This window comes from Zingiber officinale, chromosome 5B (genome assembly GCF_018446385.1).
Source record: "Zingiber officinale cultivar Zhangliang chromosome 5B, Zo_v1.1, whole genome shotgun sequence".
Classification (NCBI taxonomy): Eukaryota; Viridiplantae; Streptophyta; class Magnoliopsida; order Zingiberales; family Zingiberaceae; genus Zingiber; species Zingiber officinale.
This window is the reverse complement of record NC_055995.1, coordinates 111,869,762-111,941,850: the sequence shown is the minus strand read 5'-3', so window position 1 is coordinate 111,941,850 and position 72,089 is coordinate 111,869,762. Positions and strand designations below refer to the sequence as shown.

At 35.5% G+C, this 72,089-nt stretch overlaps 2 protein-coding genes across 6 annotated transcripts in view; one reads left to right on the top strand and one right to left on the bottom strand.

The window, feature by feature from the left end:
* The first annotated feature begins 23,262 nt into the window (after positions 1-23,262).
* Positions 23,263-57,644, top strand: LOC121985369 (probable methyltransferase PMT11). Its single transcript, XM_042538773.1, has 9 exons — positions 23,263-24,072; positions 45,735-45,881; positions 45,977-46,247; positions 46,529-46,639; positions 53,769-53,928; positions 54,546-54,803; positions 55,772-55,894; positions 56,887-56,964; positions 57,218-57,644. Exons 1-9 carry the CDS (start codon positions 23,350-23,352, stop codon positions 57,417-57,419), a joined length of 2,073 nt encoding a protein of 690 aa, XP_042394707.1. The 5' UTR covers positions 23,263-23,349; the 3' UTR covers positions 57,420-57,644.
* Positions 57,645-67,605: 9,961 nt separating this feature from the next.
* Positions 67,606-72,089, bottom strand: part of LOC121985367 (thylakoid lumenal 15 kDa protein 1, chloroplastic-like) — a 9,336-nt gene continuing 4,852 nt past the window's right edge. The window contains exons 6-8 of one of the 5 annotated variants that reach the window (XR_006113147.1): positions 69,068-69,128; positions 68,823-68,971; positions 67,606-68,046 (exon numbers count right to left, since the gene is read on the bottom strand). Coding sequence is in view for 2 of the 5 variants with exons in the window: in XM_042538771.1 (XP_042394705.1) it covers positions 68,920-68,971; positions 69,068-69,128 (113 nt within the window). In the remaining 3 variants the exon portion in view is untranslated. The other 4 variants (XR_006113146.1, XR_006113148.1, XM_042538771.1 and 1 more) reach the window with 4 other exon arrangements.

Below are 72,089 nucleotides of genomic sequence, written 5' to 3'. Positions count from 1 at the left end.
AACAAAATATATCAATAACAAGAACTAAATAATACGCATTTTAGGTAGAGAAAGGGTGGCATAACTAATAGAATTGTATTAATATATACATATAGCACACAAGATTAGTTAATTCTAAACTAATTAACGTGTTCCAAATTAAGATAAGAAAATGGAAGGTGTTAAATTATGCCATCAAGATAATAAAATGGGAGGTGTTGAATTATACCATAGATAACATGCTTGTGAATTGAAACTAGTAAAATACCTTATCATTTTATAAGGAAGCAAGGAATGGCTCTTGAAGTGCAATTATCACAAGACAAATCGAAGCATTAAGCAATCGGAATAACAAAAATCTTTTACTTAAATCACTCACAAAAAGAGGATACGAAATTGTAATTATTAATCCAACTCCTCCACCGCACTCTATAGAATCGATCATCCCTAACCAGTTCTGTTAAATCAGAATTAATCTGTGCTGCGGGAAGAGTTTAAGAGAAAAAAAATAACAATTTGAGACACTGAACTCCAAAATCATTTCTAAAATGCTCTCATCTTTGATCCATTTCTAAAACGAACATTTAAGTGCTCATACTTTGTAAGTGTACAATAATCAAATCTGAACAAAGTTCACAAAAAGTGAAAGTGTCAAGCAGTATCGCCCAAATAAGTTTAGGGACTTAGAGATTAGGGTTACCTTTGGCTTTGAGCTTTTGGCTTGATGCAGAGTGTGGAGTGGTTAGCAGAGGGTTTGCTTACTCTTGCTGTGGTCCTATGATGCAGATACATGGAAGTCTTGTATCAGACAGCGGCGAGTGCGAAGAACCAGAGTGGAGTCCTGTGAGCGGCGACGATCAGTGCAGAGAGGCAGAGAGGAGTCCTACGGCTGGTGGTGGTGAGTGTAGAGAGGTAGAGAGGAGTCCGACGACGGCTAGTACAAAGAGGCAGAGAGCTATTGCGGAGAGGCAAAGTTGTTGCGATGATTGCTTCGGGCAACTTCGACGTTGTTTTTTTTAACCTACGATTTGTACTTTCTTTTAATGGTGTTTTTTTATCTACTTCTTGCATTTTTTTTTACTTAGCTTTAATTTTTATTTATTTGAATTTTTTAACCAACAATTACGTTTTCTTTTCATTATGTTTTTATTTAATTTTTTTTAACATGACTTTATTTTTTATTGCTTTTTCTTTATTTTTTTAACTAATCGCATCATGTTGCATGCTGTTGATAATAAATAAAAGTATTCACAACATGCCTATTCTTGTATGTCGTTATTGTTATTAAATATTTATAGTATTAATGATATGTTTTTAATGTGCGTCATTAATATCTAGACGTAATTTTTTCCTTCTTCAAGTTTATGTTAGAGTGTATACTTAAGTCTAGCTTTTTGTATAAACACATAAGAATCACATTGGTCAAATGCCTACATTTATACTAAGTGTAGTTGTCTATTTAATTTATATTGTAGATAACATGGTGTGAGGAGACACAGAAGATTATGTTATCAGATCCTTATAAATTATAAACAGTTGCTCACAACCAAGATGGAATGGAACAAACCATTGGAGTGGTTGTAATGTAATTAGGTATTAGTTTATCTTGACTAATAAATTACACTAGTACACTATGAGTGTATTGAGCAGGACCAATTGAGGTAGTATCTTTTTATACTGACTATATAAAAGAACAATACCTCTGTTATTATGGAAGTGTGTACTCTTAATCATGATATAATAACAAGCACATATACTTAGTATTTATTTCTTTAATTTATCAAAGGGTGTGATTTAGCTTGTTAAATCAATAGGCCCGATAAGTTGGGAAATGATATTATTTATATGGTGTGTTGTTGATTATAGAATGAAACTGTGCCCTAGTAATCTAGGTTGATGATGTCCCCTTGAGGAGCTCATAAGGATTTTCATGTAAACCCTACAGGTGGACTTAGTCCGACATGATGATAAGGTTGAGTGGTACTACTCTTGGAGCTAGATATTAATTGAGTTGTAGTAACTCATTTAATTAGTGGGCATTCAATATCTTAAACACAGGGAGACTAACACACTCATGATGAGAAGGAGCCCATATAGTAATATGTGATTGGTGCGGTAGTGCAATAATAACTCTTTAGTGGAATGAGATATTATTGATAAACTTGAGTTGGGTATTCGAGGCGAACACGGGAAGCTCAAGCTCATCGGGAGACCAAAACCAATTTATTCTCTTGGTCCTTATTGTAGTCTCTTATTTATAAAGTCTTATATCCACCCAAACCCAACTTCTTACCCACCTTAAGGTGACCAGCCAAGCCAAGCTTGGAGCCCAAGCTAGGGCCGGCCAAACTAAGGTTAGATGGGTTCAAGTTGTGGTCGGCCCTAGCTTGGAGCCCAAGCAAGGGTGGTCGGCCACATTGAATTCAAAAGAAAGTTTTATTTTGTAAAATCTTTCCTTTTATAGAGATCCATTAAAAGGATTTAAAAGGATGATTTTAATATAAAACTTTCCTTTTTTGGATCGGGCATAAAAGGAAATAAAAGGAAGTTTTTATTTCGTTGAAAACTTTCCTTTTATGTTGGTTTTAAAAGAGAGTTTTAAATTTTTTAAATCTTTCATTTTATAGCTTTCTACAAAGGAATAAAAGAGAGATTTGAAATCTTTCCTTATTTGTTGTTATCTATAATGTTAAAGAAAGATTTTAATTTTTTGATAAAACTTTCCTTTCTTGAAACCATGTTTTATTTTAAATCTTATCTTTTATAGATATCCATAAAAGGATTTAAAAGAGAGATATTTTAATTTATAAAATATTCCTTTTAGAACTATCCACAAAAGGGATTTTTAAAAGAGAGATTTTAATTTTGTTTAAAATCTTTCCTTGCTTGGAGAACAAGCATGTGGCCGGCCATGACGAGAAGAAAAGAAAGTTTTAATTTTTTTGTTTTAAAACTTTCCTTTTTAGTCATTGGCAAGGAATATAAGAAAGTTTTAATTATGTTTAAAACTTTTCTTATTTGCCAAGACCAAGGAATATAAAAGAGAGGGTAGAGGTGTCTTACCTTAGAATAATACATCTTCTATTCTTCTCCTCTCTTCCTTGGTGGTGGTCGACCCTTACTCTTTCTCTCTTCTCCTTTGTTTTCCCTCTTGGTGGTCGGCGGCATAATTGGTGTGGAGATCCATTGATGGCCGGTTGCTTGAAGGAGAAGAAGAAGAGAAGGAGGTTCTCTTGCCTAGCATCCCTTGGAGGCAAGTTGGTGGCCGAACTTCATCATCTCTAGGAGAAAGTTGGTGGCCGAAACTTGAAAGGAAGAAGAAGGCTTGGGTGGATTCTCGTCTTGGTATATCGTCACCCACACGACGTTCGAGATAAGAAGAGGAATATAATAGAACATCAAGAGGTCTATAAGTTACAAGAGGTATAAATAGTTATAAGTTTTCGCATCATAACTAGTGCATCCTTTTGTATAGATCTTGTAAAACCAAACACAAGAGGTTATCGATTTTAATTATCGTTTTGTTATCGATCTTCGTTTCGATTTCATGTTTCGATAATGTGTTTCTATTGAGGTCTCTATTGTTAAACCTTGTTTACTGTGAGAAGTTTAAATATCCAATTTCTTTGAAAGGCTTTGTCTAGGCAGTGGTGGATGATCTCATATCCAAGAAGGCCTAGTGCCTCGCCATGTTTGACTTGGAAGTCGATCCTTAAAATAGATATTTGATCAACTTCTGTAATATGGTTTAACTTAGGAAGATCATATTGGTTGAACTTGAAGTAAGAATGTTAAGTTTCGTTCCCAATTCAAGTTTAACTCCTAAAGGGAAAATTTGGATTAATAATGTTAAACATCGTTTGTAATCCAAATTTAACTTTAGTAGAACACATGGGTAGCTATGATAGTTCTATGCTTGTACAAATTTTTGTACAGGGGAACTAGGATAGTATTTCAAGTAGCAACCAACAGTTTATACTATTAACAACGCATATCAACATGCACGTCGTTAATAATACTACTAACGATGTGCTTCTAATATGCGATGTTAATAACAAGCTGCGAAAAGCTATTTTTGTTGTAGTGATGCGTCCATCAATGTAAGAGAGGTACTACATATGATTCCATGTATTAACTAATCATGCCATGAACACACAAAAAATAAATATACAAAGAGTTGCTCAATCAAAGTAATCAAATTGTTGATCTCAGTGTAGCCAACAAGAGGAGGGTGAATTGCCTAAAATAACAAGCGTACCTTTTTATAAAGCTTTCGACTTAAGTTATGCAAACACTGGTTAGAAGAACAGAAATAAGTTGTATAAAAATAAAAGAGACTACCAGATTTTACTTGGTTACAATCGAGAAGGTTGCATGTTAATTCAAGGAATTGAAAGCACTAACAAAATTCTCCTCTCGTCGTAGGCAGAGAAGCCTCTTACAAGCATTGGAAGTACATAAAATGTAAACTGAATAAAGAATTTGAAGTACAAAAGTGTTATTCAAAATCTTAAGCACCAGGGCTCCTTTTATAGTATCATTGGTTGAAATGACCGTTTGATGACGTAGCGTGATTTGGGCGTTCGGACCCGATCCGAGCGCCCCTAGCTGGTTGTCTCAATCTGCTTCACAACGGTAAAAAGATAAGCATTTATCCACTCTCGAACGCTCATACCATCTCCGGGTGCCCGAATAGCTGCTAAGATGGACCTAAAGTTGATCCACTGCGACAAGGCGCCTGTTAGGCACCAAATGGTCTAGGCGCCCGAACCAGCTCTTGGCGCTCGGACTCAGGGTGCCTGGACTTGGTCCAGGCGCTTGGACAAGGTCAACTCAGGTTGACTTTATCCGATCTTCCGCTCGGATTGCTTAGGTGATTTTTCGACCATCCAGAGTTGAGCTCACTCAAACCCGACTTCGACCTTCTCTCCTTGAGCAGACTTCCACTCCGGCTTCTCGTCCCTCGAAAGCTCCGCATGTATCATTCTCATTCCACCGGCGTACTTTTTCGCAGCTTCTCATCCCTCGGATGTTCTGATGTGCATAGATTATATACGCTTTTATGCATACTTTGACGCACATCTACTTGTATTTCATTAGCATAAGCTATGTTTATTGCACCCTATTTCATTATAATGTCATACTTCCATTTATTCTATTTGGAGATTTACTCTTTGTATATTTTGATTTATAGGATGCATATTGGAGTGAAAATGGAGTAAAAATGCACTCGGGGGGCCAGAAGAAATCAAGCTTGGGTCGTGTAGGCCACATGACCGTGTGGCCATCCCAAAGTCAATCACGGCATGGTCGTGTGACCCACACGACCGTGTCAATCTCCCCGTGGCTAGGCAGCACACTACTGTGCCAAATGGCACGACCGTGCCAATAATCTAGAGGCAAAGCAAGGTAAGGTTGTGCCATTTCTCCAAAGGTCGTGCATGCCAGGTCGTGTGAGCCACACGACCGTGCAACATTTTCCAGAGAGCAAGTATAGCTAGGTCGTGTGAGTCACACGACCGTGCAACATTTTCTAGAGAGCAAGTATAGCCAGGTCGTGTGAGCCACATGACCATGTAGGCCATCCAGTGCTAAAAGCAGAACACTACTGTGTGAATCTATACGACTGTGTCACCTTGGCTGAGAGGAAGATGCACGAGGTTGTGTGGACCACACGACTGTGTCACGGGTCGTGTGGTGCCCGTGCCCTGCTCTATAAAAGGGGGTTTTCTCCCCTTTTCACTCATCTTTTGCTTGGGCCTCTTCCCCATTGCTTGGGGAAGGGTTCTCCCCTTTGGGGAGGCCCTAGATCTCCTTCCGTCTTCGCTGATCCGTCCTCCTCTGGAGTAAGGGAGCGCCTCCAAGGATGCCACATATCAAGGATAAGCATCCTCTTCTCTATATCTTCTTGTGTTGAGTCGTGGTTTGCTTTACTTATCGTCTCTTGGTTGTAAATTCTCTTGTAATGGAGTAGATCTCCAGATCTAAGATGTAGGGAGTAGTTGTGATGTGTTGTGATGTATGAATGATGTATTTGGGCATTTTCCTTATGCTATGAAGTGTTTATATCAGGATCTATGTGAGTTGTGCCTTGTATGTGTTTAATGAAATATGTGTGAGGTCAATCCATGTAGATGCAGGGTTTAGATCACCGAGTAGAGGAAGAGCCTTGGATTGTAAGACCACAAGACCTTATGACAGAAGGTATCCCTTACTTTCTATGACATTTCCTTGAAACAGGGATCAATTCTTATTAGGAAGATTAATTAGAGTTTAGAGGGTTCTCCCAAATTAATGTTAGGAAGTGATCTGTGTAATCTAGGAACGTGGTGTTAGAGTGTATACTAAGAGCCTAGCTTTTTGTATAAACATTTATTTTGAAATAAGAATCACATTGGTCAAATGTCTACATTTATATGCTAAGTGTAGTTGTTCATTTAATTTATATTGAAGATAACATGGTGTGTGGTGTCACACAGAAGATCATGTTATCAGTTCCTTATAAATTATAAATAGTTGCTCACAACCAAGATGGAATGGGACAAATCATTGGAATGATTGTAGTGTAATTTGGTATTAGTTTATCTTGACTATAAAATTACACTAGTACACTCTGAGTGCATTGAGCAGGACCATTTGAGGTTGTTCTTTTTATACTAACTGTTAAAAAGAACAAGACCTCTGTTATTATAGAAGTGTGTACTCTTAATCATGATATAATAACAAGCACATATACTTAATATTTATTTCTTTAATTTATCAAAGGGTGTGATTTAGTTCGTTAAATCAATAGGCCCAATAAGTTGGGAAATGATATTATTTATATGGTGTATTGTTGATTATAGAATGAAATTGTATCCTAGTAATCTAGGTTGATGATGTCCCCTTGAGGAGCTTATAAAGATTGCATATAAACCCTACAGGTGGACTTAGTCCGACATGACAATAAGGTTGAGTGATACTACTCTTGGAGATAGATATTAATTAAGTGAGTTGTTAGTAACTTATTTAATTAGTGGACATTAGATATCTTAAATATAGGGAGACTAACGCACTCATGATAAGAAGAAGGCAATATTGTAATATGGATTGGTGCGGTAGTGCAATAATAACTCTTTAGTGGTATGAGTTATTATTGATGAACTTGAGTTGGGTGTTCGGAGTGAACACGGGAAGCTCAAGTTCATCGGGAGACCAAAACAAATTCCTCTTATCAATCCCTATTATTGCCTCTTATTTATAAAGTCTTATATCCACCTAAGGCCCAACTTCTTACCCATCTTATGGTGGCCGACCAAGCCAAGCTTTAAGCCCAAGCTAGGGCCGGCCAAACCAAACCAAGCCAAGATGGAAGCCAAGTTGTGGCCGGCCTAAGCTTGGAGGCCAAGCAAGGTGGCCGACTGTAACGACCCAAAATTCCTCATTTCGAGTCCTAATTGTTGATACAGTCTGACTTGGCTGTTGTTTTGATGTTGACACTGATTTAAGTTTGTATTAGATGTTAATTGAACTCGGTTTGATTAATGATCAAGGTTGATCAAGTGGAAGGGAAAAGTCCAAGTTGGAAACTTGGCACGCGAAGTCGGAGAGGGCTCGGTAGCTCGTTCTCCGGATTAGGTCAGAGAGGGCTCGATAGCTCATTCTCCGGACTAGGTCAGAGAGGGCTCGGTAGCTCGTTCTCTGGACCAGACGAAGTCGGAGAGGGCTCGGCAGCTCGTTCTCCGGACTAGGTCAGAGAGGGCTCGGGAGCTCGTTCTCCGGACTAGGTCAGAGAGGGCTCGGTAGCTCGTTCTTTGGACTAGATGAAGTCGGAGAGGGCTCGGCAGCTCGTTCTCCGGACTAGGTCAGAGAGGGCTCGGGAGCTCGTTCTCTGGACCGAATTAGGTCAGAGAGGGACCTAAGTGGACATTCCATGGAACATTGGATCGGTCGGTAGACCGATCCAGTGTTACATAAGACAGTGGATCGGTCTCCAGACCGATCCAGTGAAAGTTTCCATGGATCGGTCTGGTGATCGATCAGGAAACTCGGTAGCACACTGAGTGTAATCTGATCGGTCTGTAGACCGATCAGGAAACACTCAGTAGCACACTGAGTGCAATCTGATCGGTCTGTAGACCGATCAGAAAACACTCAGTAGCACACTGAGTGTAATCTGATCGGTCTTTGGACCGATCAGGAGAGGATATTGCGAAGAGAAGAAGGAGGGGATCGGTCGTGGAGACCGATCCACCTGCACTCTGATCGGTCTCCACGACCGATCAGACATGCTTCGGACCGATCAGGGTATGCCCTGATCGGTCCATGGATCGGTCTGGTGACCGATCCACACACAATCAAATTTGTTGTTTCTGCGATTCCTCCACTGCATTTGATTTGCCTGAATCATATAACCTCTGTGCTGTTAGCTTTTGAGTTTGCAGGATCACAGGTATCATTCCGAGCTTAATTTCAAATTAAGTCCATAAGAGGAATACGACAAATGGCCTTTCTGCTGTGATTCGCGGCGCATGGTGCATTTGAAGCAACAACGGCTACTGGTGTGATCTGGCTTCGATCCACTTGACTCCTGGTGATTGGTTCGAGCTCAGAAGACACCAGTGAAGACTGTGATTTCATTGGTGTGAGTTCAAAGAACCAGGTAAGGAGGAAGAGGGATTGGCTGCAGCGATGATTCTGTGCAGATTGACCACGATCCGTGACAGCGGAGGACAGAGGCTTAAGAAGCAGTAAAAAGCGAGAGGAAAGAAAGCAAGAAAAAGAAAGTGAAAAACGTTCTGTTGATCGTTGTGGTGTTCTTGAGCTCTCGGGTGAAAAACTGCTGTCTGCTGAAATTCTCTGTTTCCACTGATCCTCACGTGGTTGTAAGCTTTAGTTCATTCTTCTTTGCCACCGAGATCTGTAAGTCTTGTGCTTTAACATATATATTTCTTGAGACTTTGTGGAGAGGTTACTCCACCGAGAAGGAGAGCTTCATTAGCCGGAGTCATCCGGGGTGTGATCTACCGAAGATCAAGGACTCGTCCACCTTACGGACACGCCGAGGAGTAGGGGCAAGTTATCCCCGAACCTCGTAAATCAGTGTGTTAGTGTGCTTGTTTCCTTCTTGTTTTAGTTTTCTAATTCCGCTGTGCTAACAAGTTTTTTGTAGAAAGTTGTATTTAGTTTTTAAGAGGCTATTCACCCCCCCTCTAGCCATCTAAGATCCCAACACTAATAGTGGTTAAAAATATTTGGAAATACTTTAGAAATATTCTAGAGATTTTTAGAAATTTTTAGAGTATTTTTATGCAATTTTTGGAGGTCGTTTGGTATTTTTACTAAATGAAAGAAGTTTCGACAAAAAAATATCCAAGCCGAGATTCGAACCCGAGAACTCCGGCTGAACCAAGCTTTAAGCGAGTCCGGCTGACCAAGTGTGCAAGCAATGGTTGCTGATTAAAAAAAGCATGAAATGTATTTAAGTAGTAGAAGTTGATAACAGGAAATAATAGGAAGAAAAAGGTTGCAGCCGAGATTTGAACCCACGAGCCAAGCTTTAAGCAACGCGCGGCTGACCAACTGTTCCAATGGGCATTACAGATTAAAGACGGAGAAAAATCTATTTAAACAGTAGTTAAAGAATAAGAGATAAATTGGAATAAAAAGGGTTCGACTAAGGAATTAAACCCGCGACCCCTGATTTTAGCAAAGCGTGGCTGACCAAGTGTTCCAGCGAGCGATGCTGATTAAAAGAAGGAACAAAATTTATTTAAGTAGTAATTAATAAATAGGAGAAAAAGGGTTCAACTGAGGAATCGAACCCGCAACCTCTGACTGGGGGCAAATCCGACGGACCAAGAATGCAAACGGACAAATCTGTTTAGAAAAGTTAGAAAAATTTATTTAAGGAGTTAACAGAAATATTAAGTTATAAAAAGGGATAAGTTGATGCTCTGTTTTCCCGTGACTTAAATCATTCTCTCCTTCTCTTCTACGTACGATGGCGGAGCTCAGGCAGAAAATGAAAGGGAGTTAGGGCATCGTCTCCGGCGGCCGGCCAAGGTCCTAGAAGCCCTTTTTGTTCGATTGTGAGTACAAGAAGCAAGGTAAGTGCTTCTCACCTACAGTAGGAGTAGTTTCGGACCTTTGATCTTCTTGAATTCGAAGCATGAGAAGCGCTTATAGTGCAGATTTTTAATTAAACCTATAGTGCAGATTTTAATTAAGCTTATAGTGCAGATTTTTATGTAGGCTTATAGTGCAGATTTTAATTAAGCTTGTAGTGCAGATTTTTAATTAAGCCTATAGTGCATATTTTAATTAAGCTTATAGTGCAGATTTTTATGTAGGCTTATAGTGCAGATTTTAATTAAGCTTATAATGCAGATTTTTATGTAATCTTATAGTGCAGATTTTAATTAAGCTTATAGTGCAGATTTTAATTAAGCCTATAGTGCATATTTTAATTAAGCTTATAGTGCAGATTTTTAATTAAGCTTATAGTGCAGATTTTTATTTAAGCTTATAGTGCAGATTTTAATTAAGCCTATAGTGCAGATTTTAATTAAGCTTATAGTGCAGATTTTTATGTAAGCTTATAGTGTAAATTTTAATTAAGTTTGTAGTACAGATTTCTTAAAGCTTAAAATGCAGATTTCTTTAGAGCAAATTTCTTTAGAGCTTGTAGTGCAGATTTCTTAAGAGCTTATGGTGCAGATTTCTTTAAAGTTTATAGTGCAGATTTTTGGTGGAACTTGTAGTGCAGATTTTTGGTGGAATTTATAGTGCAGATTTTGGGTGGAATTTGTAGTGCAGATTTTTGGTGGAGCTTATAGTGCAGTTTTTAAAGAAAAAGATTATAGTGTAGTTTGGTTAAGTATTATAGTGCAGAATTTATGTTTGCATAGTATGCAGAAATAGTGTAGCATAGAATGCAGAATCTTTATTAGTATAGTATGCAAAATTTTGATTAGCATAATATGCAGATTTTTGTTTATGCATTTCAAAGTTAGAATTTGTTTAAACATTTCAGTTTTTAAAGAAGCATTCTTTTATTAGAGGTATTTACAAGTACAAGAAAGATAAAGAAAAGAAAAAAAAAGGCCAAGGCTTTAAGTAGATCCCAAAGTCAAGACTTTAGGGATTTTGGCACACAAGGTGCTCGTTAAAATGCCAAGGCATTTAAAGAAGAAGTAATTAAGATAAATCAGCTTATAAATCAGTATTTTACTTTTATCAGTGGCACTGTGCTGGACTCTTAGTTGTCCTTGGGTTGGGCTCCCATAGTCGTCCCTAGGTTTAGATAACCTAGTAAACCCTACTAGATTCGGGACCAGCTATCTCGGGTCTAGTTAGGGATGCGCGCATAGCAAGTACAGTTGTCGGGCCCATCAGCAGTTTGATTGTTATTTGTATCTATTATGAAAATAGTTTTCAAAACTTCACAAATCAGTTACGTGAATACTGTTCAGTTAAACTTATTATTCTGAAGAATTAAAGTATAAGTTTTTAAACCAAAGAAATAAGCTTCACATAAGTTTAAAATCTAGCAAGTTCAGTTTTCATTTATGCTAGCGTGTTTGTTTAGATTTGCTTTACATGTTTAGCATTCCAGTATGCTTTGTTTCCTTTGTTGTTAGATGAGTATGAGTAGTATTTCTTTCTAAGCATTCAGTTTTAGATTTCTTCCAGTTACATGCATATTCGAGTTTTATGAGTTAGATAGCGCTTACTAAGTAATTTTGCTTATAGTTGCATTTCCTCTTACTGCAGATAAAGGAAAGGAAAAATTATAGCAAAGGAAGGCGACAAGGAGGTGCGGATGGATGTGTGATGCCTGGACTATAGAAGCCTTGGGACCTAGCATAAGAATTTATTAAGATTGTCATTTATTAAGAATGTATTAGATGAGTCATTTAGTTTTCCGCTGCTAGTTAATTGTATGTTTTGAGTTCTCCGAGAGTTTTAGGAATTACTATCAACATGTGAACAAGGATAGTTAAGTAAAGTTAGTAGTCCAGTAGCGCTCCGCCCTCACAGTCCAGTAGTGAGGAGGGTGGGGTGTTACACCGACCACATTAAGATTAAAAGGAGTTTTACATTTTAAATCTTTCCTTATGGGGAAGTCATGGTTTTAAAAGAGAGTTTTTAAAATTTTAAATCTGTCCATTTATAGCTTTCTACAAAGGATTAAGAGAAATGATATCTTTCCTTATTTGTAGTTAAAAGAAAGATTTTAATTTTTGATAAAACTTTCCTTTTTTGTAACCATCCATATGTTTTAAAAGAGAGATTTTAATTTCTAAAATTTTCCTTTTATAAACAACCATGAAGGGATTTAAATAGAGAAATTTTATTTTAAAAATTTTCGGAAACAAATAAGGAAGTTTTAATTTTATGTTTAAAACTTTCCTTGTTTGGGCCACATGATTGTGGCCGGCCAAGGCTTCATTAAAAGGAAGTTTTAATTTTTGTTTTAAAACTTTCCTTTTTAGACATGAGCAAGGAAAATAAGAAAGTTTTAATTATGTTTAAAACTTTCCTTTTTTACCATGACCAAGGAATATAAAAGAGAGGGTGGGGGTGCCTCATAATAAGAGTTAATCTTCTATTCCTCCCCTCTTATTCCTTGTGGCCGGACCTTCCTCTTGTCCTATTCTTCTTCTTTGTGGCCGGCGGCATCAACTTCTTGGAGAAACTTTGGTGGTCGGATTTTGCAAGGAGAAGAAGAAGAGAAAGGAGATATTGTTTCCTAGCATCTCTTGGAGATTATATTGGTTGGTGGCCGTAACTCATCATCCTTTGGAGGTTGTTGGTGGACAAAACTTGGAAGCAAGAAGAGAAGGCTTGGGTGGATTTCATCATGGTAGATCATCGCCCACACGACGTCCAAGAGAAGGACAAGAATACAATAGAAGATCAAAAGGTCTATAAGCTACAAAAGGTATAACTAATTTTTTCCCGCATCATGACTAGTTCATCATTTTGTATAGATCTTGGAAAACCAAACACAAGAGGTTAAAAGTTTTAAGTTATCATTTTTGTTATCGATTTTATTGTTCGATTTCATGTTTCGATATTGTGTTTCTATTGAGGTCTCTATAGTTAAACCTAGTTTACTGTAAGAAGTTAAATATCCAATTTCTTTGAAAGACTTTGTCTAGGAAGTGGTGGATGATCTCATACCCAAGAAGGCCTACTGCCTCGCCATGTTTAACCTAGAAGCCGATCTTTGAAATAGATATTTGATAACTTCTGTAATATGGTTTAACTTAGGAAGATCACATTGGTTAAACTTGGAGTAAAAATGTTAAGTATCATTCCTAATCCAAGTTTAACTTCTGAAGGATAATTTGGATTAATAATGTTAAGCATTGTTTGCAATCCAAATTTAACTTCAGTAGAGCACATGGGTAGCTAGGATAGTTCTATGCTTGTACAAATTTTTGTACAGGGGAACTAGGACAATATTCCGAGTAGCAACCAACACGTGGACCGTGGGCCCTTGTGTGAGAAAGATGTTCCCTATAATCGGACTTCCTAAATTACCTCTTCTACTTAATTATATTAATCTACCGTTAGTAAATGATTTGTGTAATCTAGGAACGTGAACCGTAGGCCCTGGTGACAGAAGGATGTTCCCTATAATCAGACTTCTTAAATTACCTCTTCTACTTAATGACGTTAGAACTTGGGTAAACTCTTCTGTGCGATCTTCGCGGGATTATAACAGACTCTAGTTAGAACTCCTACACGAGTGTAAGCATGGAGTTAGGGAGATGAACAATGCATATAGACATTAACTAGCATCGCAACGAAACCCAAATCCTAGTATCTATTCCTCCTTCATTCACTTACGCTCTTTACTCTCTCTCCTCTTTTCTCTTTCTCATGAACGTTTGTGAACCATTTTAGATTGTCTAGATAATTCACTGTGCGAAGTTAACTAGTGCTTAATCAACAGTCTCTGTGGGATCGATAATCTTTTGTATTACTGACAACGTAACCGTTCACTTGTGGTTCGTAACATGTACTGAGTCCGTCGACTCGATTCCTATACCATCCTTCTCGTTAGTCGCATTGATCTTCCGCTAGACTTCTTGCATTCATAAGTTTTTGCACACTCAGACGCAGGACATCAAAACGCAGAGTCCAACTTGACTTAGTTGATCACATCAAAACCAACACGGGGTACTTACACAAACTAGATTAAAATCCTACAACTAGCTAAACTAGGTTAAAATCCTCCATAATCGTATTTAGTTTTTTATCTTAAACCTTACAACCAGCTAGTTGTCGAGGCCTCATGGAGAAAGCTGACATTGTAGCGGGGGTAGATTTGGCCAGCCAACCTTGCAGTAGGCCAAGTTCTCGATCGTGAGCTCACAGCCAGCCAAGCTCGCGGTCGCGAGCTCATGACATGCCAAGCTCACAATCGACCAAGCTCAATGTTGTTAGGGTTAAAAATAAGAGGAGAGGGAAGGGAGAAGATCATACCAAGGTCGAAGAGGAGAGGATGCCAAAGATTAGAGGGGATGTTGGAAATTGAAGAGGACATGGTCTTTGAAGATATCACCGGAGAGATCAAGAACGCAGGAGATTGTGAGATCAGGGTTGAGCCCTAATTTTGATCTCAATATTAGTGACAGAAATTTATTTGCATTGCTAATATTTAAATATCATAATGATAATTAACGATAAAATTTAATATCCATCGCTATGTGGAGAAAGAATTTTAATTCTGTCACAAAACTAAATGCCCATCTCTAATTTATAAATATTGTAATAATAATTAGTGATGAAATATAATATTCATCGCTATATAGAGAAGGAATTTAATTTCTATCTCTAATTAGAGACGGATAATATATTTCTTTCACAACTCATTCCAGATTAACTATATATGTTTTTTTTATTTATAACGACTGTACTAGTGACAGAAATATAGTTTCATCTGTATTTAGGGATGGAACTTTAAGTTCGTCTCAAATTAGAGATGAAATGTTAATTTTGTCTCCAATATAGTGATGGAAAGATATTTCCATCTCTAATTCCATCACTAATGATGCTTTTTTTATAACCATAGACTTCTTTTTTACTTATCACTACTTTAATAATAATTCTTAGAAGTAATTCCAACTTAATAATATTTAAATTATATTTAATTGAAATTAATATTTCTAAAATAATTTTACACTTAGTGAATCAGATTAATTTTATAAACTATTTTTAAAGAAATTATAATGTTCTAACTTAATTTAAATCAAATTAACTTGAAATCCTTGATAAATAGCAGCAATCAATTCTCTCACCTAGTTTAATTTGGCAAACAACAATAATAACTAAGCCTTATCCCATTGTCACACCCCGGAGGAGTCCCTGTCCGAAGAAATTTCGGCAGCATCTTCCCTGTACGACGGACAATCTAAAACTTTACTACATCATCATATACCTCAGCCACATGCGGCTGGAATAAATAACAATAATAAACAAACCACAACATATAGACATCCACGCAGTTTAATAGGCAATGATAATAAGACTCAAAATCCACCCTACTCAACTACACTCAAAAGTTCAAAACTGATATCCTACTCCACTACACTCATAAAACACAAATCCGACGATCAAATCAACTTACCTCTTCTGTCGTCTAGGCAAGCATATAGTAAAACAAATCAAATTAAAAACCCATCGACAAGTACAATCCATGCAAGCTCCAAGTATCAAAACAAAACAAGTCCAAACATAGTCTAGTACATAAAGCCAAAAGGTAAATAAACATCCTCGTGGGCTGCAGGGGACTAGCAACTGGAACTCTCTCCAGACAGCATCAACCTGAAAATAGTAAATATCCACGGGGTGAGTCAACTCCTCAGCGGGTAACAACTGATATACATAGTAGAGAAATAACATCTAGCACTAATCATGCGTATAGTCTCCTGATATAAGAAGGATAAAATGCAACTGTAGTAAACAGGAGCAAATTGTACTAACCAGGACCTGGTACAAGGATAAACAGTCCGAGAGGTATAGAAATCCTGTATGCATGTCAGACATGGCCATCCGACCAAAATACAGCAAATAAATGCAGCAAACACAATCACAAGAAATAAATGTATCAATGCGTATGATGCCAATGATGCGTCCTGGTCACCCCTGACGCCAGTCAATCATCTCACACACAATGGTGAGACTGAGTGGGTAGGGCTGTGACAACCATGCACTCTGTCGTCACTGCTCCTGATGAGTGACCGAGTGGACGGGATGCTGTCGAAGTACACCTATCCTCCTACCCCAAATCATAATGGGGGAGCGCAATGCTCTTATCTCCCGGTACACGATGACGGGGAGGAATCTCTACCGGCTACCACGCTGCGTCACACTTCCCATGAGCAGACCAACGAAATCAAACAAAGTCCCTGCTGCAACACACTCTGCCTGAATCGACCACTAACTCATGAGTGGTGGTGTGTGCAGATCCATGTAACTGGTGATGTGTTCAACAATAATGGAGCGGAATATTGCACAGCATGCAATCGTGCGAATGGTGCATGACACTAACCATGGAAATATCCTGAGCTAATCCATATATATATAGAAGGTGCACCTTAGGTCAATGAGTCAAATCAAAGGTACACAGATAAGATAAGGTATAAAACCTAGGTCCTGAACATGGTGAAGCATTGTATATCACTACCCCCTATAAACATGTATAAGCAGGTAAGAAATAACATGAGATGCAAAACAAGTATCAACCAAGCATGTAACAAGTATCGGGTAGTGACTAACCGAAACAGATAAGAAACATAATTATTGCAATTTGTTAAATTCACTACTATGCATATCAAACGACATAAAGTCAGAAGTACCCGCCTCCAATAGATCGAATCGAATCAATCTGATGTCGAGATGCCCGTCCTGAATCACAGTCCTGTAACATATGATATACAGATTTAGCTAATCACGTATACATTAATTAGCCAAACCAAATCCCCCAATCACTATCTTACATCACATATGTAATTTATCCATTACATATGTTATACATAACTAAATCCCATTCTGCACGAGTACTACAAGAACATGATACGAAATAAAATTAAGGATCCGCCATCAATGTATCATCCTAATAACCAATTCAAATCCTAGTTCCGATGAAGATTTCCAATTAGATCAACCCAAATATAACCTATTACCCTAAACAAAATTTGTACAGCATAGAACATCCTCCATAGGAACCCAACAAAAGTCACTAAACATGCTCACCTAAGTGTATGAATAATGATCAGATTCCTCATCTCCAACAACAGCTTAATCCCGTTGATACCAAACCTAGAAATCAATCAACCATACCCGTGAGTTGCTTCTGCATCCAACCAGTGATCAAATACAAAGAAACAACAAAGGTAAGCTGCTCACCTCACTCACCTGCAAGGGGAAAACCTAGGGCACGACAGTGAAGACCAAGCTAGGGCAGAGGAATACGCTGAGTGAGAATAAAGGGGAGAAGCAAACTCGCACTCGGTAGTGGCACACCAAGGAAGAACTAGGGTCTGATTCGTTGCTCTTGGCCGGATGCAAATCCAAGCAGAGACAAAGGAAATCAGGCGATCGTGTGGAGATGGCTAGGGCACCAGCACAGAAGAGGGGCCGGCGATGTCTCGTCGGACCAGAGGAGGGGAGAGGAATCGGGAGGCGGCGTCGGCGGAGATGCTAGGGCACAGAGGGACGACGGTCGGCGCTATCGGGTGTGATTTCGCAGTGGACGGCGGTGGCAGATTCGTCGCCGGCGCTTGGGGAAAGAGGAAGAAGAAGGCGTCGAGTGCGGCTCAGGAGGAAGTGAGGAATAAAAGGGAAGGAGAAGAAACTGCCACGGCCGACGGTTAGGGCAAAGAAGGTGAATGAGGGGAAAAATCGACGTCGGGGGGGGGGGGGGGGGGTTTGTTTCGGCAAGGAAGAGAACGAAAAAGAATAAAAGAAATAAAGAAAAAGAAATAGAAAAGAAAAAGAATTTAGAAAACAAACATTTCCTCGCTAAAATGGGGTAACCTAAACAGGCTTTTCCGGAACCCAATTTTTATCCCCGTAAACTCGTCCATACGAGCTCTGAAAAATTCCCGAAAATTTTTTAAATATTACCTTATTAATATTCACCTATTTTCGGTATTTTACACCCACTAGGTGGGATCGGGTATATGAATCTTTTTACACCAATAGACTCTATTCCCTATTATATCATCATCTATACTTAAATAAATTTTATCTTATTTTATTATTACTAACTAAGTTTTTTTGTTTTCTTCGTTTGATCTGCGTATTTATCATAGTTCACATCGCCTAACTAGAGCATTTATTGATCATCTAAGTACATACTCATACCATCTTAAACTTATTTCTCAGAGTTTTCCCTCAATAGATGCAATTCTGATTTTCTCTTTAATACTCTTATTTCTTATTGTATCTATCCTCGTATGTCCACACATCCACCTTAACATTCTCATCTCTCCAACTCTCATCTTCTGCTCATGTGCTTAAGTCATAGCCAAACATTTAACTCCGTATAATATAGCAAGTCTAATTATGATTTTTAAACTTTCATTTAAGTTTTAGAGGTACTTTATTGTCACATAAAATACTCGACGCTATCCTCTATTTTAACCGTTATGCTTGTATTATATGTAAGATATCTCTCTCAATCCCTCCATCATTTTACAAAAATAATCCTAAATATTTAAAGTTCTAAGTTCCAGACGACTCGTCATCTCCTATATTAACAATTGCCTCATTACATCTAATATTGCTAAACTTAAATTTCATATATTCTGTCTTTATTCTACTAATCCTAAAATATTTTCCTTCTAGTGTTTCCTACCAAGATTCTAGTTTAACATTTACTCCTTCACGTGTTTCATCTATCAAAATAATATCATATATAAACAACATACACTACGATATTGTGTCTTGAATGTGTGCAGTGAGTTCGTCCATAATTAGTGTAAAAAGATAGAGACTTAGAGTTGATTTTTGATGTAACCGTATTTTTATTGGAAATACTTCTGTTACTCTACCTGAAGTTTTTTACTCTGATTGTTACATTCTCATACATATCTTTAATTAGTTCAATATATATTATACTAACACTTCTCTTTTCTAGGATTCTCCATATAATTTTTCTTAGGACTATCATAAGCTTTTTTTTAAGTTAATAAATACCATGTGTAGATCTTATTTTTGCTCCCAATATTTTTCAATTAGTTGTCTAAGAAAATGTATAGTTTCTATTGTCGAGCTTTCAAACATGCCCCCAAATTGATTTTCGGTCATCGTTGTCTCATTCCTTGATCTTTTTTCTATTACTTGTTTCTAAAGTTTCATGGTATGACTCATTAGTTTAATACTTCTATAGTTTGCATAATTTTATACGTCTCTCTTGTTCTTATAAAATGAAACTAGAGTACTTACCCTCTATTGGTCATGCATTTTTCTCATTGTTAATATCATGTTAAATAATTTTGTAAGTCATTCAATACTTTATTTCCTTAGGCACTTTCATACCTATATAGGAATATCATTTAGTTCAATGGCTTTTCTATTGTACTTCATATTTAAAGCTTGATCTACTTTTAAAGTTTAAATTCTAAGATAAAAATTTAAATTTCTATACTCGTTTAACTTAAATTACCTAAGTTAAGTTAGTCACCTAAACATTCATTTAAAAGTTGATAAAAAATATCTCTTTTATCACTCTTTTATTTCTCTATCGTTTACTAGTACCCTATTGCATTCATCTTTAATATATTTTATTTAGATAAGATCTCTTATCTTTCTTTTTCTCACTTTAACTATTTTATAATGTCTCCTTCCCCTTCTTTTATATCTAATTTTTGATATAATAGTCCAAAAATTTTATTTTTTACTTCATTCACTATTTTTTAGTCTCTTTCTTGTTTATTATATATTTTTTTAAGTTTTTCTCATTTTTACAAATATATAATTCATTATAAGCTGTTCATTTTTTCTTCACTTTCTCTTATACTTTCTCATTCCACCACCAAGATTCTTTACTTAGTGTCATATGTCTCTTTGACTTATTGAGTACACTCTTAGCTACTATTTTTAACTTTGATATCAACTTATCCTATGTCGTATTAAAGTCACCATATATTTCACCTAATGTTTGTACTCCTACCTTCTTCTTAAATATATTTTACTTTCTATTTATTAACTTCTACCACTTAATTCTAAGAGTCATATATATTTTCTTTCTATTGATACTATGTTTGAAGAGTCTATCTAATACTACTAGCCTATGTTGAATAGTTAAGCTTTTTCTAAGGATGACCTTACAATCTTTATAAATATTTCTATCTCTCTTCCTAAACGTGATCAAGTATTATTCTCTTTTTTTTTAAAAAAAAAATATATTAGCTAATATAAGGTCATATGCTATCAAAAAGTTCAATATAGTTTTTCTTTCTTCATTTCTCATTCCAAACCCACCCCCCATGTACTGTCTCATATTTCTCATTTTTTACTCCAACATGCCGATTTAGATCACCTCCTATTAAAATTATTTTATTTGGTGGAATATTTTATAATACTTCATCTAGGTCGTCTTAAAATTTTAATTGAGTAGCTTCATCTAATCCTACTTGTGGTGCATATATGCTAATTACGTTATAGTTTTTTTATATACTATTATCTTAAGGGCTATAATTCTATCTCATTTTCTGACTACTCCTACAACTACATCCTTTAACGAACTATCTACAACAATTCCCACTTCATTTCTTATTTTATTCTTTTTCGTGTACCATAACTTAAAACCCGAGTTCTCTATCATCTTTTCCTTCCTGCCTACCCATTTTATCTTTTGTACACACAAAATACTAATTCTTCTTCTAATCATCGTATCTACTACCTCTATTGATTTACTAGTGAGAGTTTCTATGTTCTATATTCCAAATTTTAGACTTAATTTTTTATAATATTTGTTCTTATCCAAACTATGGTATGAGAACTCTTACTTATTTAACACCACACCCAAGTTCTCATGGAAATATAGCAGTCCTTCCTGATACATTACAAAACACATAACTTAAAACTTGAGTTCTCTATCATCTTTACCTTCTTGCCTATCCATTTTGTCTCTTGTATATACAAAATACTAATTTTTCTTCTATTCATCGCATCTGCTATCTTCATTAATTTACCAGCGAGGGTTCCTATGTTCCATGTTCCAAATTTTAGATTATTAGTTTTTCTATAATATTTGCTCTTATCCAAACTATAGTATAAGAACACATTGACTATTTAACAGTACACTTAAGTTCTCATAGAGATGTAACAATCTTTGTCGATACATTACAGTCAGACCATGTAACATAAACTTTTACATATTTAGCCACGTGATTAAAATTGAGTTCTTCCGCCTGCAAAAGATTTTCCATCAACCAAGACTTGAAAAGGAAAAGTTTTATTTATGATTAAAGACACAACAAAAGCTTTATTTATGTTTAAACAGAACAATAATTTATGAAACATTACAATAAAAGTAATATTTAGGGTTTAGAGTATGCTCCTTTATTATTATTATTATTATTATTATTTAATAATTCAAATGTATAGACTTGTATCCCATTAATTATAAAGAAAAATGATCTTTCCTCTTGGTTTACTTATATAGATCTTCATTTTGTGGAGTCATATTGAATATTAGATAATACATTTCGTGCATTGCTAAAAATCTATCCTTGTTTACCAATCATATATTGTCTTATCAAATCAAAATTTTTCTCAATACGTTTCTCAAAAAATCTAATTCATGCTCATTCTTCCCCTCAACTAACGAAGAGATATTCCCACATATGAAATTGAGTTCATTTTTACAAAGAAATACCCTAATTGTTTCTCAAAAAGAGATTGAAAACATGCCCATTATCATTTGATTGAATAATTACCTTAGCTCCTTATTGTTTGAAGAAATCCTCCCCTTCAATTGGTCTTTTTTTTTTTCATAAAAAACATATAAAATAAGAAATCAAATCTTTCCCTAATATTTTGAATATCGAGTACATTCATAACACATGTTATGCATACTTAGAGTTGACTTTTAAAATAATTGTCACTATTGATATATGAATTTTGGTTTTCTAAATGCTATTGTAGATTTTATTAGAGGTGGGAAAAAAGATGATTAGAAGGGATTTATCCATAAAAAAAATATATTATAGTAAAAAGGTGGAATCCCCCATCCAACAATTTCACATAGTCAATTTCATGGTCATTTGTGAGAAGATAAATTGAAAAATTGTAGTTGATAACTACAAGGAAGACATTTTTCTCAAAGATTGATGAGTTGAGTTAGACTATTAAACTTACCTAACTATTTAGATCCATTTGATAATAATAATTAAAAAGATAATGTAGAGACCCCAAGTATGATATAGTAGTTACATGTTTGATGAATTCACAGAGCACCACAATTTAATCATCGACATTATCATGAATACTTTCAGATTTACTCGATGGATGAAATAAGGAGAGGGACGCTCACCTCATGGGATATGGGTATGTAAAGATGTTTGGAATATAAAAAGAATGAAAAATAAAGAAATAAGTAGAAAAACAACATTAGAAACCAATAATTTCACAAAAAATAGAATGATTTTTTTTAATAAATTGATTAGGACTCATATCCCAAACACATATTGTAAAAATTGAGTTCTAATTTTACTTAATCTTTTTTAATGACTAGCATTAGTATAAGTACAAGTATAATAATTGGTAGTTGAAAAACAATTATTATTTCTAAATAAACTTTAATTTAAAATATTATAATAAAATATAGACGGCATTAATGAATCTCGTGATGTTAATATCAATAAATAATATTGCAAGATAAAGCTTAAAAAATAAAAAGTTTCTTTCTAATTTGATTGCCATAGGAATTCATTTGTAATTGTAATTATTGGGAGGTAAAAAAATAGAAAAGAGAAGAGGAAAGAGTTTATTTCATTAATTTTATTTTCATCCAAATATAATATAGATGGAAGAAAATAAGTTTAATAAAGACAGCATAGATAAAATAATATTAATTTTTAAAAATACTATTTTCTTTTTAAGTAACAGGGCTTTCCTCCTGAAAACGGACAATAAGCACCCATTTTGAGGCAACTTCTCGGATCCGAACTCGGACTTCGGGTCCTCTCTCCGTGCCTTGCAATCCACGCTTGCCTACTAATTCAACTTTAAATTAACGCCTTCGCGGATCCCAAAACAAAACTCCGACTCGATAAGGAGGCCAGGCGATTCCCATTCCCCCGCGTCCCTCAGCGGACATTTCCCAGCCTCAGGCCCTCTGCAGCCACTTATTCACAAGTGAGCATGGCGAAATCTGTCTTCGTCCATGGCGCCGACCTCTTTCAGTTCCACATCTTCGTCAAGGTCTTCGTCCTCGCCGTCACCGCTTTCGCTGCATTCTACCTCGGCAAGTACTGGAACGACGGCTCCCCCCAGCTCGTATTCTTCTCTCGCGGCGGCGGCAGCAGCGGCGGAGAAGCCGTCGGAGGCAGCAGCAGCGGCGGAGACGACGTCGGCCTCTCCTCGCCTTCCGTGTCCTTTTCCCCCAACACCAACATCACATTCGACGCCCCGCTCCTCGTTTCCGATGCCACATCGCCGCTTGCTGAACCGCCCCAGCCCCCGCTCCCGCCCCCAGATCTGACCTCTCCTCCACCGACGAAGGCGAGGGTCGGAATCGTTGATAGTAATGGCACGATGAGGGTGGATTTCGACGAGGAAGAGATGAACTTGACGTACGGGTGGGACGAGGTGAATGCTGACGGTAATGAGACGGCCGGGAAAGAGGAAAGCGAGGGGGATAAGAGGATTAGGATGCAGAGCGACAAATTTAAGGTTTGTCCGAAGAGTATGAGTGAGTACATTCCGTGCATGGACAATGAAGAGGCTATTAGCAAGCTTAAATCGACGGAACGGGGTGAGAGATTTGAGCGTCATTGTCCGCTGGAGGGGAATGAGTTGGATTGCTTAGTTCCCGCACCAAAGGATTACAAGAAGCCTATTCCCTGGCCCCGAAGCAGAGACGAGGTTCCAATCTCTTTCTTTCTTTTTATTCTTTTCCTCCTTTGTTGGCCTAATGCAGCTTAAGTTAGCTCTGTTTATTGCTTCATATTTATGATAAACTGAAGTAGCAATCTAGTGAATCTGAAAACCCTTCCATAAGATCCTACCTTGTTATCCATTTTGAAAGAAAACCCCTTTTTAATATTATATCTTATCCTAGCAAAATCTGTAACCCTTGACTAATGATGCCTTAATAGGGAATTACTGGTAGCACGGTTTAAAATCTCATGTCGCGAAACATTTCATTCCACCTGGCATGCCCCGGTGCTGGCATGCCTTGAGTTCCCGCGACCACCGCGGAGGTGTCGCATGGGCCCCACGGCTGGCCAATATGCGTGGGCCCACTGCGGAGGTGTTGTTCGGGCCCCTCAAGTCTCACGATCGCCACGGAGGCATCGTGGGCCCCTTGGTCTCCGTGGAGGCGTCACGCTGGCCCCGCACATGCAGCCACCAGGGAGACATCACAAGGGCCCTACAGCGGCCACGACTAACGCAGACTCGTCGCTTAGGCCCCGCGGTCGTCGCATGCCCCGTGGTCACTGCCGGCGGGGAACATGAAGGGGTTGCGAGTGAGAAGGGAGGAACTTACCTTTTAATTAAACAACTTAAATAATTTATATTAATAATTTCAATCAACTCTTAAGTATAATAAGGATAATTTAAATAGATTTAATTAAAGTCTACTAAAACTATCCCATTAATTTAATATATATACATATATTTCTTTTTTTAAAAAATGATTTTATTTTTATTTTTTAAAATATTTAGATTAATTTTTTTTATTTTTAGATAATATATTTTATTCAAATATTTTAATAATAAAACTTCCTCGGCACTTGTATTTAGAGCCGTCAATTTGGGTTAGACATGTTGGATTGGCTCGTCCGCTAAACAATTTAAGTAGGTTGGGTTGAAATTTATCAACCCATTTAAAGGCGGGCCAACTTGCTTGGGTCCGCGACCCACGTGGGTTGACCCGCGACAAGCTTGGGTTAGCTCGGGGTTGAGGAAATGCTGAAGCAATCACTCATGCATCCTGGGTTGTTAAAGGCGCGCCTGAGGCGTCAGGCGCATAAGGCGCTGAGAAAAGCGCCTTCTACAGCGCGAGGCGGGCGCTGTTTGCCAGGCCCGCGCCTAGACGCGCCTAGGCACGCCTAGGGCGCTTTCGCGCCTCACAGAAGGCGTGATCGAAGCGCATCGCGCGATCGTAGGGCATCGCGTGATCCTTCCCGTTCACGATTTCTAACCAAAAAACCATTTCAAACCTAATTTGGTTTGGAATTAGGGCACGGAGAAGAAAAGGGAAGAAGAAAATAACGGAAGGAGAAGAAGAATCCTTGCAGAAGAGTCGCGCCATCCTCCACTACCGCCGCCGCTGCTGAGTTGCTTCCGTCGCTGCCCAGGTATGCGTTATTTCCATTTTTTTTTTGTTTTTCTATTCTTCACTTCATCTTCTTCTTCTCATCTTCTTCTTTTGTAATCTTCTTCGCTTCTTCGCTTTGCTTCTTCGCTTTGCTTCTTCGCTTCACTTCTTCGCTCCTTCTCTTCTTTTTCTGTTTTTTCTTTTTTCTTCTCCTTCTTCTTTTCGTTGTTTTCACCGTTCAATATTTCAAGTTTTCAATGTTTTTTTATCACTTTCGTTTCTTCTATGTTATATCTTCTTCCTCTTATTTCTTTTTTGTTTTTTCCCTTCCCGTTGATAGCAAGACAGCAGACAGCAGCAGTTTTCTTTTTTGTTTTTTCCCTTCCTGTTGACAGCAAGGCAGCAGCAGTTTTCTGTTTTGTTTTTTTCCCTTCCCGTTGATAGTTGCTGTTGTGATGCTGTCCCGTTTCTACTGCTGTTGTGATGCTGTCCTGTTTCTCCCTTTTTTTTTATTTTGCTGTTTTCTTTTTGTTTTTTTGTTTTCTGTTGCTGGGACTGTAAAAAACTGCTGCTGCTGCTGTGAAAACTGCGATGCTGTCCCTATTTGCTGGTAAATTTAGCCAATTAAAACAATGTGCAAACAATGTGCTTGTTGGTAATGTGATGTGCAAATATTTTCTCTCCCTTTTTGCATAATCAATTCAAGCCTGTGATGTTGTCCCTATTTTTCTTTTTATTTTCCTATTTTTCTATTGCTGGTACTAGTGGTACAGTACTTTTCTATTATTGTTGATACTTGATACTAGGTACAGTAGTTTACCATTCCATTAATTTTTTTTATTTTGTTTTTAATTTTTTAGGTTATTTTCTTGTTCAATTATCATGGAAGGTAGTAGTGATACTTCAACATATATATCAAAAGATCCGACATGGAATTATTTTCAAAGAGTTAATCTGAATAACAAAAATGATTTGATATGGAATTATTTTCAAAGAGTTAATCCGAATAACAAAAATGATTTGATTTGTAACTTTTGTCAAAAAGTTACAAAAGGAGGTATCTATCGTGCAAAACAACATCTTGTTGGAGGGTTTCGAAATACTACGACTTGCAAGAAATGTCCGCCTCATGTACGTGAAGAAATAAAAAATTTCATGAAGAAAAAGGCGGAGAAAAGCAATCTTTCTAAACTTGCGACATTAGATTTTGAGGATGTAGACCCTCTTGGTGATGATATTGATATGGATGATATTGAAGCTAAAGCTGTATCGCCTATAAGTACAAGTACAAGTTCTAGATCAGTGAATATACAAAAAAGGCCAAGACAAATAGGTCCAATGGATACATATTTTGCTCCTAATGTGCAAAAAAATGTTGAAAGTAGAAAGGGTAAAGAGAGGCAAACTACGATAAATGAGACATACAAGAAAGAATTGAGAGAAAAAATTTGTATAGCTATAACTGAGTGGATGTATGATGCGGCAATTCCTTTTAATGCCGTTAACTATTCAAGCTTCAAAAGGATGTTGGATTTGGTTGGTCAATATGGTGTAGGTCTAAAAGGACCTAGTTATCATGAGGTGCGGGTTTCTTTTTTAAAAAAGGCTGTTGATAATGTGACTAATGATTACATTAAGTCGTGTGAAATAGAATGGGCAAAGTATGGTTGTAGTTTGATGGCAGATGGGTGGACAGACAAAAGGCAGAGGACATTGATTAATTTTTTAGTGAATTCTCCTAAAAGTTCAGTTTTCATCGAATCGGTTGATACTTCTGATTATGCAAAAACTGGAGAGAAAATATTTCAGTTGCTTGATCGATTTGTGGAGCGTGTAGGAGAAGTAAATGTTATTCAAGTTGTAACGGATAGTGCAAGTAACAATGTGCTTGCTGGTAAGAATTTATTTAATTTTTTCTTATCATTATGCTTTTTCTTATATATGTTAAAATTATCTAGTTTTCTAACTTCTTTTATAGGAAAATTATTAGAAGCAAAAAGGTCACACTTGTATTGGACTCCTTATGCTGCTCACTGCGTCGACTTGATCTTAGAAGATATTGGGAAATTGCCTGATTTAAAGCAACATTGAAGAAGGCAATGAGTGTGAATGCTTACATTTATGTTCGCCCCGGCATGGTAAATATATTAAGGCAATTCAACTATTGCTTTTCTCACTCTTGAAAGGATGTACCTACAGAAGCAAAATTTAAGAAAAATGTTCATTTCAAAGGATTGGACAGAGAGTAAATGGGAAAAAGAAGCAGCGGGGAAGAAGGTAGCTAAAATCATCATGACACTTAGATTTTGGAGCAGTATTGTGCATATTTTAAAGATATATGGCCCTTTAGTCCGTGTTCTGAGACTGGTTGATAGCGAAAGAAAACCTGCAATGGGCTATATTTATGAGGCTATGGATAGGGCAAAAGAAACAATTATGAAGACTTTTAAGGAGAAAGAAGAGAAATACAAAGAAGTGTTTGAGATCATTGATAAGAGATGAGAATGCCAACTTCATCGGCCTCTGCATACTGCAGGACATTATTTGAATCCAGAATATTTTTATTCATACACAGATTCAAATATTTGTGGAGAAGTGGTGAATGGTTTGTTTGAAACTATAGAGAGATTGGTTTCAAACGCTGCCGAGCAAGATAAAATCACTGCCCAGCTCTCTATATATCGAAAGGCAGAAGGGCTATTTGGGAGGAATGTGACAATTAGACATAGAAGAGCATTATCTCCAGCAGAATGGTGGGAATGCTACGGAGCAAATACCCCCAGAATTGCAAAAGTTTGCTATTAAAGTGCTGAGCCTCACTTGTAGTGCTTCTGGTTGTGAGCGCAATTGGAGTGTATTTGAGCAGGTATGTAATAAATATAAATGTAATACTATTAGTATGTTACTTTTATAAGTAGAAAATAGTTTTTGTTATTTTATTATACTTATTGTGATTTTTGTCATTTTGTAGATTCAGAGCAAAAAAAGGAATAGGCTAGCTCAGCAGTGCTTAAATGATTTGGTATTTATGAAATACAATCGTGCCTTAAAACTTCGGTATGACGCACGTGATAAGATCGACCCTATCTTTTTGACAGATATTGATGATAGTAATGAATGGTTGATGGGTAGAATGGATGGAGAAAGTGATAATGAAGAAGATGAGTTGGTTTTTGACGGTGATGACTTAGACATGGGATGTCGTTGCTAGGGCTAGTGGAGCTGAAGAGCCTGAATATTGTACTAGAGGAAAAAATATTGCATCCATGACCTCTAGTTCACATGTTAGGCCTAAACAAGTCGAGAAGAGAAATACATCTTCCTCTATGAGACACTCATCTCTAAGACTTCGAGATGAAGAAGAAGAAGAAGAAGAAGAAGAAGAAGAAGAAAAAGAAGAAGAAGAAATTGAATTTGAAGAAGATGAAGATAAAGAAGAAGAAGAATACAATGAGGATGATCTTGAGCTTGATAATTAATTTGACTTATTACGCTTGTTTTGATGAACATTGTTAGTTTAAATTAGAAAGTTGAAACTTGAAAGTTTGAAACTTTTATTAATTTTATCATGGTGTTGCTTTACTTGTTATATTTGATATTGATGTGTGTGGAATATTAATAATTATCATATTTGACATATTTTATATGTGTGTCAATAGTTTAGTAGTTATCAACCTCATGTTCAAGAGGCGCGCGCCTCATGCGCGCCTCACGCCTCGGGCTCTATGAGCCCGTCGCGCCTCGGTGTGCCTCGCGCCTCTAACAACATTGCATGCATCTTGAACTGAGGTCCCTTAGCGCTTTTCTTGTGTTTATCAGAGGTAAAATCACACTTGCTGCTCTTTTGCAGTGCATTGATGCAATTGGGGTTACTAGATTTGTTTATAATCATCTTTATGGTAAGCTTTCTTAACTTGCGTTTTCCTGAATAATAAGTGTTAAATTCATTTTGCTTCATGAATATTTTCTCTTCATTGGATGAGCAACTTGGGAGCCAACCCAAGCCACCGTGGACTTTTTATTTTATTTTATTTTTTGGTGGATCTGCGGGTTGGCCCGTCCCGTCTAACCCGTAACCTGCCTTGAGTTGGGTTGGGTTGGGGATTTTTTAACCTGCCTAGATGACGGATCGGCCGGCCTTGCCTGATCACCAGGCTACCTTGCCCCGCCAAATGACCGGCCCGCCATGGGTTGACCCACCCCGCCATGAGTTGGCCCGTCTGATAGCTCTACCCGCATTGGTGGAGTTTCGTACTTCGGGCTATCCTTTTAGTTAATATCTACGTTATATTTAAAAAAATACCGAAACCATATCGGCATGACATAATACAGTACCAAAATCGTATCATTTCGGTCTAGGACTGAAACCTCGATACGGATCATGATTGTAAACCATGGATGGTATAAAATTGATTTTGGCCAAAATGATGTAGTATAGCAATAGATCAACAATGATGGTCAAAAAAGAAAAAGTTTCTTTCTTGTAGGAGTGAATGGTTAAGTTCTGGTATTCTTTTTAGACCTAACTGATAAGGTCCCATAAATAGCACTTGATCATGAATAAAAATCAGTAATATGAGGACCCAATGTACTTAGAGACAAGAAGTTTCCCTAGAATGCTTGACATTCACTAGAACAAGTTTGATGATACAAGCATCTTGTGATATATCCTGCAGCGTTTATAATGTTCTACATTATTCCTAATTTAATTGCTTGGACTATAGACAATTATGAAGGGAATTCAAAGTTGGCATGTCAACTTTCTGCATATCTTGTTCTACATTGTCTTTTAGAGCATCCACAATGCTTTTAACATGCGTCAGCGTTAATACTTATTTTTTATTTTTTTAATTGAATCTGTAGCATTAACGCGTTCAAATCTTTGAATGCGTTAATGCTACAGTGCTGAAAAAGGTGTCCACGTCGGCGTTAATGCCTCAGGCATTAACGCCATTGTGGATGCCCTTAGTTATGCTACTTATTTTTAATTTTTTTTTTCACATAGTGTCAATTAGTTTATCTTTCATGGATCTTATACTCCATTTGTTTATATGCAAGGTCATTTCATTTGTAATGTTCAAATCAACTAAATTGATTTTTGTTATTGCATCAACTGAAGTTTTCTTTTGCCTCACGCTACCCATCAAACATTCTATTCTAATTGATCCTACTCTTCAAATTGTAAAGTTTATTAATTGTCTTTACATGTGCACATAGCATTTCGACCTATTATCTCATTTTTTACATTTATTGAAGATACACTTGCAATTGGATATTAGTATTTTTCAACTGACTCTTTTTAGTAACCCAATACATCCATCTTACCTTTATTCTTTTAAATAGTTATTAAAAATATTTTTCCTTCTTTTCTCAAATATCATTTTAATTCTAAAAATAACTAACTAAAATATTTCTTGTCTCCTAAATTCTTTCGAATTTCAGTAGACCCACACTTGTATATTTTCTTACAACTTCTTTAACCCCATTTGGTGTAATAATTCAAACATATTTATGATTCCTAAATTTTTCATAATTTATCTTTAAAATCAAAATTTCAATAGAGTGCTTGTTATATATTTTATAAAATGAAATTTCCACCTTCCCTTAATTGTATTATTAACAACCACAAGAACATTTTGGTTTTCATCCTTTTTTCCTTTACAATTACATCATCTATCTCTCTAGTTTCTAGATTATCTCAGAAATTATGATATTCTTTGAACTTTGTTATCCTTATAATTTGTCGCTTCATTATTAGCTAATTTACACCTATTCAATTTCTTTCCATTTCTATAATTTGCACATTATTAAACTATATCTTAAACTAATAAACTTTGCCCATGGTGAATAAATTTCGTCATAGCTGGTCTAAAGCTTGGATACAGGAGGAAGGTCCTTAGGTTGTCAATCAATATTAAAAACATAAGCAATCGTTATGTATGAATTTATTAAATTATTGAGCTAATGCTAGGTTGTTCCCGAAGGGAATGCGTTGCAAGATACAACTAGAATGTCTTAGCAAGGACCTCTACATCTCCGTAAGAATTGGATGTTGTTTTGAATATGCAAGAGTTTTCACACCTTATGTTTGTTTAGAATATATATTTGATAAGAACAAATATTATAAGAATATCAATTGTCTTATATTTGGAATATAAAATATAGGAATACTCACCGACAAAGCAATGAAGGTAATAGATATGATAATTAGGAGAAGAAAAGATGATTGTTGTAGATAGTTCGTTAAAAAATGAGGTAATAGATGTAGTTAGAAAGGGAGATAGGATTAAAACTCTTAATATATTGGTAGTAAAAAAAATCTAATTGACATATATTGTAGCAAAAAGTGATTATGCTCATCCCAAGCCTACTCACAGCTCATCCCTAAGTTATGTGAAGGGAAGTAAATCACGGGGTCAGTTTATAGCCGACCGCCAAGTGGCTAGGGAGTGGGAGGAGTTTTTTCCTCGAGGGTATGCGCCCGCCGAGAATTGATTCCTGCCCCATTGTAGCAAATCAGCCAACTTCTAGCCGAGCACTCCTGTGGGGACAATCTAATTAACATATATGCACCTTAAGTGGGATTAGATGAAGACACCAAATATAAGTTTCAGGAAGACTTATATGAGATAGTATAAAAAATTCTGATAAATGAGATGATTTTAATTGGCGGAAATCTAAATGAGTATTTAGAGTAAGAAATGAGGAATACGATAGGGTGTAAGAGGGCTATGGTTTGGGAACAATAAATGAAGGAAAAACTATATTGAATTTTAGGATAACATATGAATTTATAATAGCCAATATGTTTATCAAGAAGAGAGAAGAACACCTAGTTACTTTAAAAGTAGGAATAATAAGTCATAAATTGACTTTTTTACGATGAGGAAGTGAATAAAATTTTTTGTAAAGATTATAAGGTCATCCCCAAAGAAAATTTAACCACCAATATAGGTTAGTAGTTTTAGATAAGTGCTTTAAGCATAATATCTATAAAAGAAAAATATTTATAGTTTCTAGGATAACTAATGGAAGTTAAAAGGATGGGAAACAAAGTATTTTTAAGGAGAGGGTAAGAGCACAAGTATTAAGAGAAATATTTGACGACTCGAATATGACATGAGATAAGATGAGGTTAAATTCGAAAATAGTGGCCAAGAGCACACTTGGTGAGTCAAGATGATGGACACTAACAAATAAAGAATCTTGGTGGTAGAATGAGGAAGTACAGGGGAAATTGAATAAAAAGACTAAGTTATAAGTTAGTGTAGAATGCTTGTATCGACAACTTGATATAAAAGAAGGGAAATGAGGCATCTATAAAATAGTTAAAGTGAGAGAGAGGAAAATAAAGGATCCTACCTAAATAAGATGCATTAAAGATGAATCTAATAGGGTACTAGTGAAGGATGAGAGAATAAAAGAGTGATGGAAGAAGTATTTTCATCAACTATTTAATGAAGGGTTAGGTGACTAACTTAGTTTAGTAAATTTAAGTAGTTAGAGGAGTATAAAAATTTAAATTTTTATTATAGAATTCAAATTCCAAAGGTAGATTAGACGTTAAATGGGTTGAAAAATAGAAAATCAATTAGACATATTTCAATAGAGGTATGAAAGTACCTAGGAGGTAGGGTATTGAATTGTAGGTACCTCGAGGTAGTTTTGATGTGGTCTATCGGGTTAAGTTAGGTCCGTGTGTGTTTGATACCATATGTTTAAGTATACATGAACTTAGGAGGATAAGAAGTCGAGCGAAAGACGCAGCTAGCAAGAAGGATGACACGAGAGAGAGTCGACGGACACGGTGCGTCTGAGGGACGAGGAGTTGCGGAAGAGTACGCTGACGGACAAGAAGGAGGTGCGCGACATTTCTGAGGGACGAGAAGCCGAAGCGGAAGCTTGCTCGAGGAGAAAGTTGGAAAATGGGTTCAGGTGAGCCCTATTCCTGATGCCAAAATCACCCAAGCTAACGGAGCCGGAACGAAGGAGAAATCGGATAGTCAACTATTCGAGTGTCTGGACCAAGTCTAGGCACTCGGATCCCCGAGCAGCCCATGGGCGCCTCCTCAACGCGGGGATGTGTCAGCCACGTCTGAGCGCCCGGCCCAGGATAAGATTTTCCAGTTCGAGCCATTGCTAACCATTGCAACGTAAACAAAGTTTTATTCGCGCCCAGGCGCCCGGAGCTACCACATCAGCAAACAGTTAGATTCGACCAACAGGCTATAAATAGAGTCTTGGTATTAGTAGTTCAGAAAATCACTTGTACACGAATTCATTTTCTACTTTGTGAGCTGTCAACGCTATAAGAGGCTACTCCGTTCTAAGGAGAATTCTAGTGAGCTTTTCATAGTCTTGGATTAGCAATCCTCTAATTGCAAACCAAGTAAATTCTGTGCCTCTTTCTTTTATCAATTAGTTTATTAATTCTTTTATATACAAATGTTTTTCTAACTTAGTTTCAAAAGATCGAGAAAGGTTTGATTTTATTTTTTAGGGCAATTTATCCCCTTTTACCGGCCACACCATAAAGGGACTTACAAGTGGTATTAGAGTAATGCTCGCTTCAGAAGGACTAACTGTCATCCGAAGTAAAAGAAATGGTCGGATCCAGCATCTATCCGTCGAAATTTGATGGAGACTTTATAACGTGGAAAAAGCGCATGGAGATATTCTTCAAGATCGATTTTGAAATTTTGTTAATTATAAAATACGGTTTTGTAGCATCTAAGGATCGACAAGGAGTCGACAAAGAAGAGTACATGTGGACGAAGAAGGAACAAGTCGATTTCGTGGCTAATGAAAAAGCAGAGTTTCATCTACTTAGTGTTCTTCCGTCCTAGGAGTTCAGTCGAATCGGAAGCTACTACTCTGCCAAAGATCTCTGGGAAAAATTCTTGGAGCTTTACGAGAGTACTTTGGAAGCCAAATTAGCAAAGCGGGATATCCTCTGAAGCTAACTGACGAACCTCTGGATGAACAAGGGAGAAAAGGTAGTCCAACTCCATGCGAAGATCAAAGATCTAATCACCCAGCTCAACAACCTCGGAGAAAAGGTAACAAATCGTAACTCTTTAAGGTACACACTTGACGTTTTTCCGAAAATTCAAGAGTGGTCAGCCTTAGTAGATGCTTACTACATCTCTAAGGATCTCGAGGTAAGTACGCTTGAAAGTTTATTTTCTACTTTTGAACTTCACGAGTCTCGTTGTGTAGATACTCAGGACTTGGAAAAATCAAACAACATTGCCTCAAAGCTAAGAAGGAAGAATCAGGTCCCCTCGGATGTGTCTAGTGGCTAGCACATGAGGTGTTGCCACCATGAGGTCTGGGGTTCGAATCTCAACAAAGCCGAGGTAAATGCCTCCCTTATGTGCTAGTCACTATTCCAAAGGTTAGTAGCCGCCCGTGATTTACCTCCTCCGTGTTGGTCCTGGGACGGGTTGGCGGGGGCGCTGGGGGCGAGAGTATTCGCCTTTTTTTTTGCCACCATAAGAAGGAAGAATCAGATGCCAACACTTCCCTCTCGACAATGATGAAACGACATTTATGGTAAGGAAATTTAAGAAATTTTTTAGATCTAATAAATTTAATCAAGTGCAGGCCAAGAAAAGAAGAGCAAGGAAGATAAAATGCTATAACTGCAATGAAAAGGAGTATATCAAGGATGATTGCCCAAAGCTGAAAAAGGACAACAAGAAAGGACAAGCACAACAAAGCAAAAATCTTGAAGGTGACTTGGGACGAGTCGTCTTTAGAATCTGATTTGGAGGAGTACGCTAGACTTGCACTGATGGCAATTCATCAGGAGAGCATAGACGAAGGGGGAGGCTCCTCAGAAGAAAGCTGAAGCGAGGAGGAAGATACAAATTTCAGAGTGAATCTAGCAAGTGAGGTATGTTTACTACCTCCTGATCAATTATATTCAGGTATTAAATCCATGACTAGATCATTATATAAGATTAAGTCTAAAAATAATAATTTGAAAAAGGAAATTTTAGAATTGAAATCAATTTTAGTAAATACATATCCTTTAGAAATGTATGATAAAACTAAAAGATGAAAATGAAAAATTGAAGGACCAAATTGAAAAATCAAAAAATTATGCATGTGTCAATCGTAATACTTCAAGAAATTATAGAAACCTAAATTGGTACCTTAAATATCATAAGAGTCAAATTAGGAAAGTATCATAAAAATATATTCCAAAAAAATTTCTTATCAATCCTGTAGATAAAAATTTATTTTGGGTCTCAAAATCTTAGTATAAATAAATTATTATGCAAACTTTATGTTTAGGAATATTAATTTTATTTGCAAAATTAAGTTCGTATGCTTACTATTTATATTTATTGCTGAAATTTTTTCCCTTGTCACTAGAACAAATAACCTCTTAGTATTAAATTTTTTAGAATTTTTTTCGATTAAAAAATTTTTGTTTATGAATTTTTGATTGAAAAATCATAATTTAAAATTTAATTTTTTTTCGGATATGTATTTTGAAAAACCCGAAGGGGAGCTTTGGCGCAACGGTAAAGTTGTTGTCATGTGACCAAAAGGTCACGGGTTCGAATCTTGGAAACAACCTCTTGCAAAAAGTAGGGTAAGACTGCGTACAATGGATCCTTTCCCGGGACCCCGCATGACGGGAGCTTCGTGCACCGGGCTGTCCTTTTTTATTTTGAAAAATCTGATTTTTTGGAGAATTACTGTTATATTTTGAATAAATAGAAAAATCATTCTGATTTTTAGGTTAATAAAATTATTTTTAAAATATTCATTTTTGAAAAGAATCATGTCTGTTTAAAATATTTTTTGTACAATCTTTTGTTTGAAATTCTTATCCAAATTTTTTTAGTGATAGAACCGTTGAATTTTTGTTTGAAAATAATTTTTGTAAATTTTTTTATAAATAATGAATTTTCTAGGGATTATTTACCGAAAACCTTATTTTTAAAAGTAAAAAGTATTGAAAACTTATTTTTGAAAATTTTAATTTTTCATTAATTATACATTCTGTTCTCGATACTTAGAAATATTTGGGAGATTTGTTTGAATAAAAATCTATTTTTGAAATTTATCTTGGAAAAGCTATATTTCTATACAAAATAATTTATTTTTCTAAAATACTTAAAAAATTTTAGTGAAATTTTTTTTGTATATTCATATACTACTATTGAACTCTTAGAAAATTGTTTTCAAAGTGTTAAACTTATTTTTAAATTAAAATTGCAAGTGTGGTTATTAAATCTTGAAAATTCAGATTTTTAGAAAAATATTTTGTAATTTTTTTTTTACTTTAAATTCTGTTTCCTTAACCCATAGAAAAAGTTTCAAATTTTTATCTAACTTCGCTTTTTCCCGACTTTATTTTTTTTTATGTGTTCAAAGGAGAAGAATGAGAAATGAGAGCTTAAATCTAGGGAGAGGTTATATTTGTAATTTTATAGTTTGCAAAATTCCAGTTTTAATTGTCATTTTATTAATTCTATGTTTTTATCCTAACTCTAACTCGAGTTGATCAAAAAAGGGGAGATTGTAGGTACTCGAGGTAGTTTTGATGTAGTCAACCGAGTTAAGTTAGGTCTTGTGGATGTTTGATATCTTGTGTCTAAGTATGTAGGAATTTAGGAGCACAAGAAGTCGAGCGAAAGACGCAGTTAGCGAGAAGGATGACACGAGAGAGAGTCGACGGACTTGGTGTGTCAAAGGGACGAGAAGCTACAGAAGAGTTGACTGTTTGGGCGAACGGAGAAACCGGACAGTCAACATGGTGTTGACTGTTTGGGCGCCGGGACCGTCCGGGCGCTCGAACCCCCAGGGCAGCCCATGGTCGCCTCCTAGACGCGGGGATGTGCCAGCCGCGTCCGAGCGCCCAGACCGGGATAAGATTTTCCAGTTTGAGCCGTTGCGACGCGAATAAAGTTTTATCCACGCCCAGGCACTCGGAGCCCTTCTAGGTGCTCGGAGCTGCCACGTCAACAAACGGTCAAATTCGATCAGCAGGCTATAAATAGAGCCCTGTATCAGTAGTTCAGATAATCATGTACACGAATTCATTGTTTTTTCTATTCTACTACTTTGTAAGTTGCCAACTCTGTAAGAGACTATAAATAGACCTATTACACTCTGTGAAGTCAATGGTATACTTGAGAGAGTTTGGACTACTTTTGTCAACTAAGGGAGTTTGATGCTTCAATTTTCCAGCAACTAAGGGAGTACTACAAATCACACAAAAAAACAAAACTTAATTAGATCAACCATTAATGTCACGGCAAATGAGAATCATGATTCAAATATAGACTAAGCATTAATTCCATAACAAGTTTTAAACCAACCATGAGATGATAAATAGGGTAATGACATTTTCAATTTTCACAAAAGAATTCCACAGGAGTCATATGTTGAAGATCACATTGTGTGGGGAGCTTTGTCCCTAATGACCAAGAACTTATTATTTACAACCTGAAGAAGATCAACAAGTAAATGCACTTCTAAATCAGATAAAATATTTAAAACATACCATTGATTATTAATGTGATTCATTTATCCATTTATGTTGTTGAAGAAGATGAGTGCAATACAATTTTTGAGATTTCTAAAAAAATAATGACATATAAGTCAAATAAATTAGTACTTTATAACTGTAAAGAAAAATCTAACTATATTTTTCTTAAATAGAAAAACTTATTGTCCACATCCTTTAAAATTTCTTCAACATTAATTGGCTCCGAACGTAAATGAAGCCAATCTTGAGTACAAATTAGGCTTTTTACTACCCTAGGAGCCAATGAACTCCTGAAACAATCAAGGACCAAATTTGGCTCAGGAGAAAATAGAGTCTCAAGGTAGTATCTCGAAAGTGTCATCTATTCTAGAATGGTGACAATGACATTGAGCCAAAAAATGTGAGTCAATGTCAGAAGTTGGTCCTTGATTTTTTGGCTCAATGTCATTGTCACCATTCTAGAATAGATGACACTTTCGAGATACTACCTTGAGACTCTATTTTTTCCTTATAATTCTTATACGAAGCAAGCAAAGTCTCCTTTATTATTTTTCTTACCATTGCACCCTTTTCATCTCTATACAATTCGACCAACCTAAATTCTATGAAATCAAATTTATGCCCTGCACAGGGTTGCAAATGGTGCTAGGCGGTGGCGGGACAGGTGGTGACCGCCTATCGCCTCAACCGCTTAGGTAGTGCCTAGGCGGTTGAATTTTCTTTACTATTTTTTTTATATATAATATTATAAATAGTCATTCTTATATTTACTTTTAATAAAATATATTAATTAAAAATAAAAAATTTAATATAAACATTTAAAAATTAAAAAATTTAATATATATATATAATTAATGAGATAATTTTATTAGACTTTAATTAAGTATATTTAAATTATCCCAATTATAGTTAAGAATTGATTAAAATTATTAACTTAAAGATTAATTAAACTGTAGTACCAGTACCCTTTTTCAGTCGGGAAACGAGTCTTATGCACCGCTAGGATTGCATGACATGCTCGGATGTGTCGCCGGGCCCGGGCGACGTATCCAACCCATTGTTGGGCTCGGATGACGCTCCAGGCTCATGCAATGCATCGGAACTCGTCGTCGGGCCCAGGTGACGCGTCCGGACGCGCCACAGTGGTGAAACAGCGACAATAGCGACGACGACAATTCTAGGCGCGGTGGTGGCGGAAGGAGGTGAGTTATCGCCTAAAGCACCATCTTTGCATGAGGTGGTGCAGTTGATGCACACCTCCGGCCTAGGCGGTGCCTAAGCGGCCGTCTCGGCCGCCATGTAAAACATTGGCTTTGCATCAAGCACCACCACAATATAAAACAAGTTATTTATCTTCTCAAGATCTCCCCAATGCCTGTCATTTTTTTTTTCTTCTCATGAAACCACATCTAGATCATTACTTTCCTGCTACTCCTTCAATATAGAGTATGAATAGAACTAATTTTGAGTGCAAAAGTATTGGAAGTGACATACAAGAAACTTGAAACTTTTAATGTTAGTTCATAAAAGACCTACAATAAAGATGTGAAAAGTCTAAGATTATTCTAATTTGCACTTGTTGACCTCCCATCAAAGGTTTTCATTTCTCTTTGAGGGTTACCATAGTATCGACTCTCCATCATCATTCACAACATGTCATTCTTTATAGTGAAGTTCTAATTTAAAACATGGATTTTGTTCATCAAACGTATCAAAAGCTCTATCAAATTTTTGAGCTACATTTAACATTAAGAAAGTTGGGTTTCATCTAATTGATACATCTAAAAATAAGGAATTCTTACTTTGAATTTTTTTCAATCTTTGCACATTCCTGAACTTCCTTAATCTGGATGGGAGTTGCTTAACATATTTAATCACATTTCTAACCCTCATTATAGATTCATTTATATCTTTTAAGCGATCAACAACAATCAACATTCATATTTTCCCACTAGAGATTGCGCATGTTTTTGTTCCCACTAGAAATTGTGGTATGGAACAACTATTATCAACATTCATACTTGATATATTTTCTTGCATTGACATCTACAACAAGTAAAATTGTATGATTTTTATCAAAATATATACATAAAGATGGATTAATTAAATGCAGACATCTAGAAAGGATGAACAAATGATCATGCTCCTTACTCTATTGCTTAGAACTTTATAATCATAGCCATAGATAAAATGCTACCGATGGTAGAGTTCATGGATGGAATGCAACAAAAAACAAAATTAAAAAGATTTTATAAACTTTAGCAACATAAAAGCTTAATTTTCTTTTTCTCATCCAAAAATATTTCAATCAAGAAGTGATAAACAGACGGATATTGAAACATCAAAATAATAATTATTAAATGGTAAAAAGGTTGTGTTAAAGTTTGTTATATAGATTATGGAGAAGAACAATAAGAAATAAAGAATATAAAGTAAGTTAATTTAATTAATTTATATTAAAACTATCATAACAAAATTAAAAGTTTTCTATATTTGTTTAACCTTAATTCTCTAAACAAAAAGAGCACAAGCTATTTTTGAGAGGAGGAATAGAGAAGCATACAACACATGGTCTCTTAATGATAATTTATGATACTGAATCCAAAAATAAAAAATAAGTGTAAAACTTTCGCAAATAAACATGAGGAAAAAAGAGAATCAACATAAAACCCATTGATTTTTCAATAGTTGAGAATAAGATTTACCTCTCACAAGTTTCAATTTCTCGTCTGTTGGTGTTGGTTTTCTTCGATTCAAAAGCTAGAGCAACTAGGATTGGGAAGAGAACAATACAAAAATGAGACTTTTTAGGACCGACTTTAGTGACATGACTCGACCTTCTGTTCGACGACAACAGCGAGAGGGAGGATGAGCTGGAGATGAAGGTGGGTGTAGGTGACACTAGTGGATACCTTTCTGATGAAAATTCTGCTCAGAGGCGATGAGGGGTTTGAGTGGGAGGAGTTAGGGCGAGGCGGAGAGGGGGTTTGAGTTGGAGGAGATAGGGCAAGGCGGTGGGGTTGTGCTAGGATTCAATTAGTTAGACCCATTAAACTTGGTTTATTTTTAAGGCCTTAAATTCTTTTTTAAATAAAACTTAATTAGTTTCGTTGAATTATGAAATTCATAATCGAAATCAATATTTTTTTAAAAAAACAATGAACTTCCAAATTGACCAAACCGAAGTTCAGAATTAATTCGGTTCGGTCGGTTATTTTGGTTGAATTAAAATTTTGCTTACCCCTAGATAAACTCATTGGACTAATGCAAGACATTTTTCCATAGTGCATGTTGTTTGCAGATGATATTGTTTGATCTATGTGACATGTGAAGGAGGAAATACTAAGCTTAAATCTTTGCGGGACATGGGAAGTTAAAGATTTTAGGCTTAGTTTTTATACAAAATATATGAAATTTGAGTTTATTAATAGTAGACATAGTAAAATAATTGTTAAGATGTGAGCTGGTGAGTTAACTATAATTGAAAGTTTTAAATATCTAGGATTCTTTTTACAAAAAGATGGAGGGATTTATAGAAATGTTTTACATATGATACACGTAGGATGCTTGAAATAGAGGAGGGCATTAAGTCTTCTTTGTGATCGTAAGGTACCTCTAAAGTTTAAAGGGAAGTTTTATGAGATAGTGGTTAAATCAGCTTTTTTATATGGAGTTGAATGTTGGATTATGAAGGGAGCACATGAGAAGAAGATGAGAGACGCAGAGATTGGTGAATGTATGAGCATACGAGGATGAACAAGATAAGATATGAGAATATTAGAGAGAAAGTCAGGGTTTCATCTATTAAGGGAAAACACCGAGAGACGCATTTAAGATGCTATGAGCATGTGCTTAAGAGACCAATAAATTCCCTAGTTTGGCGATGTAAGATTGTGACAAATATGCACATTGAGCAAGGAAGAGGGAACCAAAGAAAACATGATTAACAATGATAAAACATGATAAAGTTCATTTAAATATAGATGATGATATAGTAGAGGATCAAATCCAATGGTGTAGGAGGGATAAAGGCTTTGTTGTTTTATCTTCTTTACACTAATACATTTTGTGCTTCCTCACACTACCACTATATATATTAAACTTCGACATTTAGACTCTTCAAGAATTGATATGCAATTGTCAAAAACCACTCATCAATATTTACAAACCATTTATTCCAAAAAAAATTTTATTCTACTTTGGAAAGTCTTACTTCATTATCATCAAAATTCACCATTTAGTTGTTGTAAGATTACCCTTCAATTTAATTTTGAAGCCCCATATTTAGTGATGTTAATTAGTTAATCATTCACTAGATATTACTTTTTATGATTTTTATACACAATTTAATCTACTTTCCTGGTAAGGGAAATATCTATATTGCTATAACTATCATCACTCTTAAAAGTTATTTATAGTTCCTCTTGAAACACGTATTAAATCATACGATGATAAGATGCCGCAAAATTGAATATAATACCTTTATTTTTTCTCCAAATCAAGAATCTTTGTGTACACCTCTATATTCTGCAAATACTTTTTACATGCTTATTTATATCTTGTTTAAGTACATCTTGTTCGCTCATTGCAGCAAAAGGTAATAACCCTTACCCCGGGGCCCCTCTAGGACTGCCCCATGCAATCTGGAAGGGAGGTAAATCACAGGGGCTTCGCCGAGCATAGTGACCCTTTGCATGGGGGTTAGGTGATCCGCAATGCATTTTGCACACATTGGGAATCGACCCCATGACCTACTGCAGCAACACTACAAGCAAGTACTAACTGTACTAGCCCGTGGGGGCTACATCTTGTTCACTCATAGATATATTGTGAGTAATCACATCTAGGTTCTAGTTAAATTCATTTATGGTTTGATCCTTCAATTGTACTAAATCATAACCATTTAAAACATTCAATATCTCATTTTCTAAAAATAACTAGCAACATAGCTCTCTTTAATTTTCTTAACTTCTACAACCTTATCCTGACAATTTTTATCTAATATCTAACATCATATCTACTCCTCAATTTAATTCTTTTATATATCATATTTTAAAACATCTATATTCTAGTCTTTTTGCTAAGTCATTTTATTTCTTAAAAGTATCTTATGTTTACTTTTCTCTAAATCATTTTACCTATCAATTCTATTCCTCTCTCATACTGGGTTCAATCCCATATTATATATCTAAGTATGGGTTTTATCATAAGTTCTATACATAGCATAAGTCCTTAAACAAAAATAAATCATTACAATATTTTCCCTTCTCTAAACATTAAATACTATCAAAACCCCCTTTTTGAGTCAGTTTTTTTAGTTATTCTCTTTCAGAGAGGCTCTGACCTTCCTTTATCACCTACCTATTTCTCCACATGTTCTACATTCTCTCTCCAAATCCATTTTCTCCTCAATCAAATGATACCAAGTACCTTTGAAGTCTTTCTTTCCCTGTACGGAAGCTAGGCTGTGGCACCACACATTCACCTGTATGCCTTCACAATGAGCTCGTGAGCCATTGCAGCTGCTTGTCCATACTTCATTGTCCTCACATGACAGCGAGCAGTGCATCACCACAGTCCTTTACCTTTTCTGTTCACTGCTATGTGATGCACGCGTCTCACTGATCTCATTAAGCACCTCCATGTCATGGATGTCTCTATTTACAAGCTAAAACCATGGATTGAGCTTTCGGCTTGCACGATCACTATGGCACGCAGTTTCCCTTTTGCCCAACTCAGCTGGCTTGCAGTCCTCTAGATTAATTGGACTCTTGCTTCCTCTGCAGAACTCCATAGCATTTCTAGCTCCGAATTAATGCAATGGATCATCTTGGTGCTAAGTGTTCCCGGTTCTCTTCCAATCTCCAGTAAGACTACCTTTCTAATCTGTGTTAAATGGGCTTCACTGGGCCAACCTTCCACATTGGATAGTTCTCAGATGGTTTTCATTGTTAATCACCAGATCCAATGGATCCATACTTCTCGCCACTTAGGTCCATAGCTTTGATAATGCTGCTCCTTCCTTTCTTCTTTGCTTCCTTTAACTTCTCATAACTTTTCTCTTAATTTCTTGTCGTCCTTCAGAAATTCACTCTTTCTATTTGCTTAGTGCATTTGCACCCCTTGAGCTAGTGATGACTTTTGTTTTTGTTTTGCTACATCCAACAAATGATTGAGCTATGTTTTTTTTTTTGTTTAATCTCCAATGAAGAGTTAAAACAAATTAAATGTCCTGTTCTGATTTTGCAATATCCAAGAAAGGACCAAGTTGTGTAATTTATCTCTAGTGTAGACGTAAATTGAGAAAATATCGAAATCTTATTTTGATTCTTCTAGTAAAGGGTCAAGATGTGCTCTATTGTTCTTTAAGGACTATTGAGTGCATTACTTTTCATGATGCTATATGCACCACTTTAGTAAGATGTTACTTGAGAGAATTAGTTCTTGCGGACTCTTGTTGTTCTTGTTTCATTTTTCTCTCTCTCTATTCATCTCTTCATCTGAGGTTGAAGGGATGATGTACCATTAAACTGCATCCTCTATTATCTATTTTCAGAGCTTTTTTTACTTGTTCTTTCATTTTTGTGATCTTCTTAGTCTGCATTGGCTAGTTTATATTTGCTTATAAGCGATTTGTTAGGTTATCTAAAATAATTAGACTTACTATCTATGCATTATTATGAGGGGAGTGGTAAAAAGTTATTAGGTACGTGTAATAGGCTTAGTCTAGAGTGGCAATGGACCCACTTGGTCTCACCTAGACTATAATTTCCTTAAATACCTTTTTTAAAAAGGTGTAGAAGTTTTAAATTTTCTTATAAATACCTTTCCACCTCACACCTCGTTCGTCATCCAAGCACAATCTCATATTCATCTCAAGCTCTCAATTTTCTTTTTCATTTCTTATTCTCTCATAAGCTCTTTCTCTATTCTCTCAAACAATTTATATTTTAGTTCTTGTCTTTTTTTTCTTTAATGTTTTTCAAGTTCTTTTGATAAGCTTAATAATAAAATGATATTCTATTCTATTCTATTCTCTCTGTATATACATATTATTTTTTTAATTTTTTTTTAGGTTTGTTTTAAAATCTTAATCAATTATTTTTATTTGTGTGGCTGGCCTGATTCAATCAGGCTCGTGTCTATGTTGGGTTAGGGTTGAGATTTACTTTCTTAGTTCTCCATTCAACACGACTTGGCATAGGCTAGGTCGGGACCAACATGGATCAATTGGGCCATCTTCTTAGGCTTGGGCCATTCTTATAGACAAACCTAGCTTTTTCCCATATTGATACCTTAGATTAGGGTTTACCTTGAGCTCTACAAATACTAAATAAGTGATTCGTAAGAAAAAATGAATTTAATAATTTCCCTTTCCCTAAATGTAACACACCAAAAGTTCTTTAGTTATAAGTTGCTAACCTTATTCTTTAATTATGATTAGCTTCTTTAAACACATTAGCCCATAACAATGGAAGCACCCTTTGTTTTATTGCATCACATCCAAGCCTTGATGTTATGGATTACTTTTATGCAGTCTCCTAACCTATCCTTTGCATATTGAGATACTAGGATGGTTAGGATACATCTGGCAATTATATTTTTTTGGATAAGTAGAAGTTGTATACCATGTGACAATCTTGCAATGTCAAATATGGTTAAGATCCATTCTCATGCGGCTTTAGAAGTTGGGAACGACCTTGGTGGTTTTGTTACGCTACTGATGTTTTCCTGAAATTTGCACTGTCTCAGGTATGGTTCAGCAATGTACCCCACACACGTCTGGTTGAAGATAAAGGACAAAATTGGATCTCTAGGGACCATGATAAGTTCAAATTCCCAGATGGTGGGACTCTATTTATCCATGGAGCAAATCAGTACCTAGATCAGATTTCCCAGGTACTGATACTCATCATCCTATGTATGGTTTTAATTTATCCTCTCTGTTTATATAATATCTAGAAAGACAATGCTTATTTCTTTGTAAACTTTAGATGGTTCCAGAAATTGCATTTGGGAATCGTACAAGAGTTGTTCTTGATGTTGGATGTGGTGTAGCTAGCTTTGGTGCTTTTCTATTTTCACGAAATGTGATCACCATGTCAATAGCCCCAAAAGATGTCCATGAAAATCAGATTCAATTGGCTCTTGAACGTGGAGTACCTGCAATGGTTGCATCTTTTACAACTCAGCGCTTGCCATATCCAAACCAGGCATTTGATCTAATTCATTGTTCAAGATGCAGAATAAACTGGACCCGCAATGGTAAGTAGTTTTGCAGTTTATTCAGACATCCCTGACTCTCATTTTTTCATGATGAATAATTTATCTAGAAATTGCTATCATTTAACCACTATGTTTTTTCACCCGAACCATCTTTCCTATTTTTTTCCTCACTTTTTCTGGTCAATTTTTTTGTAGTAGCTATGTTATTTCCAGTATGAAAGTCTGGAATTCTTGTTGTGTAATACTTGAATGAGTTTTTCGTAGCTCTTCTGTTTCAATCATTCTGATGTGCTAATCAATTTATTTACAAAATGGTTAAGATGGGATTCTGCTTCTTGAGGTCAACAGATTGCTCAGAGCTGGAGGTTATTTTGTTTGGGCAGCACAACCTGCTGATAAACATGAGGAAGCTCAACAAGAGGCATGGAAAGGTCTGTCCTAATGCTATAATTGACGTGAAAATTTCATTAATTATTTTCCACATCAAATTCACTGGCTGCAGTTATGAATTTACTACCATGCCTCCCCATTCTCTTTGTTGTAACTTTTGTGTCAGATTTAACTTACTGTAGTAGCAATATGAGGTCTAGAGGGGTTGATGGAGAATATATACCATCAAAACCCACCTTCATTCTTAAATCAAGAAATTCATCCTTTATTGAAGCTACATCCAGTATATTTTGATATCTCTCAATTATCAAACTCAAAATCTTGCTTTTCCTGAGTGAGAGAGTAATCTTATGATATTACTCACCCATCTACATGAAACACGACTTTGAATCAAAATGCTATCAATATTTGTCCAAAATTAATTCTCTGAGATGTTAATATACAGCATACTCTTTGTTTATGAAGTACATCATAAACATGATTGTCAATGGTTGATCCCAATACAGATCAACTGAATTGAATAATATCAACAAAGCTAGATTTGATATTTGTCAAGAAATCAATTATCTCATGATTATCGATAGAGAAGTTTGATTATTAGAAATTTTCAAAATTAGCTAAAAATGAGTTAAATTCCACTAGGAAATAGGTGAAAAATGTAAAATTTGGTCAAATTGAGACTTAAAAAAGGTTGAAATTTAGTTCTTAGGTTGATCTGGGAAAAATTGAAGGTCTAGCTGAAATCTTGAATTATAATGTGCAAACATTTAGAAGTGAGTGTCTTGGTTGCTTTGCAACAATTCCAGCTTAAAATGTTTAGAGCTATCACCAGTCATGATTTGTCGTGAGCTTGAGAATCGGTTTTTTAACCTTGTTACTACTGGTAATTTGCTGTTAATCTCTCATCTATCTCTTACTCAATGTCCATCAAGACAGAAAATGTAGTTCTGTTTTACTCACAATTGGTTAAAACTGACAAAAATCAGATAACCCAGTTATAAACTTGGAAAGAAGTAACTCTAGTTAGAATTAGGTCCTTGGCTTGGTGGTGGGGTTGCTTTGTCCCCTTAAGTTGGTCACAGTTTTGAATCTTTATGAAAGGAAATTTTTAATGTTCTCTGGTTTTTCTTTCAACTGATTGCTATTCTTAATAGATAGTTTATATAGTTTTTTCCAATTAAATATATATAGAAACACATATATGTATATATATGGGTGCATGTATTATGTTGTAGCTTATAAAATTTTATATATATCCGTTTTTAATATATATTACGTCATATTTCTTCACATATAAATATAGTTTGTAAACTTTGTATTGTATAAATTTTATTTATATATTTAAATATACTTTACTACATATAAGCTTTTCTTATATAAAAGTTATAGTTGGCTTAATTGTATCTATTTTTTATACATCATTACAAATATCTAATTATATGGCGGATAACAAGTGGAATCAACTATTAATTTCATTCTTTTAATCATCCTAATAGATTTATGTTTAACCCCAATTTTATTTAGCAGTATCTTATTTTGAAAATTTTCCCTTTAAAAACAACATATTTAATTAATCTTGTAATTATAATTTGTTAACTTTAATTATGCTCAAAGAAAATATCAAATAAAATCAATGAGGAAAAACCACCTCAATTGAAAAACCTTTTCAACTGGGACAATAAGTGCTTATTTAGTCGGGACGACAACAACTTCCAACAAGGGTTGCAATTGCTTCCACCAAAAAGAGAGTAGTGGTGGTTGCTTCCAATAGGGACGATGACCGCTGCTAGGTGAAATCGCGAGAAAGGGAGGGAGAAAAGTCTGACACATTGGAAAAGAAAAACACCTTAAATCAAACCCTAACCTCTTTAAATATATATAATCATTCATATAAACTAAGAACCATGTGAACCAAGAATATAATTGAACAAACCTAAATTTTTTATTTTGGTCTTGGAAACCCTAAATCATGTGAACAAAGAATATGATTAAACCAAACCCAAATCTTCTAGTTTAGCCTTGGAAACCCTAAACCATGTGAACTAAGAATACAATTGAACCAAACCCAAATTTTCTAATTTTTGGTTCAACCTTAACTTATCAACCCAAATTTAATTTGGTGCAAGTTATCCAATTTAATTCAGATTCAAGCCCGGTTCGATTACAAACAAGATTTAATATTTTCTAATGTTTGATTTTTTTTAGATATAGTATATAATCCGTTGGTGAATCACTCCCGAAATCACTACTATCCGTTTCTCCTCTTTTGATACCTTTCAGAGGCAAAGAAACGTGTTACAATAACACAATAATTTATTCTTACAAAACACAAGAGATACAAAGAAATACAAGCAAATAAAAAAAGGATAGCTTGTGCACGAAGCTCCCACCAATGGGCGTTGCTGGGGAAGTAAATATAACAATAATACTAAGTAAATATAAATGCACTAAAGAATATCTTTGGTTGCTTTGCTCTCTTAAGGCAATGCTACAACATTTGCTTAAGAACCTCGCGAATAGATCTCCACAAAACTCTTTTTTATAGGTTTTTTTATTGTGACTTGAATTCACCGATTGTTGCTCCATTGTAACTATCCATAAATTGATCGTTGTCGAAGTTTTATTCATATCCTGAGTTATTAATAGGTTTAACGACTCTAGTCAACTACCAATGCACCAATTGACTACCAAACTCTCTATTTCTTTTGTTGTGACCGAAGGATATTCATATATCTCTATAATGATATGATATTGTCCACGCAACCAAAGGATGTTGGGCGGCTGGCCGCCGTGCACGCTTTCTGATTTACCCTGGTGGCTAGTGGGAAACTTCTGTGGGACCGGACCAGTCATCCCAGGAATAGTTAATGAGGCTAACTGCCAACTGGGTTTATCGTTGGACTCTACCCAAAAGGCCTCATGTCAATGGAGATATTTTACATTCTTTTAAACCCATGATCTTTTCCATATCTTTTCAATGTGGGACTTTGATTGTATCCAACAATTCTCCCCTCAAACGAAGGATCACAATTACTCTTATGGTTCCGGCCTTCCCTCGAGCATCCGGTCACTCTTGACCTGCTCCAGGTCTCACCGCGAGCATCCGGTCACTCTTGACCTGCTCTGAACCTTCCCCGCGAGCATCCCAGTCACCCTTACATGCTCTGGGCCTTCCCGCGATCATTTGGTCACCCTAACCTATTCTGGGCCTCCTCGCGAGCATCCGGTCACCCTGACCTTCTTCGGGCCTCCCAACGAGCATTCAGTCACCCTGACCTGCTCTGAGCCTTCCCGTGAGCATCCGCATCCGGTCACTCTGACCTGCTTCGAGTCTCCCTCCAAGCATCCAGTTACCTTAACCTGCTCCAAGCCCATCCTCAACTTTATTCAAGATCATCCCACATGACATCTGGTTTGGACCATGACTTTGATACCATTTGATGGAATCGAAGGATATTTACATATCTCCATAATAATTTTGTCCACTTTGGTCATAAGTCCTCATGACTTTGCTCTTGGGCTCTATCCAAAATGTCTCATGCCAATGGAGATATCTTACATCCTTTTAAACATCTTTTCCATATCTTTCTAATGTGGGACATTGATTATATCTTAACATCTTTTCATTTAAGTCTGGGTCGATTGCCTAGTCGACTCAATCATTAGTTGATTGTCGATTGCCCAAACTATAACTTCGTGGTCTTAACTATATTTTTAAATTATACGCAATAAATATATTTATCTAATAATTACCATATGTAAATAAAAAAATACCGAAATCGTATCGATACGGCACGATATGATACTAAAACTGTATTGTTCTGGTCTGGGACCCGAACCTTAGCACGGGTCGATATTTTAAACCATGGATTAACACTCTTATTCCAGTTGCACAAAGGCTAAATTCATAGGTGTTAAGAGACCTCATATCTTTGAGACTTCCTCATCTACTCAGCCCATGTTGATTTGACTTTAACCTAGGTTACTATCGTATCTAGTTGACCTCAATCTATTAAGATTTACTTACCTAAAGACTCCTCGCCTATGGGATTTTGCCTATTGCTTAACATCCAACCAACTTTAGCTTACCAAGACTTCCTCTTGCCTTACATCTACTCTCCTTTGATGTGCTACGACTTCAATGCTTGCTAAACATATGAACCTTTTATCACTGTCAAACATCTAGACCTTCATGACCTACGCGCTTGAACTTCCTATAAATTGTTTGACATCAAGTCCTCCAGAATTTTCCATCAACTGCCTCATATCTAATCTTGCATGACTTGTCTGGACTCTATCTCACATGTCTAATATTTAGACCGTCCTCCATGACCTAGAAAGACTTCCTCTACTAGCACCGATTGGATTTCTTCATTGTCAAGTGTCTATTGTATCTAACGCACTTAGACTTCCTTCTTTCTAGCTCCCTATTAGACTATCTCCTGCCAACCGTCTCGTCAATCTTGACCCATTCGGATTTTTCTATTGTTAAAAATTCTGTCAACCTTGATCTACTAGACACATCACTCAATCGTCAAAAATAATATTCAAACATGGAAACCCAAAACATCAAAACCCAATTCATAGCACAGTCAATCTCCTGAGGTTGATTTCGCCAATATTTTTTATATAAAAGAATCATTTGTAAGAATGACATTGGTTGGTGAAGTGGTCATGTAAAATAGTATAAATACTGAATGAGTGGATGGTATTAGATATATTGAGGTCCTTACTCCTTGAGTAAAGGATCTAGGTAGAAGTTCTAGTGGACTATGTCGTAGTGCAAGACAAGTACCTCTAAGAGATAAGGCATCTAACTACGAGGAAGCATCTCACATAGTCTGGAATTGAAGAAGACAAGTATATTCCTCAAAATGCACTGTGATACTAAGACTATAGCTAGGGAAGGAAGCAAGTGGACATCCTGAGTACCTATGGTTGGCTTTGCCACATGAGTAATTTATAGAGGATAATTGGTTGGATACCTATGAAGTGAGTGCTAAAGATTTCAAACATGCCTAACTTTTTTCATAATGGGTGAATTTAGATTTGCTCTATACACACGATGACCTCATTGACATCCACAGCCACCTCCACCACCACAGGACTCTTCAAATGACAACTAAATAGACAGAATAGAATTTTCTAGGGAAGGCTAAGAGGATGTAAAAACACAATAGAGGCCCTCAACATCTATATGGGACATCCAACAAAGGTATTGCTGGAATGGAGGTATCTCCCAAGACTCTACTGAAGATGAATTACGTGGAGAAATAAAATGCAGAGGAGCCTGTTGAAGCGATCCTACATAACCTTAACGATGGGAAGATTTATTAGAGATCAATAATAATCGTTTGAAGCTGTTGATATGTGTGGTCATTTCAGTGTCTTATTGACGCAATTATAAAGGATTGTAAATCATGTCATAGGCTTGAAAGATGTCACCTGCATAGTTGGGATTCATCAGTTGATCGGATTTGGATTGGCTGAATTAGAGCGGGTTGATTTGTTCGATCTGAGATTTCCCAAAATCCTGGGAAATGTGGAAGAAAAATAGATTCAAAATTAGTTCAAATTGGCAAAACTTAATGAAAATTGAAGGTTTGGAGAAGGAACCGGGCAATATTTGTTTAACTCGGACAAGTTCTTCATTCAATAGGATTTGGGAGCAGAAAGAAGTAAGGAAGAAACAGAGAATAGAAAAGTGGATAAAAGAAAGGCGGTAAAAAAAAACCAACTCTGCAATCAAAGATCTTATTACTAGGGTGAGAGCAAGTGAGATAGCTGTTAGTGTGATTTAGAAGATGAAAGGCAGGGTATGTTTAATTAAATTATATTTTCTTAAATTGGGAATGAGTAAGTAAATATTCATTTTATTTTATTATGCTCCTATAATGGCTGGGATTTTGGTGGGATGTGGGGGAACATGGAGATAGGAAAAGAGATGGGGCCGTGGAATTTAAAAAAAAAAATGATACAATCCATAGTTTAAAACTTCTGATACCAATCTGACAACCATGGTTACTTGTCATCAGATCCCTATCCTATGCCTATTTGATAGTAGTAGAGCATTAGTAGATGCTAGGTTGGGATCAATATAGCAAGAGGAGAGCAAGAAATTTAGCATCAATCTATTCCATGAAGTTTTGATAGATCTAGGAATCTCGAGAATCCAGGTGGTAAGATGTTCTAGCTTTACCTAGGCCCATAAACCAAACTCGAACTACTGCAACTCATCAAGTATAATTTCTTTTTCGTATTCTCTATGTTGCTAGGTAGAATGACTCAGGAGAATAGTGGTCTGAGGCAATAGGGATGTGCTTGAGGAACTTGACATTTGGGATTAAAGCCAGCCCTTAATTGATGCACAAAACACAAAATAGGAATGATAATAGAAGTTGATGTCTTCGTTCAAATTTGGGCTATTATAGCTCCTGGAATGAGGCTGTTGGTCATGACAGATGAAAGAAGAATTGCTCTCTACTCACTCACAGTGAAGGAAAAAAGAGTACCTTTCCACTCATTGTTGCTCATATTAGGCTGGTGGACTGGCAGAGATCAAATCAGCAGAGAACAGATGGAAATGGAAGTCTTTCAGAGAGGAAGACTTCCAATTTGAATGGTCATGTGAAAAAGAGAGAACAAGATCCTGATGGGAAAAGGCTTTGAACATAGGATGCAGGCTGGAGAGCAGCAAGACTTCCAATCTGGATGGTCATGCGAGGAAGAGAGCATGACATCACGATGGGCAAAGGCTCACACATAGGAGGCAGGGTGGAGAGCAGCTAGCTCCTGTGATGAAGATTTTGTAGATGGAGACTGGTGGGAACTGATTCTGGATATTGACTTACTCATGTAATGGAGATCAGTGCCTAGGTATTATGGGGCTCTCATATCATGTTATGGGAAAATTAAGGTATTCTCTTGGTACCCTAGTATTTTACAATTAGGTCCCTAACAATGGTGATCTGCTTAACAGATATCACACATAGATGCCATACAGTTCAACAAATGAAAAAAGGTGAAGACATCTGTGTACTCTGTTTTAGGTCTTCCAATGTGTTTGTCAGTTATTTAGTATTCTCTTTGTACATTCTAAAATTGTAAATTTGATGCTTCTGTATCATGTACTGTAAAATTGTAAATTTGATGCTTCTGTATCATGTACAGACATGGATGACCTTACATCTCGTATTTGTTGGCAACTTGTGAATAAGGAGGGCTACATAGCAATATGGCAGAAGCCTTTCAATAACTCATGCTACATGGGTCGCAACTCTGAAGTCCAACCTCATGTTTGTGATTCAGAGGATCAACCGAACACTGTTTGGTATATTCAAGAACTTTATGTTAAAAGTGCTTATAGATAGGATGATGAAAAATGAACACTCATGTTTTTCTTTCTCAACCTAAGTTTTCAAGTGTTAGCTAATAGATGGCAGCATTATTTACACTTATCCTCGACTTCTTTACCATGTTAGTGGAAATAGCTTGTAAGCGCCAATAACTTTTTGCCATTCTTATATGATAATTTGTAATATTGTCTAGTATTCATGTGGCCAGAAAAGGTCTCCATTGGTCATGCTTATGCTAGACATTAGCGTTATCATTATTTGAACTTTGGTGTTTTAAGAGATGGTCCACTCTCCCTCTCTTGTTTCCTGCACTCAAGCATGTTTATTTCCTTTAGTTTAATGCTTGAATCAAAATTTTATTGAATTATTTTGCTTAAGAAAAATCTTGAATATGCAAGTAATTCCTCTAAGCTTTCTGTTTTCCACACTGGAGTTTATCTATTCAATATGAAACAGCTTCTTAAAGTCAGCTTTTAGAAGTCCATGGATATCTTCTAGGGATAATGCTTATATGCTAAAGTCATGTTTCTAATGTGTCACATGCACTTGATTTTTCTTCAATACCCCTCAAGTTACTTCATGCTTCTTGCAGGTATGTTAGCCAAAAAGCATGCATTACCCGCCTTCCCGAGAATGGATATGGAGCCAATGTTTCCTCATGGCCTGCTAGGCTTCATGAGCCTCCACAAAGGCTCCAAGACGTAGACATGGATGCTTATACAGCAAAAAATGAAATTTTCAAGGCAGAGTCCCGGTACTGGAACGAAACTGTGGAGAGCTTTATTCGTATTTTTCGTTGGAAAACTTTGAACCTGCGAAATGTTATGGATATGAGAGCTGGATTTGGAGGGTGAGACATTTTCTTTTTTACCTCTGCAATAGCTTGCATTGAACATTTTTTCTGTCTAATAAAGCATTGATTTTATTGAAGAGAGAAATTTTGTGGTGCTAACTAGATTATTGATTTTAAAGGCAGCATAGTTGTAATTTATATGAAGTCAACCTAAACAAAGCTTGAAACTCACGTCTGGTGTGCCATTTGGAACACAATCCTTTTGTAATACTTTTCTAATTCATGATACAGTTAAAATTGCAGGTTAGCTCTAGTATATGTGATAGATGAGTTGAGAATATACAGCTTTAAGGTCATGGTCTAAGATGAATGTGTTGTCTCAGTAACTCTCATAAATTGAGCTAATACCAGTGTAATATTCTTTCAATCATTCTTGTATATAAATAAAAATAATCAAAAGCAATTTATTTCAATGCCTTTCCCAACAATTACTAGCAATTGTAGTATACACCAGTTAAGCATCACTTTCTATGAATTTGTGGAGGTTGATAATTTTTCATTTGCTTATGTACATGTTTATCAGTGTCTCTCTGCTTTCCTGCCTGTATGTGATCAGAGAGAACAAATCTGTGTCTCTCTGCTTTCATGTCTCACTTTTTAGCCACTTGGGCGGTTTGCTATAAGCTGACTCCGTGATTTATCTCCCTTCACAAAACCTGGGGATGAGCTGTGAGGGTCTCTGGGTGAGCGTAATCACTTTTTTGCTATAATATTCATACTTGGATTGTATATAGGTGAGAACATTTATTCTATCAATGAGCCTAGAGTCGCATTGTTAAAATTTAAAAACTCTACTGGCTTTTATTACTTGGCTATGCATTTTAACGTCAATTATCCTTCAAATATTAAATTTGCACATCCTCTTAATGTTCGTTTAATTTTCTAGTATCATTTTCACTTGCCACCTGTAATTCTGTTTTATTCTGGTAATATGCAGATAACAATGCATGAAAATTTTGTTGCAGGTTTGCAGCTGCACTAATAAATCAAAAAATTGACTGTTGGGTAATGAATGTAGTTCCAATCAGTGGGCCGGATACATTGCCAGTAATTTATGATCGTGGCCTCATAGGAGTGACCCATGACTGGTATGCTTCATTCGTTTTTGGCAAATCTATATTGTTACTCTAATCAGCTTAGGTGCCTTTCTTCCAACTTACCATCTTTTGTTAATAGCTCTTGTTTTGGTGTTGATTATTAAGCAATTTTTTTTTTCCTTCAGCACCAACTTATTCTCACTTTAGTTTAGCTGAAAATAACAAGTAATTAATCTGTTTTTCTTATGGTTTAAAATCTCGACCCGTTCTAAGATTTCGATCTCGGACTAGATGATACAGTTTTAATACCGTATTGTCCGATGCCGATGTAGTTTCGATATATTTTAAATATAAAATATATTAACTAAAAATAAAAAATTTAATCTAAATATTTAAAAATATAAAAAATTATATATACATATAATTAATTGGATAATTTTATTAGGCTTTAATTAACTCTATCTAAATTATCTCAATCATAACTAGGAGTTGATTAAAATTATTAACATAAATTATTTAATTAAATCTAAGTTAAAATCTTTGGCGCTCAACCCCTACTTGTTCCGCATCGCCAGCGACATTATCTGCCCATACAACGTGTTCGGACGTGCCACCGCCGACCTCTGAGCTGTGGCCTCGAGGCGTGCCGACGTTGGAGGCATGCTTGTGTCGGTGTCGGTCAGCAGGCGGAACAAATGTTTCGCTCGTATCAGGTGAAACGGCACAAGATTGTAAACTATGATTACTTTCTCTATCCATCACTCACAGCAATAGTATTTTAACTTCTGTTGTCATCTAAAATGTTTTCTTGTATGATTCTACTTTTTTTCAAATGGAATATGACAGGCATACTCACATGTAATGTGAAAGGGTCTTTTAAGTTTAGATAGAGAACTCTTCCAAAGTAATGCTACTTCTCTTTATAATGATTTCTAATTATATTGGCGTCAGAGAATTGCTGCCTTAAAAACATTTTCATGTGATTAACTTTTTCTGGATTTTTCTTACATTTTACTAAATTAATACTATATTTTGGTCTGCAGGTGCGAACCATTTGACACATATCCAAGAACTTACGACTTTCTGCATGCATCTGGTCTATTCTCTAGGGAGCAGAAGAGGTATTGTCAGTGTATCACTGCTACTATCTGTGAATAAACATATCAATGAAATCATCCTATTTCATCGATACATCTCAGGATGGCTAAATAGTGACATCACCAACGTTACAGCTCAAGTCTATTCTATGTACCATAGTTGCTAAACTAAATATGATTCAAGTTTAAATTTTTCTTTCCCAGTTATCAGCTTTGCATTAAGACTGAGCGCTATGAAAGCTTTTAGGCTATGGACGAACTGTTCTTGTGTTTTCAGGTGCAATGTCTCGGTCATTTTGCTGGAGATGGATAGGATCCTCCGGCCAGGTGGGCATGTATATATTCGCGATTCAAAATACATCATGGGAGAGATTTTGGACATTGCGCAGGCCATGGGCTGGAGAACTGATCTGCGTGACACTGCTGAAGGTCCATTTGCTAGCAGGAGGATATTGAGGTGTGATAAACCAATCTCCTAGAACTTCTACAGCTATTTGTTTGTAGATATATCTTGGTTGTACTTCTGTTGCAGAAAGCAACATTTTCATTTTGTTGTTGTTATTGTTGTGTTATATCATTTATCTCTTTAAGCAGTTAGTTTTGACTAATAAGTTGCTTGGTGGTGGCTTCGATCTTTAGCATCAATAGATTACATTATTGTTATTTGACATCAAACATATTAATTGTGTCATTTTCTGATGGCCTAAAATTTTGAGATGCCAATTTAGGGATGTCAATTGTGATATTCAATTTGTTTAAGTCAGGCTCAAGCACTGGTTTATACTAAAGTTGGATAGATTTTGGTTTTATCTATTTGAGTAGTACCCATACTTGCCAGTTTGCTTGCTGCTACAATTACAAAACTGAATTGACCACTAGAAAAATCTGAAATTAATTATGTTGTCTACAAATATTCATTCTGATCATGGTATTTCTACTTCTTTACAAAATAAATTGGTGTTAACTATATAAAATTAATAAGAAAGACTTTATTAAATCTTTTGATAAATTAATCAGTTTGAATTTTTTTTTTCGAATTATATGCAATGAATTTATCAGTCATGTCTTCGTCTAGAAATAAAAATAATATTTTTTTTATTTGTAAAAAGAATGAAATATTTTCCTTATGAACAAATGGATTTAATTTTTTTTATCAGTAATAGAAGAAAAGTAATTTTTTCCCCTCTTTGTTTTTTAAGAGATCATCTAATTTTTTTTCTCCCCAATAAGCTTGGGGTAAACCCTGAGCTCGCCCTATGCGGTCAAGAGCGGTGGCCTCACACTCGAGCGTGTCCTGCATGGCCAAGGGTGTGTCCTTGTGTGTGAGGTCGTCTCGCACAGTTGGTTGTGGGTTGCTGCCTTGCACGAGGACCATGAGTAGTCATGGGCGGCGAACCGTTCTCGTGTTTTAATTTTTTTTCCCTCCCTTTGTTGTATTTTTTAAAAATTTATCTTTTCTTCTCTCATAGATTTTTTTTTTTCATATTTATCTTCTCTTTCTCGAGATTTTTTTTCTACTTCGAATCACTTCCTTTTCTAAATCTCTCTTTCGGAGTAAACAAGGATTAATTTCTTTGTAGGTGATCTAGAGTTGTTAGACGAGCTAATCCATGATAGATCAGATTGACTTATGGCGGATCAACTATTTAGTAGGGTGGGATGGTGCGGGTTGATCTATCATCTTAGCGGATTGGAAAAAATTTTAAATTTTTTTTCATATCTTCAATATTTTACTTCGAAAAAATTCATCAATCAAATGTATTCAGAAACAAATATTTTAAATATAAATACACACAAACAGGTATGAAAAGTATTATTTTTATTTAAAATTATAACGAAGAAAGATAATAAATTGACGCTAAATTTGACTTACATATGTTTCTCAACTGACCAACTTAAGGTCATCGTGGGCCGCCCTACGTGGGGCGCGGGCCTACGTAGGTCGGCCCCCCGCAGACTTGGATTGATAAAATTTCAACTTAACCTACTTAAATTATTTGGTAGGGCGGACCAACTCGATGGACCCAACCCAAATTGACGGCTCTAGTGATCTCGACATTTCAAATTAAAATTTTAATATTATTTAGATGTATAATTTGTAAATTTAATTGAAAAAATTATTATTTAAGTAGTTTGGACAGCTTTACTAATGAATATAACCGAACCCATACATGCCCTGAGACTATGGTGTAATGGTAAAGGCTTTCAAAGTTAATCAAACATTCATGGGTAAATTCCTAATTACAGTGTGAAATTAATTTTTTTTAGTGGAAAGGCAACCCTAGAACATTGGCTATGGAGCGATGAACCATTCGCATTTTCAGATTTAGAGTGGTCAGTCCTCTAGTGGAAAGATAACCTTAGAATGTTGGCTGCGAATCGATGAGTCGTTCGCATTTTCAAATTTAGGGTTTAGAGTAGTTGATACGAAACCAGTGTCAAACTTTTGATTTTAGAGTATATGGCGAGCACCAAACATGGTGCCCTCAAATCTAGATATTCATATATTTTTCAATCAACGTAAATATAATAGTATTTGTAACATGAATTCTAGAAATAAAAGATAGACAAAAAAATACCATCCAAAACAATATGTCAGAAGTAAATACTAATAAAGCCAAAACGATCCAAACAAAATATAAAATTCATGTTCTGAATTAGTATATAGTGACTTGAATATTGCTCGCCTCGTAATTTTTGAAGCAGTATTGATTAAATTTGCATAATCAACTTTCTCAACCATTTTTTTCGATAGATAACATAACCAAGCCATTTAATATTTCTTGTGATATAATTTATTAGAAATAAGTTTTGATCAATTTCAACATGGAAAAACTCCTTTTTGCATATGTAACTATAATTGGTATAGTCAACAAAATTCGATAAGCGATATAAGCATTTTGATAATAACCATTTATTTTTCTCAAATAATTTAGCACATCAATCGTTCTTTTTTATTCTCTTGGTAATGAGTATCTTAACATTAAACTTTAGTTCTAAATATAAATCTAATCCATCAACATTAGAGTGCTCATCATGCGTTAAAGAATCTCGAAGATTGACACATGAGTGCGAGAGACCATCATCATAAATATACTTCAATCTCTCCAAACTAAATAAAAAAACTCAAATGTTTCTTCATATTTTTGAAATTATTTAAACTGAGTTTGAAGTGAATAAAGAGCTTGATCAATTATAAATAGGAAGTGATCATGTCCGAAAACGATGAAGAAGGTTAGCTGGGGGTGTGGCTCGTCTGTTGACCTCGTGAAGACTCCGCTCTGATCTCACGAAGACTCCTCTCTGATCTGCAACACACAGAATATTAGTGTCAGGCCAAGGAAGGGGTCCTTAGAGTTGGCCCTTTGACGCTCAAGTCAGTCACCGGAATAGTAGAAAGAAGGCAGAGCATAGTGAAAGCACAAGCACAAATAATATATGTCGCATACCTCCGTTGGTGCATGGAACCCCTTTTATATTGTTTTACAGTAGGAAATGTGCACGCTCCTCAAGGCATGGGCACGTTCCCTAAACCGTCCTATGAAAGGACATGTTAGAAAAGTGTCTCTGATATCATACCTTAACAGGGCATGTCAATCCCTGACATAACAATAGAAACTTCTGTCGTACGATTTGTCTATTGACCATGCCTTGTTGTTAGCGGCATTACCTCTCATAAGGACATCATGAGACATGGGAGGGGCCCACTGTGTGGCCGAGCGGGATAGCCGCTCGGCCTGGACCCCCTGCCAGTCGGTTTCAGTTGCTTTTTTTTTGTAGTACCTCGGTTCGGTAGATTGTTTATTGCCCGACGTGACACGAGCTCCAGTCAGCCTGCACTCGCTCTGTCAGTTGTGTACCATCTGATATTCTTTCTATATGACACCATCCAGGCATTCTTTCTATATGACACCATCCAGGCGAGCAATCTACTTCGATGAGCTTCCTGACTGATTGGACCTTTCAAGTCCGATCGACAGTTGAAGTCGACCTCGGCTTAGCCCACTTTTGGTGAGCCCATTAGTTCCCTGACGTTCACCGCCTTGACTTTGACTTCCACGTCGGCTGCTATCTCCGCCCTTGACCCGCACTTGGTGGGCCCCCTTATCATCGCATCACAAGCCTTCCTCTTAACTCTAGTCGAAGGAGGTTGTAAGCCCGACTAACTGGACGAGCAGTGTCTTCGGTGACCTTCCCCTGATCGGGCATTCTCTATTCTAGAGTTGCTGATTAGCTAATATCATCTTCATAGTCGTCATTTTGCTTTATCTTACTGACCTGAGCTTAGAGTCGCAGCTCAACTATGGTGAACATTGAAGCTGTTTTCTCCCATGGGTTTAGAGGCGCCGCTCGGATATTAATTATCGACCTGGATTTAGAGTCGTCGCTCGACTATCATTTACATACCTAGGTTTAGAGTCGCCGCTCGGCTATCATTTACGCACCTGGGTTTAGAGCTGCTACCGAAATAGCTGCTACAACATTGTTGCAGCTAACATTCCAAGTAACTGCTACAACGTTGTAGCAACTAGCTATGGAATTAATTAATAGTTTAACGCCCGAGACATCCAATAAAAAAAATCGCGTATAAACGGTATATAATAGGAATAGAGGGCATTACAACTTAAAATGAAATAGCTAAAATAGACAGTTAGCTGCTACAAGGTGTAGCAGTTAACTATCGAAGTAGCTGCTACAACATGTAGCAGCAAGCAAAGGCGCCACTGCAGGTAGCAAGCGTCAGCCTTATACGTTGTAGAATAAATCATTCCTTTCTTCTAATATATAACTTAAAATGAAACGAATTACTATTGATTTATTCAATATGGGAATTGATGTTTGACAAGTTTCTTGCAAATTACACAAGGAAAAACTGGTAAGAAAACAGCTAGGGCTTGTGCGTTGTAGGATTTATCAGGGCTAAAAATTATTGTACAGAGTTGAAGAACAGACAGTGGAGTGGAAAGGCTTACGATGGAGAATGGAGATGGGTGCTAGGCAAACCATCTTCGGCTATGTGTTCGGTGGTAGTTTGGGGAGCTGCAAGCCAGATAGTGGGCAAGCAAGCGACTGTAACATGGGTTTAGCTTGCAACGCCTTTGCTTTGCTTTCCTGACAAGAGCACGAGGTTCGATGAATGATGGCGGTGAAGAAAGGAGCGAGAGCGAATGCGAGAGAGAGCATGCGAGGGAAATTTAGATTTAGCCAAATTCACAAAGCGTCGTTGTTTTGAATAGAAGGTGGAAGGGGTGAAAGAATAAAAGAATATTTTTTTACAATAAAATCGAGCTGACAACGCCACGTATGCACGTTGCTCACAGTCGCGCGCGCGCGCACACACACACACATATATATATATATATATATATATAGAGTTTGGATAGTAATATATAAAATTATGGTTTAAATAAATTTTAATCAAAATTTATTTTCATGTAATTTTAATTTTTTATTAATCAAATTTGATTTGGCCCATAAATTTTAATCTTTTTCGATTTCATTAATTTTTTATAAATTAAAGTTAAATTTGATAGTTTTGAATTTTTTACTCATTAAATTTAGATTTGATTGATAATTTTTTTTTTTTTACTTTAAAGTTAGATTTGATTGTTATTTATTTTTATTAAAATTTGATCCGAAATTTTAAAATTTTTATTAATAAAAATTTAATTTGCTAACAAAAATTAAGTTCGATTAATAAATTAAAAATATTTATTGGTTATATTTGACATAATTTTATAAAAATGCTTTTGAAAGTCAAAACTATATTTAATATTATACTATTATTCCTCTCTAATTTTTTTATCTTTCTTTCTTTTCTTCATTATCATTTTTATATCATTATATGGTTACCAGCTAAATTTTTTTGACTAAATAAATTTGATTGATAATTTATCGAAGTTAAAATTGATAAAAAAAACTACTCAGTACATAAAACTCTCGATAATGCAAAATCCCTAGAAATGATATATTATACGCAATGGTTATATATGCTATTCAAAATTATTACCTCTAGATTACATCATAATAATTTTATTGTTACGTACTTTTCTTCATCGAAGTTAAAATTGATTGATAAAAAAAATAATTAAATAACAATTAAATTGTATATTAATAGTATTATTATAATTTATTACTGACTAAATTAATTAGTGTTTTTAGTATGTTATTGATGAAATTTAACTTTATATATTTAATTAAAATATTTATTAGATAATTATATTATTTTTTTTAATAAATTATGTATGAAAGTTTAGTATAAAAGAATTTTTATTTTTTTAATTTTACTAATAAAAAGTGAACTTTATCACAATATAAAGTTATTGATAAGTAACTTGGTCACGATTTTCAATTACGAAAATATTTTATTTTTACAATGTATAAATTGCCCTTTTAAATTTTACTAATAAAATTAAATGTCTCTAAAAATATTTTATAAAAAAATATATTTTTTAAAATATTATTTATTTTTTTAAAAAAATATTAAGGCCTTAAAACAAATTTCTATCTAGGGCCTCAAGAATCGGTGAGACGACCCTAAGCTAAAGCGGTGGAAAGAAAGTAACATTCCATTCTAGATCTGATCTTCTTGCTGATCTATTACACATCAATGGAGACCTATATAAGGCTAAGGAAGTACTTAATATGTTAATTAAAGATGTTAAGGCCAAAGTTACAATTGAAGTAGATTTGACAAAGAGGAAGTTATGTGGTTTAGTCAACTTAATTCAAATCTTTGATGAGCTTAATTAGCCACTTAAGTCTCATTTCTATGTAGTAGGGAGAATTTTGATATGTAAACTCAATTTTTACTTTTATTTGAATTGTAAGGTGACTTAAGCCCAAACTAACTATATAATCTACATAAACCTTTTCTTAATGGGCTCCCATTTGGTCTTTTAGGATTTTTAGGTCATCCTATAGTTATAAATAAAGGATGTGGCGGCCACACATGTAACTTTTGGTGTGTTTTAATCTAAAGCGTGATGAGACTTCCACTTTTTGTTTTCATGGAACTAAAACTTATCAAGACAATCTCTTGTGGCATTCAAAGGCTTATCAATCTAAATCTTAAGGTTGTGGCGTCTTTCCAACAGCTATACCTAAGATTTGTGTTTTTAAGCATTAAGTCGAAATTCTTCCATCCATTTTAACGATTTAGACTTCTCCTTTTTCTTTCTCCAACTTATTGTGGGTTTATGAGACATCCTTCACCTTAGATTAATGTCAATTGGTATCATAACCTTGATTTTTTTTAATAGATTTGATTATCTTTTTTTCTTTTTATGCTTGAATCATTGCTATAATTTTTATCTATTTCGTTCATCTTTTGTTATTTAATATCATTGAAATTTTAACCAATTTTATTTGCCTTGTTGTTATAAAAACAAGAAAAAATATTATGATTTCGAAAAAAAAAAAAAAAAGGAGAGTCAAAGAGAGTTTAAAAAAAAAAAAAAAGAAGAAGAGAGGTCAAAATTTAGAAAAAGAAAGAAAAAAAATAGAAATAGACTTATTTTATTTTCATTATTTTTATAATTGTATTTTATTCTACCATTCTTTATCTTTCAATTCTCTATTTTATTTATATTATGCCTAGATTAAATTTTGAAAAAATTCCTTTTAGTAGTTATTTCAAATATCTTTAATTTTCAGTTCCACATTTCTTTTAAGTTCAACCTAGATTCAAACATTTGTTTAGATTAAATTTTGACAAATTTCCTTTCAATACTTATTTAAGTATCTTTATCTTTCAACCGTGCATTTCTTTTGAATTTTATCTAAATGCAATTCTGATAATTTTCTTTCAGCATATAATTCTAGTTTATCGATTCTACTAAGTTGCAATGTTCTTTCAATTCCTACATTTTATCCTAATCATTATTCTATGCCCCAAGAGTTCTTTTCAAGTAGTCAATGAATGTTTATAGGAAATTGTCTCAATTCTAAATTCTTTAAAAAGTTAGCCTTAGTGAGTTGAGTGAGAGTGACAATAGATTACTTTAATGACAATAAGTGAAGAGGAAACAAGACTTAGAGAATCACTTGAACAATGTGCCTTGAGACAACACTTGGAGTATATTGAATAAAATTTAATCAAATCTTAGATAGATTAGAGAGACAAGATATTGTAATTACTCGATTGCAAAGGAGCCAAGTGGAGTTCCTATACAAAGGGCTAGACAACATAATCGTAATGACAATAGTGACGAAGATGATGTTTTTGAGGACATTGATGATAGAGCTTCTGGTAATAGATCTCGTCATACTAGAGTTGGTGGTTGAAGAGGAAGGATAAATTATCATGTTGATAGAAACTTAAGAAATATTAGGATTAAGATTCTTTTATTTTTCAAGTAAAAGTGATCCAGAAGTATATTTGGAGTGGGTAAAGAAAGTAAAACTAGTATTTGATTGCTACAACTATTCTAAAGAGAAGAAAGTAAAATTTGCTATTGTTGAGTTTATTAATTATGTTATTATTTAGTGGGATCAAATTGTTATAAGCAGGAGAAGAAATCAAGAGAGATCCGTTGACACTTGGGAGAAGCTGAAATCTATTATGAAAAAAAATGTTCATTTCATTACATTAATGCTAGTAGTTACTGGATTTTCCTCTTCTTTAAAGGTTTGGTCAACCTTGAACCATTTAAACTTCATCTAATGTCAAGTATTCGTTCAATCTTAACATGTTTGACATATCAACTTAACTTAAACTTAATCGTATAGTTCACAACATGATTCTACTTAATATATTATCTAAACATCAAAACACAAACCTAGAACATAATTGAACCAAATAATCTTCCTAGGTGCTTGAGGTATGATTGCACCAATATCTATTTTATATTTAGAGTATGAACATAATCAAGAATAACACGCACCACTAAAAATTCAAAAAAAAAACAATGTATAATTAGAAACTTCTTGAAGAAAATTTTTAATGGAGAAATGGGGTTTGGAAGTGAGTTATAATGTAAACTGTCATGTTGATAGCTCCATCCTAGAGTTTCTGAGAGATAATGAATGATGCGGAAGTAGTAAAGTAGTTTTTAATATATGATCGATGTTTTTCCTCCACAACGTCTTGCTTGGGGCATGAGGGCAAGAGACTTAGTATTTTTTTAATCCAAATATCGAGACCTTAGATCCAACCAGTCCTTGATGTGGACGGTCGGGCCCTATAAACTGACTACTAGGTAAATTTGAAAAGTGTAGATAAACCCTGACATGACACCCAACATCACCAGTGATTCGAACTCCCTGAGCATTCAAGAATGTCCAGCATAAAATTCAAACCTTCATTACATGAGAATTATCATTATTGCTTACCACTACATGATGCCCTGGGGGACCAGGCAAGTGACTTAGTGAATGATACTAGAGGTAGCAAGATGATAATGAAAATCTTGATATTCTCCTCATTCAAAATGATGTAGGAGTATTTGGCAAACAAAATAATGATAAAATATATAAAATACCCCCAGGGACGATGTAATGGTAAGAGGCATGATGGTACTCATGCAATAAGGGTTAGATTTTCTCGCGAGAGATATCAAACAGACATGGTACTCAAACTGCTCGAACTAAAAAAATATATAAAATCAAATTTCCTTTCTATAGGAAAAAACTAATGAATTTACTAAAATAGGCAATAAATAATATAAACAACCTTAACATCAAAATACATTGTTTTAATTAGAAAGTTTGAAATATGATTTGATGGTAACTTCCATGTATATGAATATTGAGATGAGGAAGTTAATGAAGTGAGTAGACTATACTAATCATTTGAATAATATGTCAAGCATGCTAAACTGATTTATTTATGTTCTATAAGAGCTTTATTGGAAGAACATTGAAGATACCAAGACAAAATTCATAGAGTAAAATAGTGTTTAATTTGCTAGACAATGACTAGGACAAAATTTAAAAAAAAACATTATTATCAAAGGTAAATTAATATGTAAAGAGTACATTTTTTTAATAATAAAGGAACATGAAAAATATTACGTAAAAAATTTAACTAGATATTGATTGAAAATATATTCTCAAAGTTGGCAATTCACAAACCTGAGTTATTTAGTAGTTCATTGCTTTAGTAAAAATGTCATATTTTAGCATAATATGATGAGTTGCATCAATACCACGATATCATTCCAGAGTCAAAGTTAAGAGGAGAAACAGAGAATGCTTCTTGGTAGGATAATGAGGCAGTCGATTACCTTAAAAATGCAAAATCCAAGACAATGAAGGCTAGAGTTGTAAATGAATAACATTCGTGCATATGTTTAGTATTCGACTTGATAAGAATTTATTTATGTTCGTTCAATACATACAAGATCAATTAAATAAATAAGCTTAAACAACTCGTTAAGCTAAACAAATAAACGTAAATATATATGTGTTTAACTTCTTAATGTTTATGAACAACATTCGTGAACAAAATTCGTAAACAATGAACCATGTTTATTAATAAAATACTTATTAACATACTAAATAAATAAATACTATTAAAATGAATGCACAAGTTTGAATTATCAAACTATCAAATCAAACATGCAAAAGTTTTAAACAAGCAAATAAGTTTAAATTGAGAACTCAATAATCAAGCTCAAGCTAAGCCAACCAAGCTCAACCTCATAAAAAAATAAACCAAATCAATTTTGAACAATCATTTCAATAACTTAATTTATTTTAAGTTCGACTCGACTTAGTTATCTTATTAAACAAGCTTAAACACTCTAAAATTTGACTCGGCTTAACTTGTTTACCGTCCTAATGAAGACCAAAGTGTTCAACAGTGATAAAGATTTTACATCACCCTCGACCACGACGTTGATTGCCCTATTATGTTGGCCACTTGCCACAGGGATTAATGATACAGAAGGTATCATTGTCAAAATAGAAAATGCTTCTCTTCTTCTTAGAGGAATTGGGACTTGAGGTCAATGGCTGAGATGGAGTTACCAACAGGGAAGAAAAGGCGTCGCCAACCATCACCATGACTTTTCTGGCCGCAATAGGGAGCTCCCAATAGATTCTGGAATCGACAGAATGGTGTTTGTCGTGACCTTTTGGGAAGGGTATTGCAGAATGGAAAGACTACATGATATAGAAGTTGTACGTAATATAGCCCTAGCTTGTTGGAGAAAAAAAATGACTTGAATACTATGTAAAAACAAATAGAGAGGAATAAAGGTGACAGAAATAGATAAGAAGAAAGAAATGAAGAAATAAGTAATTGCTTAGTTCAATTTACCAAAATGCTACATCATTATTTATAGGCATACAAGAGGAAGCCATTATATGGGAACCTCCCATGAAGTTCAGTGTTGGCCTGTCTAGAAAGGAATATATCAAGCAACTTTTGACCTGGAGTTGAGAAATCACCAATCCACCGCTACTACCCTAAATGTTGTTATGAATTGCATAAACTGCCTAACTAGGTTCCCGGGATGAGTGTCTGAGGACCAATTCAAATGCTTCATCATGTCCATCATTCAGGAATGCTTGTATTTGTGGGGTTTGCAAGAACTTTGCAAGGCATATAATTGGGGCTTCATGCCCTCTAGCAATCTAACTTTGTCTCGAAGGCAGAACTCATCAGTATCAAGTTGGGTCTAAAATATGCCTTGAATAGAGGGGGTTTCCACAACTTAATTCTGTAGACTAATTCCTTGTTAGCTATACAGATCAGACCAAGGGGAACTTAAAAGTTCTGGGAGTATGCTTGTCTACGGCTGCAGCCGCCATTAGCAACAATTGTTAAAAGACATTTGCAATTTGAGAACCATGGTTCGATAAACAGAAAAAAAAGAAGACACATTAGATTTAGTCTATAACTTCCTCTTGTATACAAATAGGGCATAAAGGGTTACCTAGCCACGCATTGAACTTGAAGTAACATGAAATGCAAATGTCAGCAGAGAAGTTTTAGTTTCCTGGGATATGTAATGCTTGTGTGTATCAGAAGTCTTAGTTGCAGAGTAATGTCTCCCTTGTTGCATTCCCAGTCACCGAATTCACCCTGATGTCGACATCATCTTTCACGGTAACATTCAAATGTTGCTGCAAAAGGAAAAAAAAGAGAAAGAGATGGAAAGTTCTATGGAATGAGTTTTACCCATCTGCAAATTTGCAAAGATATTCCCTTTGATCTTCTCGCAATGGAACATCTGTAAAGTCTAACAAAAAAAAAAAGAGGAATTAATTATAGTTCTGGGCTGATTAATATGTATATGCAATCAGTATTTAGCATTAGATACAGAGGCCGTGACAAATTCAAGACGGCAGTTCTGCAGTCAAACTGAGAAATGGGGACAAAAACATATCTTCCGGTAGGGTCAGCATCTATTGTAACCCTGTGACAAATGAATAAATTTTTAGGAGCTCTCAGAAACGGTCAATCAAGTATCTTTCCCAAATTGAACAATTTGTAACCCAAAATGAAAAGGAGAAATGATCTCATTGGGTCGCACACTTTCCTTTAGCAAGTACATCTCTCTGTTCCATCTTCCATCATCTTTTTAAAGGTCGAATTGGAAGCAATGTGCACGACAATTTGATTGCCATAATATCACCACCAACTTAGTATAAGTGTTATCCAACTAAGACAGATAAATTCACGTGTAGTTAGAGTCATGATCTGTATTATGCTTCTACACTCGACCTAACCAAAGAATTGGCTTATTGCTCTTTCGTTTGCAGAACATAATAGTCTTTGCTACAGATCACTTGTTAATGGAGTACCTACCCAATCTACATGTGTATATCCTACAATATAAGATGACCATGGCCCTAATATAAGAGTCCCTTTTCTAAAGCACTTTTAAGATACTGAATCCTTATAATCACCTCCTAGAGTCCTTGTGATTATGACATGAAGCCTCAAAAAAAAAAAAGACTAAAAAATCATACTCAGCAAATAAGATATCCATGTCTCATGGCAGTAAAGGTAGTTTAATTTTCTAACCAATCTATGATATTTGAATTAAATAATGTCTCTTTGTCAAATGTCTCTTTGCTAGGTTAGCAACTTCCTCAAGCATATATTTCCATTATGATATACAAATATCTCCCCTCGAAAACAAATACTAAAAACCTTTCAAGTTCTTGGTTTCAAAGTTCTAATAAAGGAACACCTTAGTGATTCCTAGTGTCATCGCTAACAATGATGATATCTATCATCATCTATATAAACGATGAAAGAATATGCTTCTTAGAGTAAAAGGTGAGTTGAAATACTTGTAATATGATATACTTCAAAAGAATGGAGCTGACTTTATCAAACTATCCTTCAATGCATATAAAGACCTTGTCATTTCCACAACACTAAACCCTCCCTGAAAAACAAACAAAAAATGTTGCTCCATCTTTACCTCCTCGTCCACATTAGGATGGAAGAAAGCATTCACTATACTCAATTGAAGAAAGAAATGAAATGAAACAATCTTAACCACAAGTGAAAAATGTGTCCATGGGATGTTTTAATGTTAAAATACTAGTTTGCAAGCAACGGTATGCTTTCTAAGAGGAAAAGTGACAAATTTCTAGGTACCATTAGAATCTATCATTGCCATCTATCTCCTCTCCCATAGCTTGTCATGACCTTTGGCTTAGATGAATTTCACTAGATAGTATTAGAAACTTTAACAAAATCTAAAGTCCAAACAATGACTAATTATTATTCACACAAGCATGAAAAATGTAGCAGTTACAACTGAATTCAAACTACCGTTGTCTATATATTGTACATTTGGAGAGGGCAAGTGACAGATATCAATTGCTTTGTAGCAAGAGATGGTAAAATAGACAACAAAGTAGGCATGGGAAACACCTTAGCCTCTTTGAATAATATATCCTCTTCGGTAGCATAAAAACAAATACGATTGAATTGATTAGTCCCCTTAAATAGTCCTTGCAATCTCCTTCTCTTTTGTGGTCTTGGAGTATCTCCAATAATGAACAAAGCAATTGATGTTGAGGATGTTGGTGGTGAAGAGGAAGATGTCATAGTGGAAACTATTGATGAAATCCAACCTCCACATGTCTTTCTTTATTGACTCATCTATCTTCGTTTGTCAATTCTGTACTCCATCTTGATGAAAATTAACATCTCTACTCACATGCACTTTATTCTTTTTGGAACAAAAAGCTTAGAAGGTTTTAGATCTTTCATCATAACCAATAATATATTGTGTTCTTTTCTTCTTCCTTTTTTTTTTAATCTCCTTCTCCCTCCAATTCTAAACTGGCACCACACAAAAAAACTTTGTCACGGTATCAAAATAGTATTGGTCTAGTCAAAGATCAAAAGAGATTTTAAGCCTTACATCATGCTCTCCGTTAAAGTTTGTCTTAGAAGTCGATTCATCAATATGATTAGATCACAAAGCTTTGATGGAAAAACTAACACAATGAATCTTTCAAAAGTGTTAAGAGCTTATAAAAAATCTATGATTTTTTTTTTTTCATTTAGAAAGCATATCCAAGTTTTCTTATTGAAATTATAATTATTGTTATAAAATAATAAGCTCACTATAAGAAGTTGGAGAAATTAGCTCACAGATATCCTTGTGGATGTGGATAAGTTCAAGAGGCCTCGTTGCATGATATGTTGATTCCTTTGAAACACTTTTCTTTTGGTTGCTTGCCAATAATGCATTCTCCACAAAAATAATTTGATGTGCTGATATTTGGTAGGTCATTCACCATTCTTCTATTTGTCAATATTTTAAGTGCCATAGCCAAGAGACATTTTATAAATTTGTTTTCGAGTATTTAACATCAACATTCTACAAAAGGGTGAAATCGACTGCTCCATACCTTTGAGAGGGAGTAAATAAGGAAATCAAAGCTAGCCATCACATAGGAGGATAATTCCTCGGTCTTTGCCGGGATTCGACCCTTGCTCAATTACGCAAACCTGCCATCTAATAACCAACTCGACTATGCCCTGGGGTTGTATTTAACATCAACATGCTTAATATTCAAGATAAATAACTAGTTCCAGTTCATCTAACACATGCAATTAGTCTCATGTTTGCGTCTCTATAGCGCATACGCCCATCATTTGTTCTCTAAAACTTGTCCAAGCTTTAAGATGTTGATCATAACAAATATTAGAAATGAGATGATGATTTTTA

Excerpts from the sequence above, each read along its gene's own strand:
- LOC121985369 (XM_042538773.1), top strand. The coding sequence starts at position 23,350 with ATGGCGAAATCTGTCTTCGTCCATGGCGCCGACCTCTTTCAGTTCCAC. Across the intron at positions 24,073-45,734 it reads GGCCCCGAAGCAGAGACGAG|GTATGGTTCAGCAATGTACC; the intron begins GTTCCAATCTCT and ends GCACTGTCTCAG. Across the intron at positions 56,965-57,217 it reads TTCTCTAGGGAGCAGAAGAG|GTGCAATGTCTCGGTCATTT; the intron begins GTATTGTCAGTG and ends TTGTGTTTTCAG.